Genomic DNA, 67878 nt, shown 5'->3' with positions numbered 1-67878 from the left:
TTTAAATTAAGGTTTATTGTCTGGAACTTCCACATTCTAAATATATATTCAAAGACAGTTTTTAACAGAAACTAGAATTATGTCTTATATTGCGAGACAGTCACTGGGACCCTGACAAGAAGCAGACAAAAGCAAGAGAGTGGGGTAATGACTATATCACGACTAACACACACACACACACACACACAGAGTCTAAAGCTGCTTGTCCAGAGCCTGGCAGCACAAGGCGCAGGGTTTGGGGTGGACCCACCCAGGACAAGAGGCCAGTCCATCGCAAGGCACCCCAAGCAGGACTCGAACCCCAGACCCATCACATAGCAGGACCTGGTCAAGCCTGCTGCGCCACCATGCCACCGCCCCACCATGACAAATAATGTTGCAGAATTTTTTATTGTATAATGTATAAAAAAAAACATAAACTACAATTGTTAACCAAGTTCATTATTCTTTTATAAATGTAAAATAAGTTTTCTGTTCTGATTTGAACCAGATTCTGTCAGTCACAGCAAAATGACCAAAGCTGCTGCCCAGAGTGAGTGTTCAACACTGTCTATCTATCTATCTGATTACTATTTTCATTATTGTTATCAATAATAATATCCCTTCCTGACTCCGCCCCCTCCTCCACAGGACACGCCCTCCTGGTAGAGAGGCACAGGACTGAGATCTGCCACTCGGTGAAGAGTGTGGAGCCCATAACCCACCGGCTGCATGCTCAAAGCCTGCTGAACGATGAGGATGTGTGTGCAGTGCTCAGTGCCAGCACTCCCCAGAGAGGAATGGGTGAAATCTACAGGAGCCTGGAAAGGGGCGGAGCCACAGCCAAGTCTGCCTTCTATAGGCTGCTGCTCCAGTTGGAACCGGTGCTCATGAGGGACTTGGGTATGAGAACCTGCAACCCCAAGGGTCCCTCTTAGGGTTAGGTTCCTCACACAGATTTTTATTAATTTCTCACTGCGAAGCATTTAAAAAGTACTCTAGAGAGCATCACATGTCACACGGGAGAAAATGTAGCTTCTCAACAATGATGAAAGAGTACAATATTACTGCTATTGTGTTAATAATGTATTACTGACAATATTATTAATTAATTTCACATCATGTTGTACCCTCTTCCCATGGGACACATGACAAGGGTAATTTTTATACCCTTCTCAGGGAGAAATTTTGAAAAAGTGAGGAGCTGTTCACAATTTGGTTAGAGCGGTTACCTTGTAATCTGAATCTGAAGGTCCTGAGTTTGAATCTCACCTCCTGTTTCAGTGCCCTTGAGCAAGGTGTTCACCCTGAAGGGGTACAATAAACACTGTCCTGCTGTATACGTGGGAAAATCAGCGTAAAGCTGGTTAGATCAGGCGAGCTTCTCACTACTGTCACTGTTTCTGGCTCACATCCTGGCCCCGCCTCCACAGAGCTTGCCGAATTTGTGGATGAACACAACAAGGAGATCATACAGCGAGTAAAGAAGGTCCAGCAGATAGCAGACAAGCTGCGCTCCCAGGGCATAATCAGCGACGCGGCGCGACGCAGGATCCTGGTCACGGGGACGAGTGAGGAGGGCATGAGTGAGCTGTACAGGAGCCTGAAGAGGGGCGGAGCCAAGGCCAAATCGACTTTCTATTGGCTGCTGCAGCAGTTCAAACCCGCGCTCATCGCTGAGCTCCGTGAGAGGCCTGACATACTGTATACACATGTACACATACATGGAGATATCAACATACAGTATTTTCCCAGTTTGTTTATCTCTGCATTTTTTAGTAACTTTCCCTTTTATTAATTGTGGTAAATGCAGCTTTGGCATTGTGAGCAAGATGAGTTATGAGCAGACTCCTTGTCCCAGCCGTGGAGTCACTGTGTATCTTCGATGTGTCCTGCTCTGTGTGATACGGATTATTATCGATACAAAGAGTACCTGTGGTTTCTCTCCAGAACATGCTCAGTTTGTAGATGAACACCGCCGAGAAATCGCCGAGCAGGTGAGGAACACGCTGCCCCTAGTGGCCGAGCTGCGTGCCCATGGTGTCGCCGGAGACCGGGAGCTCAATGACCTGCGAGGCTCAGTAGACGAGCTCTATGGGATGCTGGAGCAGGCGGGCTCCCCTGGCAAGTCAGCCTTCTACAGGTTGCTGCAGCAGCACGAACCACAGCTGAGCGCCGACCTGGGTACGAGTAAGAGAGTCACAGAGTCACTCGCAGAGTGAGATGCACCGTGGGCTCTGGACTCACTGCTCTTGTTGTCTGCTCACATGCAGAGAGGAAAAGCCTTCTGCAGAAATATGGCCCAGTCGGAGCTGAAGTCTCGGAGCACAATGTAAGACAGGAGGAGCAAACGAAGATAGAGGAAACGCACAGCCATCTGCAGCTGCAGGACAGGGAGGAACCTGGAGGAAAAGGACCACAGGGATCTGGGAGTTCATCAAAGAGGCGGAGCACTGAGATGGACCCGCCCCTCGGTGAGAGCCACGCCCTCGTGGTCAATTTGCATAAGTGCGTATTCACATGGTACATGCATAGTGAGAAGTAATGGAGCTCCACTCTGCTGCTACCCAGGGGTGAGCGTGGTGGACCCCGCACGACTGGCCCGGAGGAGGAACAGCATGGACCCCTTCTGTCCCAACTGTGAGCTGCGCTTCGGCCCACTGTGGTCACACCTCACTGATGCTATACAGTGCCAGGATTTCCTCTTACTGTGACTTTTCGATGCTCAGTGTCTTCAGACAGTGACCCAGAACTCGAAAACGAGTCCACATGAGAATAGCTGAAAGGGATTGAGATGAAATTGCTGGAGGGACCTAATTAGGGTCCACACCAATTCCTCTGCAGAGAGGTATACACACACATTTTCAGAACCGCTTGTCCCATACGGGGTCGCGGGGAACCGGAGCCTACCCGGTAACACAGGGCGTAAGGCCGGAGGGGGAAGGGACACACCCAGGACGGGACGCCAGCCCGTTGCAAGGCACCCCAAGCGGGACTTGAACCCCAGACCCACCGGAAAGCAGGAAGTCCAACCCACTGCACCACCGCACCCACCTGCAGAGAGGTAAAAAATGAATATTGAATTACTGAAAGCATTTTGTTGAGACTTTACAGCTAAAAGTGCCAAATATTATTTTACACAAGGCTTGCTGTTATCATATAACTTCACTCATTTAAAAAAATGAAATAAGGAAAAAATGTGTCATTCATAGGAGGTGCAGTGGGTTTAGCCAGGGCTTGCTCTCTGGGGGGTCTGGGGTTCAAGTCCTGCTTCGGGTGCCTTGCGGCAGGCTGGCGTCAACTTTGGGGTGTGTTCCCTCGGCTTTGTGCCAGGTTAGGGCCCGGTTTGCCCGGATGGACGATTGTAGACATTTGGATTTTGCCTATTCAGGTGTCCTTTGTCTCATTTCGGTTTTGGCTGATGACCTGAAAACACTGGGTGTCAAAAACATGCAACAACAGAAACAGAAAAGCACTTTTTCTCAGCACTGTATATATACTTCACTGTACCTTGATCACACAAGAGGTATATTAAACTCACTGCTTGTCTACTCATGTACATAAATATGTAAAATACAGAAGAGTACATTTACACCTGTCACAAACAGTAAAATATATTGACATTTACCACAGTAGTTGCTGTGGTTGTCATCGATATGAACACAAAAATATGATGGCAAGCCTCACTATTATCATCATCATATTGATCACCACACTCATCAGTGTTTTTCATGTGTGTCTTTCAGTGAGCGGAGCATCCTCCGATGCCCAGCTCCTAGTATCCCCTGGGGCGTCCGAGCTACGGCTCGTGGTGCTGGGGGCGAGCGTAGAGGAGAAGAGCATGGTGGGAAGTGCCCTCCTGGGTCAGAAGGAGTGGGGGTCTGGAGACAGTGTCCCTGCAGGGTGGAGTGAGAATGAAGAGGGTCAGCGCCTCCTAGTGGTGAACACAGCAGACTGGTTTTCAGCAGCTCTCTCTCAAGGGGAAGTGATACGGGACGTGAGCCACTGTGTCCACCTGTGTGCCCCTGGACCTCACGCCTTCCTCCTGGTCACATCGCTGGATGAGCCTCGCCAGGGGCTCAAGGAGGTTCTGGAGAACCTGGAGCTGTTTCTTGGGGACGGCTGTTTGGAATACACCATGATGCTCTTCGTACACCGTGGGGGACCGAGGGATGAGTCTATCCAGAGAGAAAGCCAGGAGCTTTGCTGGGTTCTGGACAGATGTGGCAACCGGCACCATATCCTGAACCTTGAGCAAGTTGATGGAACCCAGCTGACAGAGCTGATGAAGAAGCTCCAGGACATGGTGGCAGCAAATGGAGGCACGTTCTACAGCAGTAAAGTCTACCAGAAGGCTGAGGCTCAACTCATCGAGGTGGGCAGGAAGATGAGGAGGGACAGGGAGGTGGTCAAATTCAGGGAGCAGGCAGAGCTGAGTAGGTACGAGCAGGAGCTGCAGGACTCCCTCAGAACCATGGGGGCTGTCGTCCAGGAGCAAGAAGACAAGATACAGTCCTTGCAGGAGAGAATAACTGAGCTAGAGAGACAGCTAAAGGAGGAGAGAGGCATCGAGAAGAAGGAGGAGCTGCACAGGGAGCTGAGCAGAGAGGTGGCTCATCGGCAGGAGGCAGAGAGGGAGCTGCAGAATCTGAAAGATGCAATGGAAAGAGAAAAGAGGAACATGGAGCAGAAACACCAGCAGCAGATGGAGGACATCAGACAGATGCAAGAGAGGACAGTGAGCGAGGAGGCTGAGAGGCTCTTCATGAAGGTCCTCCTGCCAGAGCTACAGAGTCGGCTGCTCAGTGCAACAATCAAGATGAAGAGCAAGCACAGGAGCCAGCTGGAGGAGAAGGAGCGTGAGGTCCAGAGACTGAGGGAGGAGCTGCAACAGCTTCATCAGGAGAGGACTGTGCTGCAGGAGATCCGGGAGAATTACGAGGAGAGACTGTGGCAGCAGGCGGACAGGAAGCTCTCACCGAGGGCCACGCTGGACAGGAGACTCTGAGCGCAGTTACCTGATATGCAGGCAATGGGAGAAGAAACGAGGACAGCTGGACCGAACATGTCCCTGCTGTCCCCCTGTGTTTTCCTGCTGCCTGTGCTGGACACAGAGCGTCACCCTCCCAACTTGTTCCCTCATATCTGAGGTTCAGCTTTTTTCACCCCTCTAGATTGATATTCATCACTCAGCTGTCCAACCGTCTTCCAGTAGGAAAGTCACTATTAGACCTGCATCATGATTCCAAGGAAATCTGGAAGATCTGTTCGCTCTGTAGTAACTGTGGCCTTTTGGCTAACATCAAAGTGAAGTACCAAAGATTTTAGCAGGGGCAGAGTGGAACCAAACATGGGACTGTGTGGGCCGTGACTGCAGTTTTTTTTCTGGGGGAAGCTCTGCTCCCTGGTAGGATTTTATTTTTTACACCCCAGTGAGTTAAAGGTGCAGGGTTTGGGGTGGTGTGACCGCCGTCTTCGCAAAGATATTTTACTTGTACTTGTTTGTATTACTTAACCCAGTTCTCTTGAGGACATCGACAGCTGTGAGGATCTAGAAGATGACAATGGCTTCCACGGTCAGGACAATGGCTCCTGGGATACAGACCACCATGAAGAACACTCTGCACTTCTGGTGGAGCAACCAGGAGGATGACAACAGCGTTCTTTTGCTCAGGAGGTTGTTGTTGGACTTCTGGGCCTCACTATTGAAGATGTGGTCTGGATACAGCGCAACATACCACTGTCAGTCTTCGACCTCAAGCTGCTGATTTAGGGGGACTGCTGAATGACCCTGAAGACATGTAGGCAGAGGGCCAACCGCACCACCTTGTGCCCATTCTGCGGCGCTACTGTGGAGAAATGACTGGAGGATCGTGACAGTCCACGTCTTCCACCCCTCCGTGCTGGCAGCAGCCATGGGAGCCTTTCTGGCAAAGTTTGTTGATGTCATCAATGAACACTGGAATTTACAGGATGAGCTGGGGTTTTGGAAAGGACAGAGACAGTTCCAGGTACTTCTCCACACATACCCCTTGGTGATTTGGGATTTCTGCCACTCCACTGCACACTTGAACATTCGTGGTAGCACATGCAACCTATTTTACCACAGTCAGCCCCCTCCTGCCTCCTGTGTTAAAGTAGAGTGCACATGGAGAAGAACTGAAATTGAAAAGACATGATGTGTTGGGGATGTCTGGACACGGGCCACCTGGTCAAGGACTGTGCAGGTCCTCGCCCTGTAAGCATGAAGAAGAGGGTCACCTTACCAGGTTGTACACCATCAGTGGGGGGCAGCCTGAAGAATGCTCCATCGTCAACAGGGGCCGAGGATCAGTTGGGAGCAGTGGTGGGGGTTGAGGTAATGGATAGTTCAGCAATGGCCAGCGTTGACGGGTCCCATTTGACCACTACTGTTGTGCCTCTGGCTCTCCTGGTCACGAGAACAAACTTGGGATGTTTCAAGGGTAACCAGGAGGAAGAAGAGGTGAAGGAAGGAGGTCAGGCCAGTCACCAGTACTCCACTGGGGTGCCTGTTGGACCTGAGCACTCAGGTGTTACTGATTTGTCTCAGGTGGGGTCCCCTCCTCGGTTCAAATCCTCAGAGTTTAGTGAGGGGTCCAGACTGGGAGCTGAGGAAGAGTGTGAATTTTGATTGGTAAAGTTAATTGTTCATTTTAATCAGATTTTACTGTGATTTTAATGTGTTTAATGGTATTTAGTACTATTTAGAGTGATTTTTTTAATTGAATTTGAGTACTTTGGCTTGAATATACAGCACATGGGATCATTTTAGGGCTGCATGGCTGGCTGAGACAGAAAAACACGTTAACTCTTTCAGTCTGAGACTTTTGATTCTGATTTTCACAGATTATAGGATTTCATACTGTGGTTTCTGATTTTCAGTCTGTCACACAATGGTTTTCAGTTTAAACTTCAAATTATATTTTATAGAGATTATGGATTTTAGAACTGTACAATCCATTCATGTCTTTTTAACAAGTGCATAAGAATGTGTTTCTAAGTGTTTTGATTATTTCAGATGTTTATCATTTGATTATCTTTAAGTATGTTATTGTTTGTGGTCTTTAATGTTTTTGATGTAACAACTTGAATTATTTGGAGTGTTTTAATAAGTTTACTCAATTTAATGACTTTTTCGGGGAAAACTTTGCTGTTTGAAATCCAATGCTGCATGAGCAGACTGCGAAACCCTAACCTGGTAAACACAGGTCACATCCATCTGTGTTTTCTCAGTATCAGCCTACACTGAGGGATTAACTATTAAGAGAAAAAGAAAAAGTTGTGGATTCATATTCTACAGGTGTTTTATCCAATAAGCACTCAAAAATTTAAATTTCACTTCTATAGGACCTACTGAAGGGCTGTGAATCAGCAACAGGATGGAATCAGACAACACAAGCCGTGTGTCCATAATCCTGCATTTGTGTGTCGAAAGCTTGTTTACTCTGAGTTGTACGTCGCTTGAGAAAAAGATGATATGACACATGAACTCATGTAAATGTACATACATCACCATAAAGACCCTGTCATGCAGGTGCACTTTGAGATGCTCTTTTCCTCATATAAGCTCTTTAATGAACCCATTGCTGTAGTGTAAAGTGGGAGGGACATCCAGTCACACTCCTGTTATGGTGGTGGGGAACCATGGGAGAGCTCCATGTAATGTCCTTCAGTTAAAGAAGACACGTGTTCCAGCAACCACAAAAGAGTTCAGCTGAAGGTGAAGTGACCTTCGGTGACAAAAGAGCCCAGTGCCTGAGGAGGTCCTGGTATAGGAATACTCTTCGGGACCATGAGCCTCTAGTTCACCAGGTGCTGGAGACCACTCATCACCCCTTGCGAGGCCAGGAGATGTCACACTATGCAGGTCTGCCATTCAGCTGCAGCTAATCGGGGAAGAAGCAAAAGGACTTGGGGTGTGAAGCAGGAGGAGAAACCCTCACAAATCCAGGTAGCACCAGACAGTAGGTGACCGGGTTGACACATATGATGGGCTTGAAAAATTCGATGTCTCCCAGGCTTCGCCTGCAGTTGGAATCTTTGATTCTTCCAGGACCCAAATGCACTGAACGAAGAATCAGAAATTCCAGCTGGAGGAGGAGTGGACTTCAGGGTGCACAGAGCAATTTAAAACAGAGTACCAGAAAAGGAATCACTAGCAATCGGAACGTTACAAAGCAAACTAAATACACACACACACACACACACACACACACATTTTCAGAACCGCTTGTCCCTCACGGGGTCACGGGGAACCGGAGCCTACCCGGCAACACAGGGCGTAAGGCCGGAGGGGGAAGGGGACACACCCAGGACGGGACGCCAGTCCACCGCAAGGCACCCCAAGCGGGACTTGAACCCCAGACCCACCAGAGAGCAGGACTGCGGTCCAACCCACTGCGCCACCGCACCCCCTCAGGCAAACTAAATATATACACACAAAAGTAAGCAATAGGTAAGCTAACATGTAACTAGGCAACAGGTAAACAACCTGATAACTAAGCAATGGTTAAAGCACAAAGTCAGAAAACCATGAGTTTTCATGCGACATCAGCGTACGGATGTAGTGCCATTAAACACATCTGACTGCAGGGGGCTCTGTGTGGTCATTGTTTTGTTCTGGGAGGACCTGGGTTTGAATCCCCTGCTTCTCGGTGTGTTACCTTTGATTGAGATATAACCCTGAAGTGCTACAATTAAACAGACCCTGGTATATAAACGGGTAAATCAGTGTAGAAACATCACACTGGAGCTGAGTAGATGACAACTTTGAGGGGTAATGAGTGTTTGGAATGGTCCAGAAGAAGTCTTTTAATGGATAAGGAAAAAGGGCACTTTGTCTCCCTAACCCTAACCCCTAGTTACAGTAAACAAGCACCTGGTTGCCATGATGCTCAGCTGTGTGTGTAAACCCCTCGGTTCTGAAGGTCCAGTCTGTGTCTGACTCCCCCACCCTTTATTTGTCCTTTTCCTCCCACTCCATCCTGGTCCCGTGTTGCTGACAGTGGATGCTGCTGCAGAGTCCGAGTGTCCTCTGGTGAAAAAAATCAGGGTGGTAAAAACACACACACACACACACACACACACACACACACACACACACACACACACACACACACACACACACACAGAGCGCCGCCATGCGTTTCCCAGCACAGTGAAAATGAAACGGGTCCACAACCAGTTTGTCCTGAATTTTGCTCTCTCTCTATAAGTCCAGGGTCCTAGAAGAGGATCTGTCTGTCTACTAAGCCATGTGCGCGTGGGGTTATGTCTCAAAGTCCTGCATACCAGGAGCGACTGCAGGTGTAGCCTCAAACCCACCGTGGTTTTTATCCTGTTTTCTGTACAAACAGTGACACACACTAGAAAGGTTCAGAGACCGAGCTTTAATGCGATGTGTTTTGCGATGCTACTGCCTGGACCTTGAGCGCACTTGCGTTCCACGGTCAGGACTTGATCTTCACCGCGTTATGGCTCCCCGTGGTGCACATTCAGCTGTATTAACCTGAACGTTCTTGTGCTTTGCGTATGTCATCATTCTTAAACTACAGTGAGTGTAACCTCGCCAGGGCCTGGACACACACGCATCCTGTGGAAGCTTCCTGTTTTGTCCACCTTCAGCCAGCCTCTGCTTCCTGCCCCATGTTTCCTTCCTGTGGGAGGCACTCCAGTCCTCGGCTCCCGGACACTCTGACTGCGAGCAGCCCTATGGCCACATCATCGGGGAAAGAGACGCTGAGCCCAGGTAAGGATTCGCTCCCCGTCTCGTTCGACCCACCTGTCAGGTTCGTTCCATGGTCAGACCGTCCGCAATAGCCGCTTCCCTCCACTTTATGAAGAATGTGCCAGGAAGATATGAGTTTGAATGCTGGTTTCCTGTTGGTCTGGGGGTCACAATGACTGACTGAGATCATAAATGGTACCACAGTCACATGTGGATCTCACTGACATACAGAGTGAGCTCACAGAGCCACTCAGAGGATTAGACAGATCCTAACAGCAGGCATATTTGTAGAATCCACAGAAATGCAGTCAAAAATAAATGCACAGATCAAGTCATGTAACCAATTATTAGTCTGAAAACACTACTTTGTGCTACAAACATCTGACTCACACATTTTTAATTCTTCCATTTATTCTTTTTTACATGCAGTTCCACTTGCCACCATTAGTTGGAAGCAGAACGCACTGAGACTCAAAGGGCACTTTGTGTGTGTGTGTGTGTGAGTGTGAGTGTGTGAGTGAGTGAGAGTGAGGGAGGGATGTATGTATGTATGTATGTATGTATGTATGTATGTATGTATGTTTTGGTCACAGCATTCTCTTCCCCCTCCATCCCCAGCTGCCCTAGCAGTAGAGTGGCATTAGTGCCCACTGAAGAGGACCAAACGTGGGCATGCACTGTCAGGGCTCGACCCCACACACAGCAGGTTTTTGGTTCCAGCCCATGCACAGCTGCGCTCTCGAGGGGGTCTGAAAGCACATCACTGGACCTTGCAGCCCTATACAGTGCACAGCGTTCCTGCTTTGCACTCAGGAGCTGAACCCATTAAGACATGAGCACCGCCTGCTGGCCTCCAGCGCCATGCTGTCGTCAAGGGTATCCCAGCAGTCTTCGCCAGTGAGCCCTGCAGGGGTCTCCTGGACGCAGCCCGAGAGTGCCCCCAGCCACACTTGCGCTCCCCCGTCTGCATCAGACCTGAGCGGACCACTGAGCGCCGGCATGGCTGCGGTTGCGGTCCCGGCTGCTCTGATCATCCTGGCCCTGCTCTGCAGGCTGGTGCAGCTGCACTGGCGACTCCGGGCCACCGGGGGCAGCGGTGCCCTGGACTACTGCAGCTCCTATCACTGGGGGCGCTACACACTCAAAGAGCCACTCTGGACTGCTTCTGGGCCATGCCCCCTGGTCATTGCCCCACCCTCCCTTCCTCTCCCACCCCCACCTATTCCCATCGCCATCCCCGTCCTCCACAGCAGCCCTCCCAGCCCGGGGGTGGGGCAGGGGGGCGGGGCCACGGCATCCTCTGACTGGGAGCTGTACTCTCGCATCAGGGCGGTACGGCCTTCGGCGTACCCCAGCGAGCAAGGGAAACACGTCTTCCTATTCGAGCACTCAGCCTTCTGACACGGCACACGTCTGACTGACACATGGCGCTACATGAGACATGTCATGTAATTTACAGTGCCTTATTTGTGATGTATGAAGTACATATGTAACTGGAACCGAGAGTTGGTCCATTACTCAAAATCTTCTTAAGTCAATGCGGAGCGGGCGAGGAGCGCCTGTCCACTCTACATACGACTTTGCTGAACCGTCACACTGCTCCATCCCTGCCTGTGGGTGGAATGCATTTTTATTTACTTTGAGTTTTACATCTTTGTGGGGAAAGGTGTCTCATCAGTACTACATGTACATCTGAATAATATGCGCAACTCCACGGGGGGTGAAAGTGTAGGGCTTTCGGACCACGAACAGAACGCTGGTGTCATACCAGTCTGAGGGCCACAGTGAGTAACAGCGATCATACTTCGTACCTCAACTGTGTGTGGGGTCCGCACCCGAATAGAGACTGAGCTCATAGAGGCACTGGTGTGTGTGTGTGTCTCTGGGGAACATGGGAACATGTGTGGAGGATGGAGGGGACTGTACACACAGTGCGCTCACACACAGCGTCTTTAGCTAAAAGTCACCATCAGGACCAGGAACTTGGGAGTCACTATTTGATGCTGATGCTGTGCGTTGCCATGGAGACGGGGGTTTACAAAGAGGTGCAGGATGACGGAGAGGCGGTGCTTCGTTGATCGCTCAGAACTGGTGGATCTACAACGTGCTCACCTTCAGTTCGCTCCTGCTCCACCTCCTCCACCTCCTCCACTTCCAACAACCCCTCTGCCTTCTCCGTCTCCGTCTCTTCCACCTTCTCCATCTACTCCACCTTCTACACCTTCTCTGCCTCCTCTACCTCCTCCGTCTTCTCCACCTACTACACCTCCTACACCCTCTCCACCACCTCCACCTCCTGCACCTTCTCCACTTCCTCCACCTCCTCCACCTCCTCTATCTTCTCCACCACCTGAAAAACTGAAGAATGGAACTGGACTGACTGAAGTGGCAGCTCCCTTTAGGGAGAATGAACACTCAGCACTTTGCAAATAAGTTTGTCACAGCAAAGCGTTCGTTACTGGAGTTCATAACCTGGGGACACACTAGAATATTCGCACTGTATGATGAATGACATGTGATGACCAATGAGTGCAGCACTTGCATTTTACAATGAATATTTTTTAATGACTGACATATTTACTATGTATCATCAGTGATAACTGATGCATATGCATAATGAATGATACGTGATGACTGATGTATTTACAGTGTATTATATGTTGTGACAGATGTGTGATGCATTTACAGTTTATGAAGTGTATTTGAGGACGTTGTGCCATATTGTCAATGTAAATGGTGTACGAAGCACAGTATTTACAGTAAATGATGAATGACACATGATGACTGGTGTGGATGCATTTGCAGTGTAATGTGCTGACTGACACCAAGCAGGACTCCTGCCAAAGGCCTGACTTCTCCTTGGACACGCAATTCATACGTTTGTTGTTAACTGTAGTACAGTAACACTTGTACAGCGTTTCCAGCAGCTGAGAGGTATGAGAGGACCAAGACACGAGGTACATGTGATGTCCAGTCTCATGTCCACAGTGTATGCTACACGGGCTCAGTGCGTTGGTGCGCACCACGTAGGAGCGATCAGTCACACCGCTGCTCCGCACAGTAACAAGCTTCATCACACCGTTTAAACCGCACTACTGAGCAGGACCAGGAGGTGGCGCAGCGGCTAGAGCACTCACACCTGACTGTCACAGGTCCAAATCACACTGCTGCTGCTGCATTACCCTCTGTCAAGGTACAGTAAAATTTACCATGCGTAATGAAACACTCTGCGGGTCTCATAGGAGAAAATGAAACAGAAATAATAATAATAATAATAAATGTGTGTCTTCCTTCATTCTTGTGTGTGGTGGGGGGTGTCTACAACTGGTTCTTTCCGCTGAGATGTGCGTGGCTTTACAGAAACGCGTCTGTTAAATTAATACATGACCCCTCTCGCTTTCCGTAGCCCTCTGTTTTTACTAACGTCACGTGAGCCTGGGGAGACACGTGACGTACGGTGTGCGTGTTGCGTTGTGTGCGCGCGCCGAGGGACGTCTGTGAGTGAAATGCACGCCGTGTCTACCGTGTGTGTTTTTATTATTCCACGGGAATACCAGGATGTGCCCGATAATGCGGCCATGCGTAGTGTCACTGTGTTTTACTCTGTCTGGTTAAATGACAATGTTAAGTTTTTCTGGTTTCTGGCTCACACAGCTACACAATTTACCGTGTTTTACTCAATTACTGTGTCATCAATACTTGTCAATTACTCAATAGCCACGTGTGTGTGTGTTTTGCCCGGACCTCACCTGTCAGCTGCCCGAACACGTGACATGTGAGTGTGACACCTGCTATTGCTAATCGTGTGCAGCGTGGACACTGTTTCCGGTGTGTCCGTGTGTTGTTGTCGTCCCAGGCGGCGGTTGCCATGGAAACGGTGGAGGAAGACGCTGTACTCCGCTGTCGGAGGTGCAGGATGTGTGTGGTGGACTCATCCGATCTGCTCCGGGTATGTCTTCTTACCTGTGTGTGTGTGTGTCTGCGCGTGCACACGTGTAACGATTCCCCCCACCTCCCTCCCAGATGTGCGCTGACGACGCCGACGCCACAGCCGAGTGCAACATCTGGCACGTGAACGTGGATCCGCTGCCCCGCTGGATCCTGACCGCTGTGCAGCAGGTACTGAGCGCGGCGCTCTGCAGGGGGCGCTGGTGGGCGCCGCGGCCCTCACGGTGCACAGTGAGGAGTCACCGGGGGGACGGGGTCATGGGATCCCAACCGACCGCGCGCAGTGCGTGTGGCGAGGGAGTGGACGCCCTGGTCCTGACGCTGACCGTACCGCACTGCCGAAGGGAGGCGACTCCCGCGCCGTGTGTCACTTTGTCATTCCAGTAAAGCCTAATAATACAGGTGTGTGTCATTTATTTACCCTGAGGTGCTGTAAAGGATCTCAGGTAAAGCTACAGTGAGTATAAGCAGACATTTTTACTTAAGTATTGATGAACTGCGGGGGACACAAGCAGCGCTCCGAGTGTCGGGAACAGCAGGAGCTGTAAACACTGAGGGAGGGAGTGGGATGAATCGGTCAAGGTGCTCCTTACTGCCCCCTGTAAGCTCTGAAAGCAGAAGTGCCTCTTGTTCCATCCACATCCAACGGATGAGAGAAAGTACACACACTGACTGAAGCGGCTCGTCCCGGAGGGGGAGGAGACACACCCAGGACGGGACGCCAGTCCGTCACCCCAGGCAGGGCTCGAACTCCAGACCTGCCAAAGAGCAGGACCCAGCCAAACCCACTGTGCCATCTGCAGAGAGAACATGATTAAACAATAAATGTTGGCATCTTCGAAAAGCAGTTGAAAGGACGCGCATTTTCCCTCCGTGTCGCTGCACCAAAGTAAATGCGGTTAAAGCTCAGCTGGGAGTACCGGGAACCAGCGAATGGAGCAGTGCGCCGGGCCAGGACCCCACCGGGCGACGTATGTCCAAATGTAGCGAGACGTGCGTGAGAGCGCTGTGTGTAGAACCCGCGCCCACGTGCCACTCCAGCCGCTTGCTCTTTCTGCTTCGCTGGCACTCGCCACAATGGGCTACGCCACGCCGCTTCGCGCACCCTCCCCTCACAAAGGGGGCTTTGTGGCGCTCGCTCACTGTGGCCCCTCCCCCTCCGTCCCGCAGGCCGCCTGGACAATGGGCAAGCTGCACTGCGGTCATTGCGGGGCCCGCCTGGGGGGCTTCAGCTTCATCACGCGTCCCTCGTGCCCCTGTGGCCGGACTCTCGCCGTGCACCTCTGCAAGAGTCGCGTGGACCGCGACCGCAGGTGTGTCCTCAGGGTGTCTCCGCCCATGGCGGACGTGGACGAGCCCACCTGGGGCCCGCGCAGGACGACGCGCAGGTTAGAGGACGGGTCAGGACCCACGTCCGGTGCTTCGGACCCCCCCCCCGATGCAGCCCTCCGCCAACCCACCGGATTCCATACGGGAGCTTGCGAGTCCCTGCATTGGACCCCTCCCAATGGCTGCGGCAGGAACGCAGACTGGCCTGCCCTCGGACCTGGAGCAGGACGAGGGTCCAAACCCTGCTTTGAGACAGAGGGTCCTGTGCCAGAGTGGCATGCAGGATGGGGACAGAGAAAGCAAGCGGGACAGGAACCGTCTCAAGAGCCTGAGGAGGAAGCAGCGACGGCGTGAGCGATGGCTACAAAGTCAGCTGCAGGAGCACCGCCAGGTGGGTGTCCACAAGGGGACAGTCTGGGGAGACTGACTGGGGACACTGACAGCAGGGGTACAGACGGGAGACTGATTGGGGCACTGGGAGTGAGAATAGAACTGAGAGCCATGGAATGACAGATAAAGTGACCCTCGAACCCTTCAGTGGTTCCTGTAGAGGGGATGTTCAAATAGCAAATATGGAGATGAGCATAGCAGATGGTGTTGGACTCATTGATGGAGCTGTCAGGAGAGACGTGGCTCTCAAAGAGATGGGTTCGAAACCCCTCTTCATTGTAGGAGGGACTCAGCAGCTCTGAGGGACATACGGAGTTTGGGGTTGGACGGTATTGAGGGATCAGGTCCTGGGTGTATGTCCAGGCCAGGGTGGACAGAGGTACTTGAAACAGGCAGCTGCAGGAAGCCAGCGGGGGGTTTCAAAAAACACTCCATAGACCCATAATTTACATTAATATTAAACAATGAACGATGCCTTTGCTTCTATGTTCTTTCTAACCCTTCCAATGAAAAGTTCAAATATATAATAACCACAGTATCATAGTCTTAGTCTGCAGGGAAGATGCCTAACATCCTCGGCTCTCTGCCGCTCCCTGCAGGCTGCTGCAGGCAATCTGTCAAGCAGCGAGGACGAGGCCCTGCCCACCGGGGACGACAGGGAGGGGCTCACGTGCGCCGTGTGCCTCGACCTCTACTTCAGTCCGTACACGTGCCGCCCGTGCGGTCACGTGTTCTGCGAGCCGTGCCTGCGCACGCTGGCCAAGAACTGCCCCGCCAACACGCCGTGCCCGCTGTGCCGCACCACCATCACGCACGTCTTCTTCCACAAAGGTACGTCTCGCCGGAGCCGTGCGGCATGTCGCCCCTTGCTGGCTGCGGGGCTAAGCGAGCTGCTTGCCGTTACAGAGCTCAACCACACGGCGAAGACGTGCTTCCCGAAGGAGTACGCGACCCGCAAGCAGAACTTCCAGAAGGCGAGCTGTGCCAAGTGGCCCCTGCCCAGCTGTCCCAAGATCTTCCGCATCTTTGGAGGTTTGTGTCTTTTCCCGTCGTCGTTGTCATCATGGGTCCTAGGGAGCGCCAACACAAATGTGTCTTAATACATTGTGGCTCCTCAACTTACAAACACAGCTCGTTTGTAACACCGCTTGTTCGTAACTCCAAAGTCACTTTGAGCAGAGTCAGTCGATAAAAGGTAATGCTCTGTGTAGAGCTGCAGTAAAAACACTTACTGATCGCGAGCTACAGTAATATTAAAACTAAAATGAAGGTAAAAACACATCTGCTCCATAAACCCTGAGGAACAGCAGACATACGGTAACGTTACACTGTGAACGCTGTGGCAAGGAATTGAATCGAGGCGCTCGGCACACTCCCGCTCTGTCGGTGCTCTTTATCACCTCCTGCTGTCTCAACAGAGAAGTGACACAGGTCACTGTTGCTCCGCCGCAGACATTTGGCAGAGGAGCGGAGCGCAGTTAAATACACTGTGAAAAGTGTGTATGTTGGAAAATGTGGAACTGGAGTGTGAGAGGAGGAGCCAGAGCGTGGCCCACTTTGACCGCAGAGGTGTACAGAACGCAGCGCAAACCGTGGCCGTGCTCACGATTCCTGTGTCCCCCGCAGGGCTGCGGAGGCGCGGCAGCCCCACAGGGAGGCGCCAGTTTCCACACGGCGGCTACCGACTGGACGCGCTCGCCTTCCAGGAGGACTCGCGTGGGTGGCGCTTCGACATGGACATGGTCATCGTCTACATCTACTCTGTCAATTGGGTCATTGGCTTCTTCGTCTTCTGCTTCCTCTGCTACTTCTTCATCTCCTCACTCTGAAGCTGACCCTTCTCCCGCTGAAGGCTACCATTCGCCCGAGGGAGGACCCCACCTAGTGGTGGCCCTGCGATTGACTGCGGGAGGAGGCTGCGGGTGCCGGTGCTCTGGAGCAGCACCGAGTCACCTGAAGGAGACACCAAATAAAACGTGGACAGATTTTAGTCCCTGAAGTCCAACAGAAATGTGAGGTCTTCAGGGGGGTCCACTAGTGCTCCCGCCTGCTGTTGTGGTGACTCGGGGGTCAGTGAACGCGCTCTGGCATGCGGAACCTGGCACACAGCCTCATCTCTTCAGCCAGTAAATCTGTGCTTTGTTTTTATTGGTTTATTTCAGATACTGTAAAACCAGAGAGAGAATAAAAACAGTGGATATCCTGGACATCTTGTGGACATGAGTGCTTCAAGCCGTTTGCTCAGTGTGTGTGCCAGGTGGTTCTGGCTCCGTATTTGTGTCTGTGTGTGGGGGGGTACCAGTTTGTGGCGTTCCTCCTGTTGCAGTATGACAGCCCCACACAAAGCCCCCACAGGGTTACCGTTGCATTGCCCTGCGACTGACAGTTCATTGGACCGTATTACGCAATCACTGCAAATGCACTGTGGCAATGAACATCGAGATCACCCCTGAATGTAGGGACCGTGGCTGTGGGGGGGCCACTGACACACAAAACTGCGGCACGCTGGTCGTAAACTCTGCTGTATACCGCGCTGTACATGTCCTGTACCCGCACATGCTGTGGATGGGTTCTGGAGAGTTCCAACAGGTGGCGTCCTTCACCTGGGCATGCAGATCGCTGGAAGGGCATTAATCTCGTTCAGTCTGTGTCTGAGCAACCCAGAGGTTTCAGAAAACAGATCAGCGAGGAAGAAACTCACTTGGAACCAATACACTTAAAATTGCCCCGCTGTATAAATGGGTTAATCGTGTTAAAGGTGATTATCTAACTGGGGAAAAACTACAGTGACAAATGTCAAATACATAGAGGTAGATAATAAACAGTTTTTAAAAAAGTATAAAAAACAGTTAATGATGTATAACGTGACTAATACCTTATTTGTCAATACTTAGACTCTTAAAGCACAGTACACACTACGGCTGTAAACTGGTGCCACCAAGAGGGGTCAGAGGTCGCAGTGCTCTAACTTCCCAACATGCCACTGTCGCTTGTTTTACTCTGACCCCGTGTCCTTGTGGGGGGGGGGGGGGTGGCGAGCTGGGGTTCTGAGGTCGCTTGAACGAACCCCTCAGAGACACCCCAGCTGTTTACAGGAAGGCCACTGTTCCCGTAAGAGCATCGGCGAACTGCCAGGGAGGGGCCTGGCCCCGGGGCCGAGGGGGTGGGGTGGGATGCTCCAGGACCGGGGAGCATCCGCTCTCATGCAAGGCATTGAGGGTAAGAACAAAGGGTCGTGGCTTTTGTAGGGAGGTCCTAGGGGTCATGGGTCACCCTGTTTTGCCTGGGAAGGGGTGGGCTCTCTCCCACACACACACACACACACACACACACACACGGGCAGCAGTGCTGGAGAGCCGTGTGCCATTCCTCAGCACAACCTCCGGTGAGTAGACGTGTTGTCCTTGTTATGCTCTTCTATGCAGTTCCGTTCTTTTGGTGTTTATTATATGTTTATTTTATGCTGATCATATGGAAACAATTCTTGGATTATGTATGTGTGTGTTTCAAAGTCGTCTTCTTCATCTCTGATCCGCATTATTTCTGTGAATGTCCCATATTTATGCGTTTGTGTTTATTATGAAATCTGTGCTGGGAACCTATGATCAGCCGTGTGTTTGGATCCTGGGGGGATGGGGGGAACAAAGCGGGACAAAGCCGCACTCACCATGTGCCCTGGTGACGGGTTCCTGCCCAGAACCCTGGCGATGGACCGTGCGACCGCTGTGCTCACCCTGTTGACCATGCTCTGGGGCGCCACCCCCACTCTGGCGTGTTTCTGTGATCACTACCCGTGGACGGCGTGGTCCACGTGTTCTCGAACCTGCAACTACGGCACGCAGCAGCGACACAGGTGTGCCCCCCGCCGGCTCTTCTCCCAAACACAGGTGCCAAACGCACTTGGCTACTGACAGCGTGTACAGGCCAGCAGGGGATGATGCACTAGTTACAGCTGTTGCTTTGTAATCCGAAGGATCCAGGTTCGAATCCCCCAGAGTAGAGCACTTAAACACAAAACTTACCCTGAACTGATACAGCAAAAACTACCCTGCTGTAAAAATAGGTAAATCAGCATAAGAAAACAGAGACAGTAAGTCGCACTTGAGAAACGTGTGACATAAATGAGTAAATGTCGGTGCTGAGTGAGCGTGTCCCAGTGATGATCCATGTCCCTCCGTATCCAGGACAATTCGCCACGATGAGTACTACTGGAAGAATGCGTGTGAGCAGCTGTGTGTGAAGCAGGAGAGCCGTGCCTGTAACGTGGAGGCGTGTCCATTGCACTGTCATCTGAGTGAGTATGGCCCCTGGTCAGCCTGCTCGTCGTGTGCCAAGAAACAGGTGAGTGCCTATACGGACACACACACACACACTTGGTTTTGTTCTCAGATATGACCCCACACCTCCTTCTGTCTTCATGTAATGTAATAAATACTATTTATACCGACTCTGTAACTCTGAGTTCCACAATTACTAATATAATAGTGACTCTGTGACTGTAACAGTTTATAAGAGTGTGATGACTCTAAATGACTATGAAAGTACTCTGTGACAAGGGAGGTGCGCTGGCGCAGCAGGTTTGGCCTGTGCGTGCTCTCTGGTGGGTCTGAGGTTCAAGTCCCGCTTGGAGTGCCTTGTGACGGACTGGTATCCCATCCTGGGTGTGTCCCCTCCCTCCCCAGCCTTGTGCCTTGCGTTGTGAGGTTGGACTCCGACTCACCGCGACCCCTCTTGGGACAAGTGGCTTCAGCCAATGTGTGTGTGAGTATTCTGTGACTGACAATTGATTCTATTGATGATTGTAATGGACTGTATGACTGTAATCACACACACAATGTCTACAACTGCTTGTCCTGAGCAGGGTCACGGCAAGTCAGAGCCTAACCCAGCAACACAGGGTGCAAGGCCAAAGGGGGAGGAGCCACAGAGGACAGGATGCCAGTCCATCACAAGGCACCCCAAGCAGGGCTCGAACCGCAGACCCACCAGAGAGCAGGCACAGGCCAAACCCGCTGCCCCACCATGTCCCCCTATGACTATAATTATTATTCATTTTGACTGACAGTTGACTGTAATGATAATTATAATGAATTATATGACTGTTAGAGTGACTCTGACTTTTACAGTTAACTAATGGTATAATGGAGTAGAGTCATGACTATAATAGCGGCCGTAATTATTACTCCGGTACTGACAGTTGACTGTAATGACAACTATAATGGACTATATGACTATAATTACAACGGTAATAGTGACTGTCACTGTGACAGTTGGCTAATGATTATTATAATGGATCATATGACTATTACTATGACTGTGACAGTTGACTACATTAATAATTATAATGCATAATATAACTATAATAGTGAGTTTAATTGTGACTCTGGGACTCCCAGTTCAGGACGCGCGAGCTGGTGACCCCTGCCCAGTTCGGGGGCAGCGACTGCACCGAGCCGCTGGTGGAGGAACGGCCCTGTCACCCCAGCACCGAGTGCCACATTGAGAAAGTAGACTGCAAAGACAGGTTCACGTGTGACAATGGTGCGAATGCTTGCTCTCTCTCTTTGTATTGCACAATTGCACACACACACACACACACACACACACACACACACACACACACACACACACACACACACAGTCACGGTCACAGACCCTGCTGTCCTGCACAGGGCGCTGCATCAGCACCAAACTGAGGTGCAACTCCCAGAACGACTGCGGTGACAACTCAGATGAGAGGCATTGCGCCCGCATGGTCCGGGTGTGCAACCGTGTGTTCGAGAGCATCCCTGGAGCCGAGCTCATGGCCAGCGGGTGAGTCACACACTGACCGTCCCTTCAGAGCTCCGCTGGGAACCAATAACTTTCCTTTACCCCGTCTTCACGCACAGGTTCGACGCCGCAGCCGAGAAGATCAGGGCGGCAGTTCTCGACAATTCCTTCTTCGGGGGCGAGTGCACCACCAACAGGAGTCGAGAAGACAGGAAGTGGTACCGCATCCCGGCCAACGTTGAGGAAGTGCAGCTCAAAGTACGTAGAGAAGGTGCCACTCGGCATGAAACCTATTTGTAGTGAACTTTGATTGGTCTACAGGTGGAAAACATTATGAGTCGCACATAAGGTGGAATCGCAGGATTAACTGACATATAAGACTAATGATAAGACAGTCTGACCTACTGAAGACAATGGGAGGAGTGATGCTCGTCTTTCGGCACGATGAATCCGCCCCCCGCAGGTGGAGTATGTGGAGGATTACAAGGCGGAGGCGGAGGAGGCGCAGAGCGAAGTCGTGAACTTGGCCTCAGATTCATCCTCCAGCTCAAGCCATGAGGACGGCGGTGGCCTTTTTATTCCCATCCTCTTCTCGTGGAGAAACTCATACATGTCCCGCAAGACATCCTCCTTCAGGAGCGCTGTGAAGGCCTCACAGCAGAAGGTCTGCTTTCCAATGTCCAGCACTGTGGCGGTTGTCATGACAACCATGCTGTTTGCCAAGCAATATATGTGCGCCTCTCCTCCAGGACTCCAAGTTCATCCGCGTCCACCAGGCGGTGCGCGTGTCCACCTTCAGGACCAAGTCCTCCGACTTGTACCTGTCTGAGCCCTTTCTCCGGACGCTCAGCAGCCTGCCGCTGGACTACAACTATGCCCTCTACAGGCAGGTCTTCCAGCTGTTTGGCACCCACTACTTCAAAGCAGGCACCCTGGGGGGCCACTACGACCTATTGTACCAGTACAACCGCGAGGAGGTGAAGAACTCCGGTGAGAGAAGGGTGGCTGTGGTTATGGAACGCATGGGGACTTGGGTGCTCCTGCTTCCAGTGGTCCAACTGAGTGTTCGCTGTGTGTCCTACAGGCCTCACAGATAGTGAAGTGAGCAGTTGCGTTCGCAGAGAAACTTCCTTCAGGTTCCTGATCTTCTTCTCGTCCTCAAGGATCAACAGACAGTGCTACACGAACAAGATGTCGGAGAAGTACGAAGGTATCTATGAACCGGGCCTGCTCCTGGCTGTACACTGGCTCTTTGTTATGTATGCTCATGTTGTGAATGTTTGCAGTTTACTTACAGTATTTTAGTTGAATTTTTCTCACGAGTGGAGTTTACCCTCTAAGCCTATAGATGGCAGTAAAGAGCACCGGCAAAGAATAGGTGTTTAGAACTGCCTTAATTCAGCTCACTTGCACAGTGTTCATAGCTCCTCTCTGGTGCTCCTGAGCATCAGTGATCAACAACTAGATGGGAACTCCTACACTAGTTATTGAGATCAATGATCCAACAACCGGTACTGAATGAGGGTTTGAAGAGAGAAGCCTTTTTCAGTCATTTTGAAATAGTAATGTGGTCCAAAACTCCGCCTAGGGATTCCTTAGGGGTCCCCTGCCAGTCCCAAGCCCGGATAAAGGTGGAGGGTTGGGCATGGGGCTAGCTACCCCATCCCGTAAAAAACCCACACCGCTACAGAAACGCCAACAAGTACTCAAGACATCTCATACAGAGATGCCTGGAGAGCCCTTGTTGACGGCCTATGCCCCAAGAGGGGTAGTAGGCACAAGTAAGTAAGTAAGTAATGTGGTCCAAAGTTGAGAGGTACTGAAAGGTCCTCTTTCTTATCTACTGTAGCTACAGGTTCTTTCAGAATCTACATTGTAGTTAAACTGAAGGATGGCTTTTTATTGATTGACTGAGTGCTAAAAGTGTCTCTGGAGTTAAATGGAACGAGTTTGAAACAGACTCCACGTCCTAGTTGCATATTTAAGGGCAGGAGTCACTGTACTGGTGAGAGAGGTTCTTCTCCTTCGTGGCCAGGCTCCTTCCTGAAGGCGTCAGAGCGCTCCATCTCCATGGTGCGGGGCGGCCGGGCCGAGTACGCCGCTGCTCTTGCCATAGAGAGGCAGGGGGTTCTTCCGGACAGCACCACCTACAAGGACTGGATGGAGTCCACCAAAGACAACCCCACTGTAGTGGAGTACGAGGTGACAGAGCTGCTCTTCACTCTGTAGGAGGAGCAGGTGTCTTATGTCATGTCAGCGTTAACATGCTAACGCAGTTTAATAAATAACACGGTGGGAATGCTGCATCCGTGTTGTGCGTGCGCCCTATCCAGCTGCGGCCCATTCTGGAGCTCGTGCGAGGCTTCCCCTGCGCTGTGACCAAGCGCCAGCACCTGGAGAGGGCACTCATCGAGTACCTGGAAAGCTTTGACTCCTGCAAGTGTGCCCCCTGTCCCAACAACGCGCGGCCTGTGCTCTCGGGAACGGAGTGCCTCTGTGTGTGCCAGAGCGGCACCTATGGACCCAACTGTGAGAGGCGGGCTCAAGACTACACCTCCAGTATGGCTCCGCCCCAGCACCGTGGGACCGTCTTCTTTCCATTTGCTTCGATAATGTTTGCCGTTCCCAAGTTTCAGTGGTCATCTCTGTGACACGGTGACATTTTACAGAGTTACAGTTTATCCTTTAAGGCAGCAAGGTGCCAGATCACAGTGCTCTCCTTCCATCCTGCCCAGATGCGGTGGACGGTCGCTGGAGCTGCTGGGGACCATGGAGCACATGCGACTCGTCCATGAGAAGACAGCGAGTCCGGGAATGCAACAACCCTGCCCCGCAGCAAGGGGGAAAAGCATGCCCGGGGGAGCGCCGCCGGGAGGAGGAGTGTTTCATCTCTATCTTCCAAAAGTAAGGCATATCGACCAGGGAGGTGGAGGTCCAAAGTCCTCCAGAGCCACGTGGGTCTGCTGATGTCCGGCCGCTCCCCCTGTCCCTTACTATCCAGGCAGGACGTGTGTATCAGTGACGATGAGACGGTAACAGAGGACCAGAACGCAGAGCTGCCACCCGGTACACCTGGCTGCTCCAGACCAAAAGCACCTCCCAACAGCTACCTGAGGGTGAGAACCTGGCAGAAACATTGTGCTTCTGCCCCTTTCATACTGTAGCCCGGTCTCTTTCCCTCTGTAGCTCCATCCCTTCCACCTTCTTCCTATTGCAGCCCCACCTCCTGCTCCTCCTTCCATTTATAGTATGATCCTTTCCCATTGGCAGCAGTAGCTCTGTCCCCTACCCCAGAGAGAAGCAAAACCCATAACTTCTCCATCTCCGTTCCACAGATCAACAAAAGACGTTTCAGCTTTGGAGACACGGAGGAAATCCTCTGTCTCACCGGCTTCGAAATGGAGGGCTACCAGTACATCCGCTGCATGCCAGACAGCACGTGGAGCAAGCCCATGGGACAGTGCATCAGTATGTCAGTGGGAGGAACTGTGTCACGTACCCTACACGTCTCACAAATACGTAGGAGTCATGGAGCAGTCAACAGAAATCACAGCAGCTGGATGATCCTCAGAGGCCTTTAACAGGGTCAGGGATCTCCAAGCATATAATAATAATAAGGTGGACACGGTGATCCAAGAGCTTCAGTAGCCAGTCAACTGTGACCTTTCCACGGTGAAGGACACATTCTGAGGACACGCATCATGATCAATCAAACCCTCACCGAACCTTGTAACATCCTTACGGTTCACAGAGCGAGTGTGTCCATCCCTGGCTCTGCCCGAAGGCCTGACTGCACAGCCTGAGAAAGCCGAGTACCGTGTCGGGGACACAGTAATACTAAGCTGCGAGAGCACCGACATGGTGCTCTCCGGCCGCCGCTACTACACCTGTGGGATTGACCAATCTTGGGAGCCGGCCCTCACCAGCGACCTGCACTGTAAAACTGGTAACACACTGATCCTTTATTGCACTGCAGATCAATTAGTGCTGATCGATAGTTATACTGGGTTCTGACTAATTAACCAGCAGGTTTCTTTTAATCACTAACCAAACCAGTCAGTTTTGTTTATCCCTAATCAATACGCTTTGATTCTCTTGGTTACTAATCAAACCGGTCGGTTCTGTTTATTACTAATGAATGTACTTAAGTGCTCTTGATCACTATTTAATTTAGTTGGCTACTGATGATCCATGACTGATGCAGTTGAATTTTCTGATTAATCAATGTAACTGATTGCCTATCAATGCAGCTGATCACCGGTGTGTGTGCGCGCGTTTCCACAGAGAATCCCTTTGTCCCGGACAGCAGCTGTGGGAGAGGCCAGAGGAGGGATGGAGCCCAGTGTGTCTGCATGGCGAGGGAGGAGTGTCAGTGAGTGGTTGTTGCTGCAATGACTGAGTGACACTTCACCACAACACATATAGATCAGCAGAGAACATCTTCAGGTGTCATCTGCACCTTTACCCTCATGTTCGCCATGTCAGTTGTCTCTCGCTCAGAATGACATGTCCCTCATATGTGCCCTATGTGGAAGGCCGTACCGGGAGGACCTCTGTGTCCTGGACGCAGAGAAGGACCGCTTCACTATGATGTCGGCGTGTGCCTTCCATGCCGGCCGTTGCCATGGTGACCGGCTCTACTTCCTGAATCGGGGTGCGTGCGAGAAGGACGAGTCTGGCATGGAGTGGACCAGGTTCAGAGCCAGGCTGTCTGACCGGAGCAGTGTCCAGGAACCCTGCGGAGATGACACCTGCTATGAGTGGGAGATCTGCTCAGGTGCGGTGCTCACCGTCTCCTGATCGTATAGAGTATGTAGGCTGTGATGTGTGGTTGATGGTTGCTGTGTCCTCAGGGCTAAAGAAGTGTGAGTGTAAGTTGCCCAGGGACTGCCCCAAGGACGCATCGCCCTCCTTCTGCCTGGAGATGCTGAAGACGCGCACCAAGCGGGCGATGAGCGCGTGTTCCGTGGCTGCTATGAAGTGCGCAGGGATGCAGTTCAGACTCCTGCAGGACAACTCCTGTTAGTCACCCTGGTGATGAGCGAGATGAGCGCCTGGGAAGGGGGTGTCATCCAATGGAAGAAGGTGTTTTACACACATTGTCCCCTGAAATGAGGGAATGGTGCTTCGCATGTAGCCTGGAACACGTTGCCTCTGCTATGGACTTCTGCTCTGTTTCCAAAATTGATACACACATCAAAACTAGAGGTGTTTGGAGCTTCCCTTTGCACTGTTACTGCCCTCTGCCTGAGAACAAACCCGGAGAGCCACACTGGGGCCAGAATGGTCACATTTACTGATATTTTACTCAATTGCATTATGAATATCATTTGCTGGAGGGTGTCCTCAGCTGCAAGAAAAGCAGTTTTTTAATAGCAAGTTTCCATATTTTGTTTAGAACTTTTTGCAGCTTTTTTTCATTAAAGCATCGACTGGTTTACTCTTGTTCAAGACGTCTTGGTAAATAAATGCGTTGAGGTATGAGGCAGTATAGCACAGCATTCTTTAATTTCTCAGCTGTTCTGAGGACCACACTGTTGGAGACACACAAAGATAATCTATATTCTATAACCTGTACACAGTAAAACACATTTTTAATCTGTCCGCTCCATTGTTGAGTTTAAAAAACCAAAAAACCATTCATGCATACCTAAAAAATCAATCCAAACATGACAAAGGACTATTAAACATCATAATAAAAAAAATTTTAAATGAATAACACACACACAATGTCTACAACTGCCTCTCCCGAGTGGGGTTGTGGCGAGCCAGAGCCTAACCTGACAACACAGGGCGCAAGGCTGGAGGGGGAGGGAACACACCCCAGATGGGACACCAGTCGGCTGCAAGGCACCCCAAGCAGGACTCGAACCCCAGACCCATCAGAGAGTGGGCCCCGACCAAACCTGCTGCGCCACCGTGCCCCCAATTTTAAATTAATTTAATATCAAATCAAAATCAGCAAGCCACTGTGCCTTCTCCACAGCTCCCAGGCCTGTCTGCCCCCAGCACAGCACCAGTGATTGACCCAGCCTCTCCTTTGCCTCTTCTTCCTCCTTGTCACTCACAAAAGTCCTGTCCAATGTCCATGTGACCAGGAGAGCTAGAGACAGTAGATCATGTAAACAGTATGTCAAGTAAAACACGCTAAGTCTGTAGACTGTGTAGATGACGAGAACTTCCAAAAAGGCTTGTGGATGGAGAGGTTGCGTGACTGTCACACACACCAACTCCTGGTAGGTGTTGTACTGAGCAGCTTTGCAGACAAGGTGGCATGATGGAGACTGAGGAACTGAGGAGAAGGACACAAAGATGTGTGTGTGTGTGTGTATGTGTGTGTGTCTGTGTTACCTGCTGTCCTCCATAACTTATCATTAATCTCAGTCACAGAGGGGTGTGTAAAGGGAAGTTGAGCACTGGGAGGAAACATGGTGATGCCAATGCACACACACATACACGTGCAGATTTCAATGTAGAAGAAACAGTATTCACTGTTAGCAGTGTGTGAACATATAGCATCACAACAACCCTCTTTGAGAAGCTCCTCCTCCTGTCCTGCTTGCATGTAAGAAAAATAATGTATAACCACAGACCACAAGTGTCAATGAAAAATATCAAAAGACCAATCTCAGAGCCATGGATCGAAATTTTTCTTTATTTCCCATCTTTATTTCCACCACCTTCTAAACGAAACACTCATGTTACATGTATAAAATGCATGCGTTGTGTGATTGAAATCTAAAATCAAATGAGGATTTTATTCCAATGCGACAAAGGAGAAACATTTCCCCAGGTGTCCCCCTCAAGGCTCGCAAGGCCTGATGCTGACGACGGAAACCTTCTCTCCATGGCACCGCCGCAGCCCCACCTCACACTCCGTTAGTGTGACGCCGGCAGAGCTGCCTGCCAGCTTGGCACACACTCGGGCTCCTTGGTCCTGACCTGCACACTCTCCGGGGTCCTGGCACACACACGTCTTCCTGGGTGCTGGAAACATAGCCGAGAAGAGTTACATCTATTGCAGCCAAAATTAATTTTAAAAGATTAATAATATTAAAAGAGTAAGGAGGAGGGGGGTACAGTAACCATGGAAACACAGAGAACAGCTGAAAACCGCTCACCATCACACTTCTCCTCCAGGCGACAAGCGGAGCAAGGCATGGCCTTAGGTTCTGGCCAGTCACAAGCGCTCTCCTCAGCCAGCACGTAGCTCCGCCCCAAACACTGGAGGGTGGCAACTTTGCACACGCTCAGTACATTTGTTCGCCCATTCTCCATGTTCGTGGCACACACTTCGAGAGATGTTCTGTGGGCAAAGGACAGTTGGCAGACAGTGCAGTGATAGTGACAGTGCGCCAGTGAAGAGGGGTCGCAGTGCACTTACACCGCAAGTGTGACACTTACCCACACTCATAGGGCATGCGGCACACACACTGGTCCGCTGCCAGCTTCTCCCAGGCCTTGCATTGCAGAGTGACCTTCTCGGGCAACAGTTTGACCTCTGTGGGAAAAAGCATTAAGAGTCCACTGTGGAGTGTGTTTGGAAGGACCACTGGGTCTCTGTGATTCGTCAGAAGGACCGTAGACTGTGGCGCAGCTCTTACTGGTGACACATGCGCTGCTGTCCTTGAGCGATGGAGACCAGTTGAGACTCGAGTCACATGACACCTCGGATGGTCCTGTTCGCTCCTTCCCGGGGGGGCACGACAGTGAAAGTGTCTCTCCGATGTCATAGGTCATTTTCCATGGGACAGCAGTGACATCAGAGGGAAGAGCAGGAGCCGTGCACACAGTACCTGAAGTGAGACCACACCCGGTCGCTTTTGTGTGTGTACATGTGTCTGTCTCTACATGTCACACCTGTATCTGTCTGTACACAGGTCTGTCTGTACACGTAGCAGTCTAGCATGGCTCTTTACTTAATCCATCTATAATGTGTGGTTTTCCCAGTGCATCCAGTGTGCTAATGGTCATGTGTCAGTCATCCACCCAATTCAACTCCAAACTGTCCCAACATAATTCCACACTGTCTCCAACTTGAATCCAAACTACCCCCAACTTGATTCCACGTTGTCCCCAGTTTAACTCAAAACTGGCCCCAACTCAACTCCAAATTGTCTCCAATTTGACACCAAACTTTTTTAACCTCTACTGCACATTCAACTTGAAACGCACTCCGAGCAGACTCCACATTATACTCAACCCAACTCTGCAATTCCACCAAACTGTCTTAACATCTCAACTCGCCCCTCGTTTCATTATACTTCGCCATCAAAGTCAGCTCGGCACAGCTCTCAACCCAGATCTTCCCTGCCCTCATTGCGTCCCTCAACGAGGACGCAACCAAGGGGTAACTTACTCCTACACTCCATGAGGTAAGTCCTCCAGCTCTGCTGCTCCGTGCACTCTGCCACTCCATCTCCCAACAGGTGGTAGCCCTCTATGCAGGAATATGTAACTTTACTGCCTACTGGGTAGAGATCCTTGGGCTCCTTTTGGGAAAGCAGGGAAACAGAGGGTGAGAGAAGCATAGTGTATTTGTGTGCCACACACCCCTCACAGCAGGCCACCTCTGAAGTCAGCAAGGGGCCCTTACCGTAATAAATCCGTTCCTTAGGGGGGGTGGGGTGTTACAAGTCTTCAGCGGCATTACGGCTGGATCAAAGCAGTGCGGCTCCATCATTCTGACAGCCAGTGAAAGTGATTTATTCTGTAGTCCACATGGTCTCATGAAGACACTCAATGAAACGCCCAGTAAGACCAACTCAGTATAACCACCCCAGCATGATCACCTCAATGAGGCACCCCAGTGAGACCACCCCGGTTTACTGTCAACCTGATCACCAGAGTGAACCCCTCGCCTGGGTTCTGCATTTCATGACAGGGTTGGTGGAATTGCTCACTGCAGATGCTGAAGATCTGGGTCCTCACAGGGACGACTCTCGCTGGATTCTCCTACACAGTGTCGGCCTCCCAGTCTTGGTGCAGGATTGTTGCAGGAGCGAGTCCTTAACCGCTGACCTCCAGAGCAAGAGCTCCAAGGGGACCAGCAGCTCCACAGCCCATGAAGCACTCCTGAAAGACGTTGAATGTCGGGATGAGGACTAGGGGTCATGCTCAGTCAAAGATGGGACAGGGTGGAGTTCTGGAGAAAGGTGCTCTCCAGGACATTCTCCATCTCAAGGCATGGTTTGGGTACCTGGCTGTTCCTCGAGGACGGTGCCCTGCTCACAGGCATGGCCTGCTGTGTCCGGTCTGCAGACGCAGCTGCATCCAGTACCTTCCAGCAGAGGCTGCCCATTGTTGAGGCAGGGGCGGCAGTGGCATGGGTGGTCTGCATCCAGGTACTCCTCCATTGCTCGTTTCAGGTGGAGCTTCTTCAGGGTAGCGCAGGGCACCTCCTTTACAAGCTCATAGAGTGGCCGCAGCTGCAGGAGATCAGTGGTTAGAGCTGCTACCTTGCAGGCTGAAGGTTCTGGTTTCAAATCTTCAAATCCCATCTTTCTGTAGTACCCTTAGTCAAGGTATTCACTCTAAACTGATACCATAAAAATTCTCTGCTGCATGAACAGGTAAATGACAGTAAGTGGGCAAAGATGTCAGATAAATAATGATTAATCATGGCACTGATCTGCCACAACTTTGACCTGACAAAATCGGGGAAGTTCAGTACAGAGCTCCTCCCGCTGCCTCCCCATCATTGGTCTGATTAGATAGCCGATGTTCTTCAGATGTCCTGCCCACCTTTGGTTTGATTACTCGGGGGAAGATCTTCACAGAGCCTGCCCACTGGGAGTACATTTTCATGTTCGCAGCAGGGTCTTCCAGGTCCAACATCCCCAGCCCAGCTACAAAAGCCGGGTCACCGCCGATGATGTTCGTCTTCACAGGAAGCCTATTATTGCTGAAGCCTGAGCAGAGGCAGGTGTGAGGAATGTGTGAAATCAGAACCATAACGGTGAGAGCTGTCCTTCATCTGATCACATCGTGAACACTGAAAGTAACCCATGCGATGTTAACCGGAGCTACATAGGGAACTTCTATGGAGTGAAGAAGACAATCAAAGTTGTGAGACTCCTCCCATCATTCTGCCCGTTGCATGGGTAACAAATGAATATACCTTTGGTTTCCTTCAAGTTCTCAACAAGTTTGTCACATCTGGTGGTGGTCTTCTTCCTGAATAACCGACGCTTCACATGAGTCACACACCTGTGGTAGTCAGTCTGAGAGGTACCTTTATGGCAAAAGAAAACAACAAGGGGGCATCATGTAGGGTTGCCAAAGGAACACGTGCGGAACGCACACCGTAGCACATCCTCCTGCTGGTCGCAGAAGCTCAACCTGAGGGTCTTTGAGCCACAAATATATCAACAGAAGATATGGTTGAGAGTGCAGTGAAAAGACAAAAAGAGGGCACAGCACTCACTGGTCTCGCTCATCGTCTCTGTGTCAAGCTCCAGCAGCAACTGGTACTGGCCACCCAACGAGCCCTCGGACAGGAAGTGGGTGCCATAGGTATCTAGGAGTGTTCGGTAGGCCTCATATTCATACACGGCAGGCAAGGCAGACAGAGCCTTCCAGAAGCCCTCAGACAGTGGGAGGTACTGTGGAGGACTGTTCTGGAACTGGGCCACCTCCACCTGGTTCTTTATTATCATCAACCTGTGGGCCTGAAGGATCGCCCAGTCAATGTATAGGTTGAGAACTTATAGTATGGCTTGGTGCAGACATGCCTGTGTGAGGGTGTCACCAGGGTGACATGTGTGTGTCAAGGATTTACCTTGGTGTTGCTCAGCTCTTTGTGAAAGATCCGATAGTTGTGTCCCCCTTTGAACCACTCTCTGTTGTCATTATGCTTCATGTAGGACCAGGAGCTGTTGTAGAATTCATCAGAGAAGTCATTGTCCACACTCACCTGGGGACAGGGGACACCGGTGTCAACACGTGCTGCTGTGGAATTAAAAAACCATAGTGCAGCTATACAGCTATACAGAATTATTATTCAGCACTGATAGCTATGATCTAAAATATCTGCAATGAGAGGTTACTCACCTGAAAGGTATATCCCAGCAAGCTTTGAGGTAACCTGTAGAAGTTCCTGTGGTCACCGCTGAAAACTTTTCTGCACTGACCACCAAAGCTCTTAGTGTTGATAACGCTGCTCTTCAGCTTCCCTGTCAGCACATCGAACCTGCACAAAGTACCAGTATCTCTTTGTTGGGTTACTGTATCTTATATTTACATTTGCACATTTGTCAGACTCATTTCTCCAGTGCAAAGTACAGCTGCGGACCCCTTGGGTGTGGGACTACCCAGCAGCAAGAGGTGGAGGAGCACAGCATTCTTGATGGAATGTAGCAAGTCATTGGGTCATGTAGATATTGGGAAGCAGGTGCGCTGATGGTCTTGTAGGCCATCACCACATTGTTGAGCTTGACACGGCAGCTACAGGAAGCAAGTTGAGAGATGAGGAAAGGAGAATCATGGGCACACTTCAGCTGGTCAAACATAACTCGTGTAGCAGGATTCTTTTGTCAACTGGAAAGAGTTGCAGTAGTCCAGGTGGGATATCACCATGGCCTGGAGCAGAAGCTCTGTAAACAGGTCCTGCAAATGTTGTAGTTCTGGTTGTGGCTGAAAGGTACTAGGAAACTTGAATTTGCTAGCAAGTTGTCTATTGAAATAAAGAGATCTCAACAAATGGAAGGACCAGCAGAGAGGAAGAGGATTTCAGTCTTGGAAGGATTGAGCTGCAGATTGTGATCGGTAATCCATGCAGATGTGTCATGGAAATATGTTGCTATGTGTGAGAAATTATGGGTGTCAACTGCAGTAAAACAAAGGAAGAACTGTGCATCATGACCACAGCAGCGACTGAAGAAGCTATGAGAGGTACTGAGAAGGGAAGCAGTACCGATAGAGAAGAGTTCAGGGCCAAGTACTGAGCCCTGTGGAACACCTGTGGAGATACTCCTGGAAGCAGAGAAGGAGTCATGCCAGATCACTTGCTAAAGTCTACCTGATAGGTAAGACTCAAACCATTTCAGCAATAGTCCTTTGGTACCTAGTCGATCTGTCAAGCTAAGGAGGATGTGGTGGTTGGCCATGTCAGATGTAGCAGACAGTCCTGCAAGAATTCAAACCGAGTAACATGAAGCAACTCAAGCAGACTGGAGATCTTCAAATGCTCTGCTGAAGACTGTGTTTCTGTGGAATGGCCCATCTTGAATCCAATATTTTACCCTTAACCGTTGTGGGTTAACATTTCTTATCCTTTTCTGTGCTAGGTCACGATGTCTTACACATTACCGTGTTGAGTTAATACATCTTACCCTTTACCGGTGAGCTCTGCGTTGGGCGGTATCTTGTGTTCGTCGCACACAGCTGTGGCTGTTGACTCATCACAAAACTGTTCATCCAGACCATCTTCTTCACAGTCCTGGTCACCGTTGCAGACGAGATTCACACTGATACACTGGCCTGATGGGAACGTGCATTACACACACACACACACACACACACACACACACACACACACACACACACACACACAGAATTAAAACACAGTAAGAAAAGAGACGTAAGATAGTTACCTGTAGACACATACACGTACAGACCCACAGGTGTACCTGACTGGCAGCGGAACCTGCCGGAGCAGTCTTCCTGCAGAGGACAGCCTCTAGTGGTGCTGCAGCTCCTTCTCTGGCTGCGCTCACCTGAGCATGGCGTCCCTCCGAACTGAGCAAATGTGCGGACCCCGCGTGGTCTTGTCTATGCACATCACAGACACCAAGAAGTGTGTATAAGGAGCAGCACCTCGCCTGCGATGTAAGTGCGCAGAGCGTGTAGGCAAAGTGTGTGTACCTGAGACTTAGAGCAGCCGTCACACTCTGACCAGTCTGACCAGGGACCCCACTGACAGGTCACTGGCTGCTGGCTCCTGTAAGAGGCACAAACAGTAGGGGTTGAGTTCGCATTCCCACAAATTGTCACCCCAACCTGGGCACTGGTCACTGAGGTGACTGAGGTCACCGCAGTCAGGCAGCTGTCTGGATGTACTCACTGGGACTGTGGTAAATGGGAAAGAAACAAGGCCAGTGCTGCAAGTGGTACCACGAGCCAAACCTGAGGAAGAAGACAGAGCCAGTGTGAGGCGCTTTATAACTACATCATAGAGCATATAAACCTAAACTGATTTAAAAAAAAACACACACACACACACACACTATAGACTATATGAAGCTAAACTGGTTTAAAAAAACTACAGTATAGACCACATAAACCTAAACTGATGTTAAAAGCTACATTATAGACCATGTAAACCTGCTTAATAGACCATATAAATCTACACTGATTAGAAAAACTACATTACAGACTATATAAACCTAAACTAATTTAAAAAAAAACTAAATTAGAGACCATATAAATCTAAACTGATTAAAAAAACTAACACAAAGACCTCATGGCAATATTATTATTTGTTGATTATGTTGTCGATGTTGACTATTGGATGTCTGTAAATATCATTTGTTAATTGAAAACTGGTTTGTAGAAATATGCTCCGACTTTGACGTGACAGTATTTTTCTGTTGGTCAGTGTTAAAAAAGTTGAATTAAATCCATTGAGGTTCAATGTCCTAAATGTGAAAAAGGCCAAAGGCGGTGAATATTTCTTATTGTAAACACACTCACACCTGCACCACTGACCAGGTCAGTACATTTTACATGTTAAACTGCATTACAGATGTCAATAGTCCCATACTTGAGAGCTGGAGACCCATACACTCCTGTGTTAGAGACCTCAGGTGGCCCCTGTAGGACCCCCTCCTCTGTTACTCCTCCTCATTAGTCTCTGACTGCAAACGGGCCGTGACACCGTCTCTCCCCCTTTATCTGCTCCTTTCACTATGGATTTTTTCACTCCCGCACACACAGTGGATTGCGATCTGAGGGTCTTTTCTTCGTGGTCCTTATCAACCTTTGACTTCGAGCGGATCGTGACCCAGGCCAGTGGTTGCCTCATGTAACTTTGTGCGTGTTCATGACAGGACTGCGCTTTGGGGAGAGAGGGGTTCCTAGACATGGCGGTATTGTGAGGAAAATGTCCCGATGCTACCAAGGACCAGGAACGCGTACACAGCGGTCACCCTGACACTGCATCACGTCAGCAACTGGTCGCCTCCCTCACTGCACACGTCCTCCCGTTTCACACATGTTTTCACTGAAACACAACTGCATCACCACTGACCACATGATGACCATAATGACTATGGTGATAATGATGACCATGATGAAGATGATAACAGAGATTAAGGTTCCTACGACATGTGTCTTACCTCCATAGTGCGTGCCGCCCAGGTGACAGCGAGTGTCGAGAGGAGCGCAGGGACTCTGTGTGCGTATCGAACAAGTCGATTGGTCAGACCTGACTTATATATCGAAGGAGGCAGTCAGTCAACAGTGATTTGGATTGATTCCCGCAAAGGAGTCTGCGATTTCCCACCTTGGAGGGACCTGCTTTCCCAGAAGGATGTGGAAACAGCAGTTGTCCTGAGCCAAGCTCTTCCTGTCCCTACGGTCCGTGTCTGACCCCCAGCGGCTCAGTTCCAGGTTCCATACTGAGTCGACCTGGGTGGACTGTGGACTGTGGAACTGTCTGTTCCCAAAGCGTCCCAGGAGCTGGAAAGAAAACCTGCTCCGGGGTTTCACTGCAGACCGGACTGTTAACACAGAATTAGCTAACACACATACACTCACACACACTATCCAGGGCACATGAGGGAGGCACTGGAGGAGAAACCCGTAGCCATAAACCCAAAGGACTCTCGTCTCTCTGTCCACAGTACCACTGAGGTGGTAACTTGGAGTGACCATCAGTCGTTTTTCACTGGCATTTTTCGAGCTCAGTTATCTTCCCTGATGGTGTTGGAGATCAGTTGATCTGCCTTGATGGTTTGGGAGCTCATTTGATCTTCGCTGATAGTTTTGGAGATCAGTTGATCTCCATTGATGGTTTTGGAGTTCAGCTGATCTTTACTGATGGTTTTGAAGGGCACTAATTAAGAAATTGTTAGTGTTCACCTGTTTCCTCAGCCAGATCTTCATTTACATTTACATTTATTTATGTAACAGTCTTTGGCAATGCAACGTACTCTGATTTACCCATTTATACAGCTGGGTGGTTCTTACTGTATCACATCAGGGCAAACACCTTGATCAAGGGCACTACAGCAGGAGATGGGACTCAAACCCGGGCCCTTTGAGTGGAAAGTAGTAGCTATAACCACTCTATCCCTACTGGCCCTTTCACACACCTTCTTTATCCTCACAGCTCTTAAGTCCACATGTCAAGGTCACTTACTCCTCAAGTGTACAGAACACAATCACTGCTGTTTCCTTGTCCTGTGAAGGGTGCCCCTGTCTATCCCTATGTGAGAGGGGAGACATGGGTGCCATGGTGGCACAGCAAGTAGCGCTGCTTTCTCCCATCGCCTGGATTATGTGAGAGAACATGGGTTCAATCCCTGCTCAGTCTGTGTGGAGTTTGCACATTCTCCCTGTGTCTGTGTGGGTTTCCTCCCACAGTCCAAAGACATGCTGTTCATGTTTCCCAATAGCGTGTGAGTGCCACAGAGAGTGTGTGATCCACTGATGTATGGATGAGTAACCCATTGTAAGTAGTGTATGTAACAGTGTAAGTCACCTTGGTGAATAAGGTGTGTGGGCTGATAACGCTACATAGAGTTCATTGGAAGTTGCTTTGGAGAAAACCATCTGCTAAATAAATAAATGTAAATGTGAGACAATGTCCCAATCTGTGTTTCCCTGTTCTACTTGCTGCTTGCTGCTCTTGGACAGAACCCAAGTGCCCTCAACCAGTGACCTGCCCGTGAGGACATCTCTCTTGAACCCAGGCTCCCCTCCCGGTGAACAGGCTTTTCGCAACTCTGGACATTTGGCCAGTGCTGTCCTCTCGATAGATTGCTCCGGAAATATCCGAGTGTTTGTGTGTGCACGGACATGTTTAAAGAATTGACTAAATCTGACCAAATCAGATGGAATCATGGTCCAGGAGTTACACTGTTCATGTGTCTTCACACCGACACTATATTTTACACACGTAAACAACAAGTGTGTGTTTTTGGCACATGCCCTGCTGACTTTGCTCCTTCTTTGTTGCTCTTCCTCTTCCTGCGGTCAGCAGGAAATTCTGGCGATGACTGCTGTGCCATGATGACTGCTGAACATCCAGCCTCAGACAGATCTCTCTTGCCCTCTACAGGACTCCCACGGTTCTGCAATGCCTTAGAAGGAAACACTCAGACCAGGTGTCGTTACACAGCTTTTTATTTATCATATTTATCAGCTCTGAAAAATAAGCTGCCCCTTCCCCCAAGTCTACCCCCCAGTACTGTGCAGCACACTGTGAACCAAGGACATGGGGGGTGATGGTCTCCCATCTGCAGGGCTGCACAGGGACATGTCTCCATGTGCCCAGTGTGCGTCGGTGTGTCTGGGTGACGGAAGCCAGGTAACAGGACAGAGCTTCTGTACAGTAACGGTGTGGTTTTAATAACCCTATGTCACCTTGCAATCATTGTGCACAGCGTTACACCCGGCGGGCTTCTAGAAATTTCAGATTTGCTTCATCGGCTCCAGGTTTGGAGACACCTGTGAGACGGAAATAGGAAACACACATTGACAGCAATTAAAAGTTACACATCACGCATGACAATTTATTCTGTGAGTACACAAGAACAACCTGCCTTAGTGAACTCCGTGGTTTACGTACCCGTGAAGTCACTTTCGAGAATTTGAGAAAAGCCTGAGTATGATTTTAGATTTTAAATAGTTGTTTTGGTTTTGGTTCAAGAGGATCACAGCCGCATAAGTGTCCAGCCTTCAGTGTCTGGTAAACGTGGGACTCCGGCCCTTTAAAAGGTGTGTCTTCGGGGTCCAGCCACACCCCCACAACTTGTCGTACTTACATCAAACTCTGCACCAGTGCACTTCCTGATATCGTCCACCGTTATCCCCTCCCAAAGCTCGATGAGGGTGAGGCCCTTCTTCTTGTCCACATCGAAGACAGCCTGTGAGCAACAGACACATCGGCACTGAAGCTTGAGCCGGTTTAGGAGAGTAGGTGTAAGCACTCAGTCGCCGGAGAGCAGTGTTGAGATGAGGTTTACAGTCTCTATCAAGTGACTAAAGCCACAGATACTTTACAGATGTGTCTTATTTACATGTTTTCAATAATGGATACTTTTCTGAAATATTCTGGTGTCTAACTTGCGCTTACCCTCCACACCAACAGATGGCAGTAAAGAGCACACAGATCGAAGCGGTGTTGGCGTTGTAAGGACCACTGTAATGCAACTCCCGTCACAGTGTTCACAGCACGTTTAGAGCGCAAACTGTTTGACAGTTGGCGCTATGTTCCATTTCGCTCATTTTACTTTTAATCGTGTTTACTCAGAATTAATAAAAAGTGAAAATGCGTCAGTGCCATCATACAGACCACACTATAGAATGTGTCCGAGTTATGAGTCGGAGTTATGAACGGACCGAGTTACAGACATGCGTATGTGTGAGGTGAGGAGCGGCTGCGCTACGCACACCGCTGCGTAACACAACAGTCCAGCATTCCCCCGCTGGGGGCAGCCGGTTCTCTGGGATCTTCCTGTGCCTGTGTGGCCAGGTGTGTCCAGGTGACATCCCGCAAAGGGAAGAGACGCTCACCTTCTCCGTGATGATCCTGTCCACGCACTGCTTCCCCGTGAGCGGCAAGATGCATTTCTCCAGGATTTTGTGCTTGCCGCCCTGAAAGTGAACAGCGGGTGTTCAGCACTAAGCTCATAACGCGGTTCTTCTGGTCATGGTCAATGGTGCAATGGACCATCCCACCTGTGTGCCTCACCGTGCCTCGGTGGTACTCAGGGTGGCGTTCAAGAATGCGGTACCTTGGCGGAGTGCTCCATGGTGACGACCACTTTGGTTCCAGCACTGGCCACGAGGTCCATGGCCCCACCCATTCCCTTCACCATCTTTCCCTGTTCATTACAGACACATGTTGCTGTAAGGTGTGTGAACTGCCTGCATGGTTTCGGCGTCACTCTGCCTCTGTGCTCCAGATGGAGTGTGAGTGTGAGTGTGAGAGTGCTGCCTCACCGGGATCATCCAGTTGGCCAGGTCACCGTAGCGAGACACCTGCATGGCCCCCAGCATGGTCAGGTTGACGTGTCCTCTGCAGCAGACACAGACACAGAGACACACAGAGAGAGGAGAGGGGAGGGGACCTTGAGCAGCTGTGGACTTTGACTACAGTTCTGTTGTCTCTCCACTGGATGCTCTTTCCCACTGACACCTGTGGCTCTGACACCACTGGGCTCTTTATGTGTGCAGGATCTATCTATCTATCTATCTATCTATCTATCTATCTATCTATCTATCATGAAGTCACAGTGAAAAACTCCAGGAAATTCCATGACACATGACACCTGAGACAGGTAGTTAGTTACCCCCTGATCATGGCAAAGGACTCATCGCTGGAGAAGTAGGCAGATCCGGGGAGCACTGTGACTGTCTCTTTACCTGGTAGCCAAAAAGGGTGAGGGGTTAAAGGTCACGAGCACAACAACAGCAACAGACCCAAAACGATAAGAAGGACAAGGTGCCTACCAGCATTGATGAGATCTGCATCCACCTGGTTTTCTGTGGGGTAAGGACCCTACAAAATACAGTGACACTGTACACTAACACAGGACCTGTGGGGTAAGAACCCTAAAACACACTGAGGCGGGGAGTCCTTACCAATCCCATAATGCCATTCTCACTCTGCAGGTGCACTGTGATCTCAGGGCTGATAAAGTTACTGGCCAACATCGGGATCCCGATTCCCAGGTTGGCTGAGGACACAGTTAAGACTTTTCCACAACATTTTTCCATTTTCTGCACTTTACTGCAAAACATTACTCTTATTTACTATAAAGCAGGGCCACTTCTGCTGTACCAGTTCAGGGTTAGTATCTTGATCAAGGGCACTAGAGCAGTAGGTAGGATCTGAACCCAGATGCCTCCAAGTTCAAGGGCAGATCGACCCCGTATTCGAAAAATGCACATGCAAAGGATACCATACATTCCATCTTCAAACTCGAGCGCCGCCCGCCGGATGATTCGCTCCCGGAGTAGGTCCGACTCCTTCTTGGGCTTGGGCTTCTCCTCCTTCTTCTGCACCGTGCGCTTCTGTGGGGTCACAGGGGAAACAGTGCCCCCTGCTGAGTGAACTGAGTAAAAGTGCCCCCCTACTGAGTGGATTGAGCTCTTGTGGCCCCTGTTCTCACACCCACCTCGATCCTCTTCTCATAGCTGGTCCCCTTCACAATGCGGTCCACATAGATGCTGGGTACGTGGATGTCTTCTGGGGCGAACGTCCCAACATCCACCACCTCTTCCACCTTAGGACCCGAGACAAAAGCTGCCATTAGGTCTGGGATGCCAGATCTCGCCGTTGAGCCTTCTGGAGGTGTCATGGGCTCAATTCAATGAAACATCAACGAAGGAAGGTGCCCACTTGACAACCCCAGCGAAGTGCTCATGATGGTTTCTGGTGAAGAGGGTAGTACCTGTCCATGATGTGGGCTGATTTGTAGGTGGCGGGAGATATTCTGAGGAGGGGTGGGTCGTATATAGGGTTTTAGGAGGGATGGAGTACTGGTGGCATGGTTGGTTTGTGTCCAGCCCCCTTAATTTTAGTACAAGGGTTTGAACATCTTTCCCTGTGTATTATTGTATGATAGAACCTTTCAGCTCCCTCTGGACTGAGAGCAGAAAGTCTGAAAAGATGTCAGGAAATTTCCAGAAAACAACAGCCTTTCGGAAGCTGGTGGAACCCCGCTGGCACATATATAAATGGGAATAATATTTCTAAGTTTCTCCTAATGATCTCAGGAGCTCAATTCCAGTGATCAACAGTATAAAAGGTGCATGAACAGGTGTGATGCAGAATGGTACCAGCTAAAAACAAGGTAAAAGATACATACCTCAACAATGGTCACCTTGGCTGCTTTGCACATGGGCTGGTTGAAGTTCCTCGCCGTCTTCCTGAACAGGACCAATCAAGGTGTGACGGACCTGTGTGCTGGCAGTGTGTTTGTTGCCTGCAGACCAACTACGTGCTCACTGTGTGTGGACTGCATTCCAACTGCATATTGACTGCATACCAACTACATGTTGACTGTATGCCGACTTCATGTTGACTGCATTTTAAATGCAGGCCGAATGTGTGTTCACTACATGCTGAATACATTGACTGTGTGTTGACTATATGTTGACTGCATCCCAACAGCGGACGCAAGTTCAAAGCCCAGCAGCTCCTACCTAAAGACAATGTTTCCAGCTCTGTCTGCCTTCCAGGCTTTGATGAGGGAGAAGTCACCGGTGATGGCCCTCTCCATGACGTAGTGCTGCCCGTTGAACTCGCGGACCTGCGTGGCAACACCCCGCCAATGAGCTCAGGTGTAGATGTGGTGCGGCACCGACCACCGGCGGTCACATGAACTCACCTCTCTCTTCTCGCTGGCAATGGCCACGCTGCCGTCCTTGTTGTACTTGATGGGCGAGCCTCCCTCCTGGATGAGCGTGCCGTAGCCCGTGGCTGTGAAAAAGGCTGGGATGCCCGCTCCTCCTGCCCGGATCCTCTCTGCTAGGGTGCCCTATGAGAGCATGACAGCCACTGCTGGTCAGAAACGATGGAGCATGGTCGCGGGGTGTATCGACACGGGCGGCGGTGGGGTTCAGCCTCACCTGGGGCGTGAGCTCCACCTCGAGCTCCCCAGCCAGGTACTGCCTTTCGAACTCAACATTCTCCCCTACGTAGGAGGACACCATGCGCTTGATCTGCTTGGTCTTCAACAGTAGTCCCAGTCCAAAGTTGTCCACCCTGCATGAGGCAACCTGGTCTGGTCAGGATGGGTAAGGCAATAACAGGGTACAAGAGTGTACTGCCACACACACACGCACCCAGCATTGTTGCTCACGGCTGTGAGCTGCTTCACCCCAGTCTTCAGCAAGCTGCCGATCAGGTTCTCTGGGATGCCACAGAGACCAAACCCTATGGCAGAGCACATCATCGTGGGAAGGGAGGCCAGAGAGTGCAGGTACCTGCACCCCCCACCCACTCAAATCATGCAGGCACAGCCTGGGCCCTACCTCCCACCAGCAGTGTGGATCCATCCCGGATGTCCTTAACCGCCTCTGTAGGATCACTGTAGAACTTTGCTGCTCTGGCAGCTGAGCTGGAAAGGAGACGGGTGGCGATCTGTGGTACGAGACACCTGACGCCAGTAGACTGGACGCTGACCTTCCCCTGGGAGGACACGGAGGGTGGGGGACAAATTACAGCCATGGGCACCCTTGCAGGGTGGGGAATGGTAACAAGATGCACCTCATGGAGTAAGAAGTCACGGTGGACCCTGTAGTGCAGTCACACGGATCTCGGCCACCTCTGTGCAGTAACAGGGCGCGAGAGCTGAAATGACCACATAGGCGTCACTCCATTTACCCTGGTACTTCACCTTAATTTAACCTGATGTAAATATATCAGTAGAAACTGTGAACTCCTGAATTAGTCACTTTGTGTGTATTGAGCTGTTCTGTTCTTTGGTAGAAAAGAGAGGTATTATATGCACTATACCTTTTACACATACGTTTACATATTGTACATTTTACTCTGTATGATACAGACTGGGAAAGAAGGTGTCCCTCCTTTGGCGTTCATTAGTAAACCATGGCTGGTACAGTACAGTACAGTAAAATGAATCACAAGTCCCAGTCCAAAGACAAGAGGAGAGCCTTCCTCCTGCAGCAGAGACTGTGCTGAGAGAGGCTTTACCATGGTCTTTACTCATCTAAGAAGTCCTTTAAGGTGTCTTTTGAATTAAGTGGATAATTGCATTAATATAATTATTATTATATACTTAATCACAATAAAGCACCTAATGATGGATGAAGGATGAGCTAGTAAACTGTCAGTAAAGGAGGACCAAACTGCATGTATTACTGAGCAGGATCATCCAGAGGTGCCTCCATGAGGTACAAATACAGCGAATGACATGTACACTGTGTGACTTTAACGCTATATCTGTTCGGTGTACAGTTTGCACATATGCATATCCTTTATGGTACCATATATCTACACTCGTGTACATATACATTGTTGGAGAGACGTCTCAGAGGCCGAGCGTGAACGGCAGACCCACCTTCTGCACAGAGTGCGCGGCGGCCAGGCTCACTCTGCAGCCTGGGCGCAGATGTGTGCACACCCTCTCTAGTCGACACAGGAGCTTCGAGGTGGCCATCCTCCACAGCTGCAGCACGACTGGGATGTGGCGATCTTCAGCCTGGTTCTGGAGCCTGGTTCAGGTCAGTGTGACGCACCTGAAAAAGGTAACAACGGAAAGACCAGTATCGTAAGAGGCTGTGCACAGAGATATAGGCAGGCAGGGCCAAGGACTCGGGGGGTGTGTGTGTGTGTGTGTGTGTGTGTGTGTGTGTGTGTGCGTGTGTGTGTGTGTGGACAGTTCCACCGTGGCACCATGTCCACATATTGACTCACAGTGGAGAGGAGTGCATGAACAGCCCAACTTTGCACAGTGTCTATCAAATCAAAGTAGGACACGGGACACCGGGGGTCTGATTTACTGTAGTTTACCGCACACGAGAGAGATGATTCATTGAAGGACTCTGATCACGGGAGATGTGAAGCTGCCACTGACAGTGTGTAGACCCGGTGGACCAAAGGTCCTGCGTCCTCCTGTGTCGGGTTTGTTGCACAATGATCGTTCTCAGGGCAGGATGGATCGATAGGCAGCATAAATAAATAAGGATGTGTGTGTAACCAGGCCAACTGAATATGAGAGACTTTATGAATGTATTAGTCAGTGTGTGGGTGTATGCAGCATGTGTGTAGCACTTTGCAAAGGTAGCAGTGTGACCAGTGAAGATCCGGTCCACGGTGGGACTACCCACGGTCTCCGACCCAGTGAACTGACATGGAGCCCGTCGCCGACCTTTGTGTATTTGCACATGCCGTAAAAAGTGTGTGTGTTGCGAAAAGCATCTTTCCAAACAGGCCCTGGGCAGATCGATGGAAATGAGGGGAAAGGTTGGACCTCAGAGCTCCCTCCTCGGGGCTATTTGGAACATCACTTTACTAACGTGTGTGTGTGTGTGTGTGTGTGTGTGTGTGTGTGTGTACTTCTGCTTAAAGTGCTGTCTGTGGCCATAAGGCAAGACGGGCCAAGGGTGAAGTCTTTGTGACCCTGTATGTCATTTAAAGGCAATAAATGATTGAATTCATGTATTACTATTACTATTATTAGCCACTTTCCAATCTTTTAATGCATTTATCGTGCGTTCTGGATTTGAGCGTCAAAAGACCAGATGTCGCGACAGCCACACAACTCATAAAGGCAGCACAGTCGTGACGAGGCGATGCTGAGGTGTGTGTTTGCACCCAAAGCGTTAAATGCGTGTGCGCAGGTGTGCTGAGAGCTTCAGGGCTTTGGGGCCATCGAGTACACACACGTCTACAGGTTAGCTCGTGAACGGTGTGTATGTGGGTAGCATACTGCAGAGAGCAGCCAAACACTGACAAACTACACAAACTGTCTCTTCAGCCTTGTTCTGGGCTCTGCAGTAGACTATTATTATTATTCATCTCACTCCTTTTCCAAGGTGTTTTTTTGTCAGATGATTAATTTTACACTGATTTACCCATTTATACACAGAATGGTCATTTGTATTGTACAAATTCAGGGTAGATACTTTAGTCAAGGCAGGTGGTGGGATGCGAACTAACAGCCGTGACGTTACACGGAGATGTGCTAACAGCTGCGCCATCTGCTGCCTCGCTGAGTCCCTGCACTTGTGCCTGTGCAGCCCCGTGTGTGCACCATGGCTCTTTTCGCAGGGCACAGTGTGTGTGTGTGTGTGTGTGTGTGTGTGTGTGTGTGTGTGTGTGTGCGCCATTCCTGTGATGGAATGGTGTCCCGTCCAGGGTGTACCCTTCTCCGTCTTGGGCCCAGTGATTCTAGGATAATCTCTGGATCTTCACAACCTCAACCAAGTCAAGAGGTTAATGCCAGTGTTAGAAAGGAAGGAAAGAAGGATGGATAGATGGATGGATGGATGGATGGATGCTTTTGCATATTGCCACCTAGTTAAACTGAACTAGCAGATGTTACTGAAGCACAAGAACACAAAGTTCAAAATAAAAGACAAGTACAACAAAAATACAAGTAAAGGGAATGGCAGTGGAACAGAGACAGCTGGTAGTGTATTGTATATTTACATTTATTCACTTAGCAGACACTTTTCTCCAAAGCGACTTACAATGAATATTATGTAGTGTTACTATCAGCCCACACACCTTATTCACTGCGGTGACTTATACTGCTAGATACACTACTTACAATGGGTCACTCATCCATACATCAGTGAAACACACACACTCTATCTATCACTCACACACTATGGGTGAACCTGAACAGCATGTCTTTGGACTGTGGGAGGAAACCAGAGCACCTGGAGGAAACTCATGCAGACATGGGGAGAATATGCAGACTCCACACAGACTGAGCGGGGATCAGCCCCACATCCCGTCCCTTGCTACTTGCTGGGCTATGGTAGTGTACTGTAGTGTACTGAGCCACTGCCTTTGGACCCACAGGTTTGATTCCAACCTTGGACTGTACCCTTTGGCACGATACTCCCTAAATTGCTCTGTTGTGTAAATACTTGTAAGTAGTTGAACACTGTAAGTAGCTTTGGAGAAAAGTGTCAAATAAATGTGAGTGTTTGTTAAACCTCCTCTTGTCCCCACCTGTGTGTGCTGCTCATGGCAAACGGTGCATGACTTTAAGTTTAATGATTCAAAGTAGGTGTAGGTGTGTGGATGTGGGGTGTGGGTGTGTGTGTGTGTAAACTATACTTCCCCCTCGGATTAATAAAGTTGCTTTAATCAATCAATCAGTCCATCCATCCATCCATGTCCGCCAGCACGTGGCGCTCTTGTCCCTCTCACACCGATAGGCTCAGGACGCTTCTCCGTCAGGCGCTTCGCAGTGCCTGGGCAGTTTGGGTGTAGGTTCAAGTCCCGCAAACGGTGCGCGGAGTTTGCGAGAGTTTCGTTCGACAGATCTGTCCCAGCGGGACTGACACTCTTTGATGTGTGTGTGTGTGACCTACAGATTAACTCTTCTATATCTAAAGACTGTGACGCTGGTTAAAGGTGTCTGCTAAGAACTAGTAGTTACGAATCGCAGTTAATATTTCACCTGGACCGGCTCGAGTTTCAAAGGTCCCGGTCCGGTGTCCTTCAGCTCAAGGTAGGAGTCGCACCAGTTTGTGGGTAACGGAGCGCGTCCGAAGACGGGGACACTAGGGGGCGCGCTACTGTAACCAGCCGCGCGCGCTGTTGAGGGGGGCGGTGGCGATGCGTGTGGTGTGTGTGAGGGGTGGACCCCGGGCTCCTCGGACTCTCGGACGCTGTCATGTGCTCCGTTTGTGTTGTGCTCATTCGCAGCTGTTGATCTTCTTCTTCCGTTATTGTTCCTTTGCTGCTTGTTTGTTTGTTGTTGCGAAGCCGGGCTGCGCTGCGCCGCGCCACTATCGGGTGAGTGAGATCCGAACCCACGTGGCTCGTGTGTTACTGCTCCGTCTAACCTGTCATCTGCAGCTAGTGTAGTGTAACCAACTGGTTTCATCGGTACACTAGACTGATTAGTACTCTTAGTACTAGTGGAGTTATAGGTGATGTGTTTACTAACCAATTAGTGGATAAACTAGTACAATCACAGGTAACTTGTTTACTCATCCATTATATTGGATGAACTAGTAGAACCACAGGTTGGTTGTTTACCAACCCATTAGTGCTGATTAGACTAGCAAAACCACAGCACAGGTTTGCAGATGTGTCCTTCTCACTGTGCAAGTCTGTTTTTTTTCTTTTTAAACCCCTTTTTCTTGCTGTGCCACCTCACTGGGGTGCAGTGTGACACTGCTTAAGGAGCGCAATCGGTAGAAACCTGTTGTTAATCTCATTCACCCTGGTTTACCATGGGTTACTCTGGTACTGAGGTCCTCGTACGCAACACACCTGTCGCACTTTGGGTTTATTATGACTGTATTAGTGTGCGGGTCACTGTGTTGCTTGTCGGTGGTTTATTGTGGCTGTGGTTCATTAGCCCCCCATGGTCTTATCACAGTCTTATCAGAGAGCTGCGTTCAAGGTGACAGCAGGGGCTCCGCTGCCTTTGGTCCAGTCGGAGTCCAGGGAGGTTTGCCCCACCTCCTCATCGAGCAAGAGACACCCCTGTAAGAGGAGCACCGCTCCCCCGCGCACACACACACGCACACCTGTCAGAAAGCTCCACCTCCCATATACATAGCGGTTACACACGTATACACACACTGACGTGCCGCCGTTCCCTGCAGGTTTGTCACTATGGAGGGCGGTCATCGTTTTGCCCATCTGTGCTGTGCACCTTTCCTGCTGCCGATCCTACAGGTGGTTTCTACCGCAGGTACGCTCAGTGCCAAAGTCAGGGTGTGTGTGTGTGTGTGTGTGTGTGTGTGTGTGTGTGTGTGTGAAAGCTGCTGACTGACTCACTCACTGACACAGACAGCGATGTGGGTGGTAACGAAGTGAATCAGTAGCACTAACAGTTCAGCCCTCTCCTTCAGGTGGGGGTCGGTTCCAATCCCACAGGACTCATTATAGAGCCTAAGAGCCACTTCAGCTGTGAAGCATTTTACACTTTTTTTTGTTAATTTTTGATGCTGTTTGCATCTTATATATTTTCTTTAAAAAATCCCTGAATGTAGTTGGGCAAACGTGAAAAAACGTAAAAAAATTATTTCACGTATTATTATTACACACACACACACACACACACACACACACACACACACACATATTCAGAACCGCTTGTCCCATACGGGGTCACGGGGAACCGGAGCCAACCCGGTAACACAGGGCGCAAGGCCGGAGGGGGAGGGGACACACCCAGGACGGGACGCCAGTCCGTCGCAGGGCACCCCAAGTGGGACTCGAACCCCAGACCCACCGGAGAGCAGGACTGTGGTCCAACCCACCGCACCCCCCATTATTATTATTACAGTTATGTGTATTATTCGCCTTTTATTGATTGTGACCTTGGAGTTACAAATGACTCGAGTTATGAACAGATGTCAGCTCTCGATAGTGGTCGTCTACAGAATAAAGTCAGAGCCATGTTTACGTTTGAACACATCACTGTGGTCACCGCTCTGTTATTAGGGGTTTGTTAGGAAGTGAGTAGTGAGTAAACATAGAGCTATAAGCTCTTACCGTGGTAAAATGGTATGAGTGGGCCTGAAGCGACTGTTTTTTAAGCTTCATTAATTTAAAAAGGGGGATACACCCTGGACAGTATACCAGTCCATGACAGTGTAGCCACTCACACACATTGACTCATCCATTCACACGCTGAGGGCAATTTAGCATCACCTATCCACCTGAACTTCATGTGTTTGGGCTGTGGGAGGAAACCCACCCAGATATGGGGAGAGCATGCAAACCCCACACAGACTGAGTGGGGATCAAACCCGTACTTTTTCACACCACCCAGGTGCTGTGAGGTGGTATCGTTACCTGCTGCGCCACTGTGCTGCCCTCATCGTAAAATGTATTCAGAAAATGAAAACAAAATGCAAGCACTTATGCTCCACATTTCAGTTCTCTTAAGGTTTTACACCAGTATGTCCAGCCTAGACTCCTTACTGTGCTGTCACTGCTCCCCCCTGCCTGTCTGTTGCCCACTGGAACCAGTGTGAGACACAGAACTGGTGTTCACAGTCACTGACCGCAGTGTCTCTGCCTGGAGTCTGCCCCTTCCCTGTGTGTGTGTGTGTGTGTGTGTGTGTGTGTGCTGCACTGCACGTTCCAACCCCAGGAAGAGCCAAACCCTTTGCTCAATGACAGCTTTTCTAGAATGTTCCCTCAGTACAAAGTGTACCGGTGTCTGTAAGAGGGAGTGCGCTGCTCCAGTTCCTGGAAGGATAAACATAACCATCTGTAAACATGTCCTCTGCCCTTGGACCGCATGGGAATGTGATCCTCATCTGCTGGACGGTGTCCCACCCTGAGTGACCGCTGTATCTATAAGTACCACACTATAGCTCACCCCACCACAGCCCAGCAGGGACACTTCCAGTGAAAGGAAAGCGCAAAAGGAATTCTCTGAGGTCCTTCCTCTGAGAAGGGGATGCGCGGTTGGTCAGTGTGGCGAAACTGCAGTCACGCACACCGTGGCTTCATCCCAGCAATTGTAGTCCTACCAAGACAGCATGGTAATAGCATGGTAATTACATGGTAATGTTGTGTGCAGGCTGTCCCGTCCTGGGTGTGTCCCCTCCCCCTTCAGCCCTACGTCCTGTGTTGTAGAGTTAGGGACAAGCGATTTCAGCAAATGTGTCTGTGTGTGTGTGTGTGTGTGTGTGTGTTGTGCGCAGGCATGGTTTGGTTATCATCTTTCAGCCTCACGACCATATCAGCTGTTAAAAGCATGAGGATTCTCACATTTCACGGCGACTTGTGGGATTTCCAGTGGAGTTACATAAGGAACCTGGACTTTGGGGCTCTTTGGCCATAGCACAGCAGTGCCTTTTCCGGAAGGTTCTGTGAACTTGCAGCGACTCCCAACCATACCGGAGATTTTCCTCAGTACACACAGCGCTGCTGTCTCTCTCCCTCCCCAGGTACTCCCACCATCCCCCACTTCACTGGCTGTCTGTCCCGGGACCATGAGACCTTCCGTTGCTGGTGGGACACCGGAAGTTTCTGGAACCTCTCGGCACCAGGGGCCCTTCGGGTGTTCTACCTCAAAGAGAAGTATGCAGGGTCCTTCGTGCACAGTTACAGCAAGGGTCCGACTGCCACATTTCACACCTTCCTACTAGCAGAGACCACCGGCTCCAGAAGTCTGTTTGTAACTTATGAGTCACTTAACCTCACAGTCAGTAAAGGGTTAAAAACGCAGAAGTCCTTCCATTTACTCACTGGGTGCATTCTGTAAAAACCTCAGATAGTCATAGCAAATAAAAAACATACTTTGTAAGACTTTTCAATATAATCAATAGTTCATACATTTGAAATTTATATAGTATTTCTAGTAATATTTTAAAAAAGATTAAGGTGACTAAAAGTTTGCACGTCTCCACAAATTCAGTTGTTCACTTGTGTAACTCCACTGGAAATTCAGACCTGATTGTTGACCTTTTTCAGCTCACAAACATCCAGCATTTCTCATTTTATTGATTATCGGCGCTCACAGACAGGGGATGTAAACACAGTGGAAGTGAGTTGAATTCAGGTGTTCCCACTCTTCTACCATTTGGGTGCTCTTTACTGCCGCCTATTGGCTCCGAGGGTGAAACACAAAGATTAGAAATCAGGTCAGTGAAGAAAATGCAGGTGAATGTAAATAATTTGGGAAATGATTTGGTGAAGGTTAACAAGTGGATAACGGTTACCGGACAGTGGTTTGTGGATAATGTAATGACCAACTTGGTGCTCCCTGTGTTTGGGTCTAACGGGAGCCCTGTGTGCTGTGTGCCTGCGACAGCTCTCCCGGGACCTGGCACGAGTGTCCCGAGTATAGTGTGTTGGTGCCCAACGAGTGCTACTTCAGCACGCGGCACACGTCCGTGTGGACATCCTACTGCGTGCAGCTGCACGACGCCGCCCTGGACGCCACCTACGATGAGCTCTGCTTCAGTGTCGACTCCATCGGTCAGCCCCCCAACCCTCCCGCTATGGACACGGAGCACGCGTGTAAGCGTGGTTCCACCTTAATGACGTGAGCGTGCCGCCCGGCAGTGTTCCCCGAGCCACCCGTGGGCCTCAACTGGACACTGCTGAATGCGAGCCGCTCCGGGCTCCACTACGACGTTCTGGTGCACTGGGACCCCCCGCCATCAGCGGACATCAGGACTGGCTGGATCAGCCTGGAGTACGAGGTCCGGTACCGCGAGAAGGACTCAGCCCGCTGGCGCACGGTGGGTCCCGTCCCTTCCCGTCCCGTCCCGACAGACACCCTCTCTGCCCCTTGTGCCCTTGCTCTGTACAGATACGACTGGGACTGGACATGTGTTCATAACTCATTTTGTTTGTAACTCCACACTCACACAAGTATTGATTTTGTTATCTGTATTGACTTAGTGTTTGCGGAGTTATTAATACAGATAATAAACACATTCCTCCGTTTTTCCACTGGTTCTTTCTACAGAAAGTTGTAATAACTCTAATGAAATGCAGCTATAAATAAAAATACTTTAAAAGACTTTTTAAATACTTTATTAACAAACAGGAAACATTAAAATGAATTTTAAAATAAGTGACAAAGGCGCTCTGTTCTTGTTCCTCTGATTGGGTGCCCTTTACCGCCAGCCATTGACTTGGAGGGTAAACACAGGTCAACTGCGCTCTGCTGTAGACAGAAATTTTCCCTCTCTCACTCTCGCTCCCCCCCCCTCCCTGAAGATTGAGCCCATCTCCAATTAGTGCTGATTGGCTAATCCTTAATTGACCCAATTACCCAGTAAACAACAGAAAAAACCTAACAATACGAGAACTACTCGAAGACACACAAAAAAACATCAACAGCCTGCAAAACCATAACCCTCTCCATAGTAATACAAAAACGATTATATATCAATAATAATTAAACCAAGCAAATACACAGCAATACAACACGTGAACGGTAATTCTTACTGTATGACTTCAGTGTAAGTGCCTTGCTCAAGGGTACGACAACAGGAGGTGGGATTCCAACCTGCAACCTCTGATCCCAAAGGCAGCAGCTCGAACCACTGCGCCCTCTGCTGTCCAGCTGCACTAAAGCAGTGTTCATAGGGGATGTTTTATACATTCTGCCACTTAGTGCCATGTGCCTGCAGTCCCCTGACACACCTTTCCTCCTGTGCTTCAGCTGGACATGATCTCCAGCACCGAGCGCTCCATCTACGGCCTGTGTGTGGGCATCGAGTATGAGGTCCAGGTGCGGTGCAGAATGGTAGCCCACAACAACTTTGGTGAGTTCAGCCGAACTCTCCGCATCTTCCTGGCACAGAGTCCCTCGAGAGGTGAGCTACAGTTTTGGTTACAGTTACCGTTAGTTTACTCACCCGCTTTACTGACAGACTCACTCATTACCACTTCAACGCACATGTGTCCTTGAGTACGAAATTTCCATTCTTGTACTCATTGTACTACTCAGATCTCCTTAGTTTAGTGAGAAGGTCATACTTAATTTAACATTTCTATTCATTTGTAATATTTAATATAATATTAAATATGTTCCTGTTATAAAAAAAAATCATCTTTATGTTTTTATACCGGGTAGGCTCCGGTTCCCCCGTGACCCCGTATGGGACGAGCGGTTCTGAAAATGTGTGTGTGTGTGTGTGTGTGTGTGTGTGTGTGTGTGTGTGTGTGTGTTTTTAACTTTTACAGTACAGCTGTTTATTGATTAAGGCTGGTGTGTGCAGTTCACCCAATCAGTATCCCAGTCAGTCGTGATCAATGATGAGCTCACATGGCCTGCACTGGAGACTCATTCCTGCACTCCACAGAGCCTTGTAGCACATTACTCACAATACAATGGGAGCTGACAGGCAAACTCTTGTTATTTTTCAGAGTCGAGCTTCTCTATGGCCACGACGCTGATCTTCACAGCCATTGGGGCTGGGATCCTTATCCTGCTGCTGGTCATCTCCCAGCACCACAGGTCACTCAGCTCATATGTGTGATCATATTTATTTTCCTGTAAACTTAGCCATAAATGCATCTAACTATTGATCAGACCCCCGTACATGTGAAGGACCTACATGTGATTTTGTCTCTGCTTCAGGTTAACGGTGATTTTCCTGCCACCGGTTCCTGGCCCCAAAATCAAAGGCATTGATCCGGACCTGCTGAAGGTACCTGGCCTCCTGCAGTGCTGTACTTATAATATTTGATGAATATTCAATTTGACTCATTAACATTGGGTTATCTCTACAGTTTCAGTGAATTTTGTCATAATACCAGCATAAGAATCCGAACAGGAACATTATTATACGGTCAGACGTACTGAAGAAACTTCTAACACGTTGCTTTCTTCCTTGCTTTCCCATGGCACATCAACCCACTCAAACACACATGTACACATGCACATGCATGGTCAGAAGGGCAAGCTGGATGAAATTAGCTCCATCCTGGGCAGACAGGACCATTACAAGGTGGACAATACCAGTGGGGACCTCTTAGTGGACTTCATCGAACTGGACCTGGAGGAACCAGGCCAGAACGTCGAGGACTCGGAGTCGAAAGGTTATTCTGACCCAAACCAGTCAGACCTCTGCTGCTTTATCCAGGATTGTCACTCTGGGAGAGAGAGCTCTTGTAAGTCAGAGTTGTCTGACCATGACCTCTCGACACTTGAGTCACCAGCTCGCCCCATCAACCTCAGCCCACCAGCCGCACCTTCAAACCGTTTGCCACTCTGTCATAAGCACAGTCAGCCAGCCACAACTCCTTACAGCCACGTGGGCAAGGTGACTTCTGTGGGCGAACTAGTGTTGTCAGCTGGCCAGATGGATCCCAGAAGCATTGCGTACACCTCAGAGATCTGCACTATGCAAACCAGTGCTGACCTCAGCCAGAGGTGGTGCTATGAGCCATCAAAAGGAGGTGTATCCCTTGGAGGCCCCTCCCTGTGCCAGTTAAGCCCCTCCCTATCTCCTCCTGCAGACTCAGGATACACAGTGCTGTAAGGGCTAGCAGAGCTTTTTAATAACCTGGCAACTTTTAGTATAAAGTAGTTATAATAATATCTGTATTTTAAACTGCTGCACATTTACAGAAGCTACTGCGACTGGAATCTAGAACCTTCTTTTAGAGTTCCCTATCTATGAGAGTAGAACGCCCTTATGTGATGCAAGATGAGTTCATGTAAACATGTAACTGATGGGTGCTTCATGCACAGCACATCTCATTACTTCTTGTACATGCTTTTTTATGTAACTTGCATTAAAACATTAACTGCTTGTGATTGTGCCAGTCTGATTATGCGTATGGTCCTACAGGGTTTCAATGACAATGGTCATCAGCAATGTCATTTTTGTTGTTGCTGTGGAATGCATGCCAACTCTTGACCACTCGTGGCACAGTCCCCTTCTTCGCTGGGCACTTCTGAGAGGTCCCGGTAAGAGGAGAGGGACACACCTGGTCACTCGGGTATTTTACGGGACTTTGTGGGAGTGACCAGGAAAAAGAAAAGGCGCAGAAGGAAGGCTGGGTTGATCACCGGTACTACAGTGGGGGTGCCGGTCTTGACTGCGACCCCTCAAAGGACCGAGAAGATGTTCCCTCCTCCATAGTGGTACCCGATCATTCGGTCTTATTAGTTATTGATTTATCTCGGGTGGGGTCATCCCCTAGGTTAAGTTTGTCAGGGCCGGGGGAATAGTCCCACCCGACAGCTATGGAGAATGGAGATTTTTGTTTAGAAAAACTGTTCGAATAATTGATTTTAATTTGTAGATTTTATAGTATTTTAGTATTTACAGTGTTTTATTTTTATGTGTTTAGTATGAATGTTTAATTTTTATGGTTTTAATGATGGAGCTAAATCAGAATGTGGCGGTTCTAGCATAGGTGCCAAGGTACTTTTCTTGTGGGTATGGTACACGTGTTTCAAACCTTGTATTTAAACCACTTTTTGGTGAAAGGTTTTAAAGTCACAGGTTCTTTTTGTTATAATGGAAATTTATATTTGCTTTTAAATTCTGATGTTTATTACTCTTTGTACTAGTGATCCAAGATGTTTGGAGAAGTGAATAAGCTGTCATGTTTATGTTGAGAGATGGTTTTATAATGAAATGTGAGGATGTTATTTTATGTTTGTAATGTGGAATATTGGAAGTTTTATTTTGTTCTTATAAGTTATGGTATGAATAAAGTACTTAAAAAAAAAAAAAGACTGGGATTCTGGGGAGTTCCTGGGGTAACCCCTTAACCATGGGGCACAGCAGGAGGGCTGGGGGTGCCCCATGGGGATTCTCCAGTGTTTTGTATGACTTGTACTGTCTGAAGTGTACTTGTTAAGACTGCTAGCGAAAAGACATGTATGCACCTAATAAAGAGCATGTTCCTTTTACCCTGGCTCCCGAGCCAGTTTCTAGTAGCTCTATGGGGGTTAGCTACACTGGTGTCAGAAGCGGCATAGAGCAGGGTTTGAGTGAACAGACCCAGAGAACACACCGCAGAAGAGGTGCATGCGGCAAAGGAGAAACCCTTGGAGCGCTGGCTGTGGATATCTAGCTCCTGGCGCAGCGGGCGTACCCGCAATACCCCGCAGCCATCCAAGAAGACGCTCGCCCCGGAATGCCTGCAGCAACACATCAGGCTTGCCACCCCAGCTAATTTAGATGCGGTGCAGCGCGAGGCGGGACACACAGAACCCGTCCTAAGAGAGGCGAAGGAGCCCGCGCATTCTTGCCGCTCCCTGACTGGAGGACATCACTGATGACGAGGCGGAGGGAGAAGCTGCGCGCCAACGGCCGCCTATCATCTGCTGGTGTTATCGGAAGCGAGGTCACCAGGCGCGTCACTGCAGAGATCCCGCCCCCGCCTGGTCTCAGGGAAACGGCAGAAGGGCGGCGCTGTGACGGGGGTTTCGCCCTGTGACTCCGCCCCCTCTCGGGGGCGTACTCTCGTTCCCTGTGGGACGCCTGGGAAAAATCCGCTGCCTCCGGCTGCCCTGCCTAATAGAGGGCGTGCCCTGCGAAGCCCTCGGGGGTGCTGTCTGAAATGGCGCGCCGTCCCCCCCATGGCTGGACAGAGGTGTCAGCGAGCCTGCGTACGGTCACAGGAGAGACCGTGGCGATGTGGGGGAAAAGACGTTTGCGCGTGGCCATGGGCAGCCAGCTGTTGGAGCATGAGTTCTGGCTCGCGAAGATCCAGGATCCATGCATTGTAGGAATGGACCTCCTAGGGGTGGTTCTGGACCTGGACAGACGCTCGCTCCAGCTGGCAAATGAGACTATTGCCCTCACTCATACACAGCGGCGGTGGAAGATCCTCAAAGCCGAGTCTGCACTCAGGGAAGACGTGTTGCAGTGACTCGGACCCGCTGGTGTGGCGAAGACGCTGCACCGGCTGCGCCAGCGGTTTCACTGGGCAGGATGCCGTCAAGGCGTGGATTGCACGGCGCGTAAGGCCCCTAGCGACTGGTCGCACGCCACCCTGCAGCGGCTTCAGTCGGGCGCCCCGATGGAGCGTGGACGTGCTGGGACCCTTACCCCGCACTGATCAGGGGAACCGTTACGTGCTCCTGGCTATGGACAATTTTACCAAGTGGCCTGAGGCGTATGCAGTACCGGATCAGAGTGCGTTGACTACGGCAGAGCAGTTGGTGGAGGAGATGTTCTGCCATTTCGGGGTGTTGGAGGAGCTGCACAGTGACTAGAGCAGGAACTTTGATTCGCAGACAGCTGGGTGGGTCCCTGCGTCATCCTGGACCGGCTGTCCGACGTGGTATACAGGGTGCAGATGGGACCCAAACATCGCTTGGTGGTGCTACACTGTGACAGGCTCGCCCCTTACCATCCCAAGGAGTCCGCAGAGGAGCCCCCGTCGCAAGGTCGCCACGTCCCGCGGATTCACCACTGGGGACCAGACCCAAGACGGAGCGCAGGTTGCCTCCGCATCTGCGGGACTTTGTGTTGGCAGGTTTTACAGTCGCTGGGACGGGCAACTTCTGAAGGGGGGGCAATGTAACGGCGTTGAGTTGTACCAGCGTTGTGTAAATAGTTGATCTTAGTGTTCATGTGTGTACATAGTTGTGTGTGTCTTGTGTTGATCGGTTGTCATTTTATTTATGTTCAGTGTGCACGAGTGGGATTCTGGGAAGTTCCTGGGGTAACCCCTAACCATGGGGCGCAGCAGGAGGGCTGGGGGTGACCCAGGGGGATTCTCCAGTGTTTTATATGACTTGTACTGTATGAAGCAACTTTGTTAAGATAGCGAAGAGACATGTATGCACCTATTAAAAAGAGTATATTCCTTTTTACTCTGGCTCCCGAGTGACTCCCCAGCCTGTTTTTAACAGTTTAATAATGAGGGAACGCTACCTTATTGTTATTACATTAAAGATGTTTTAAGGTATCCAGAATTGTTTCTGGAATATTTTTTATGCATAGAAAGGTACAGCAAAACAAACATTTGATTGACGTTAGACGCAAACCTTACTTAACTGCTCCTACTTCAAATCTCCTTTGAAGTCAGATTTAGGAAAGGAACTCGTTGGTAATCCAGGGACTGCTGTGGACTACAGAGCAATGTCGAGATCGCGTTAGCACTGTAGGTCTGTGTAACCGCACCACAGACAAGGCTAAGTGGTCAAACTGCACCCGTTATTTCGGTGCTCAGGAAAACAGGTTGGTGTTTGCGCTTCAGAAAGAATAGCTTCACAGGTAGCTGTGTTGGTAGTTCGTAGTTTGTCTTTTGCCTCATGGCCGTCGTTGCACCGAATGATTAGTACAGCTCGGTCCTTCCTGCTCAATTCCCTGCAGCACTTGCGCACCTGAGCAGCCTGCCAAAACCAACCGGGCAAAGTACGTTGAAATAAAATAAAAAAAAAAATAGCAGCGAAGGCGAAAAGTTTTAGGCAAATTATAGCAGCCACTCCCCTATGCTTTATCTAGTAAATCATCATGTGTTATTAGCAAGATCAAGTGTATTAGCCAATAGCCGAGCAGCAATTGAAGCGTTTAGTAATGTTTAGACTAGATGGAATATTTTATATGTACATTTCTGTCAGAAATAGTGTGGGTGTGTGAGACACAGAAAAGAGCAGTTTGAGGAAGCCATGAAGAAGCTGCGAGCGGTGGAGCTCGACGGGCTCCTCAGCGGTTTCACACACGTCGAGAAGGTTCGTGTAGAAAAAAACAAATACACGCACTAACAATCAGCAAAACTTAATAATTAAACACATTTGTTATCAATGCGAGGATTTAAGTAAATGGGTGTAAAATAACGTTGCATTTAAGTAATGTATGCTGGTATGTGGTACTGTACTCACCTCGTCTACACTCAGATGGCCATTATTATAAAGTAATGAAGCAATTATGTTAAATATGACCAAATGTAGATGATTATTGGGAGTGTTTTCAGGCTGTGAGTGAATTGATGGGCAAGAACACCGTTCTGGAAGTGAAGCTGGATGAAACTAGAAGGCTGATGAAACTGAGCCAGAGCAGGGAGAAATACCTGAAGGAAGGTGAACAGGACACATACACGCAGACAGACAGACAGACAGACAGACAGACACACACACACACACACACACACACACACACACACACACACACACATATGCATGCATGCAAAAAGTATGTGCAGCGCCGATGACAACGTGCCGGTGATACACTTGTCCTCCTCCAGAGAGAGACCAGCTCAAGGACATGGTTGCTGAGCTCCAGAGTGCTGTGGAGCAGCAGTGTGACCTGAGGGGTAGCTATGACAAGTCCTCTCTCTGCTCCAGCAGCAGCTTTCACTATCTCATCCTGCTTGTCCTCTGTCCTCTCCCCTCACTGCCCATGTTCTAGAGGAGAATGAGACTTTGAGCAGTGCTCTGGAAGACATTAAGAGAGAGTATGAAGCCAAGCTGCAGGTCAGGGGAATGATGTGTCATTATTAATATATTTCCCAGAAACACTTGCTGCTGTGTTTGTGTTGACATGCCAAGAGGCATTTTTTTTCCAGCTGAAGTATTTGTAAAATTGCATTGTTTACACACAAACTCAGCACATATGTGATAAACAGGAGTTGTGAAGCAGTGTGCCTTAACTGCGGTGCTCAGGAAAGCAAAGTCCGTGAGGACAGGCTCAAGAGGGACCTGTGTGAGCTGAAGGAACGCCACCATGAGGAGCTGGAGGACCTGCACCAGGAGATGCAGCGTGCCGGTGAGCGCCTCCTTCACTTCTTTTGTGCTCCGTCCGCACGGCTCTGCGGGAAATGGGCAAGAAGCTGGAGCCGTTTCACGCACACACTTGCTTGCATACACGCTGTTCTACTGCTCCGCTCCATTTGGACAGCGGAAGCCAAGAAAATGGAGATGAGGGCTGCTGTGGAGATGAAAGAAACAGAGCTGGAGGAGCTGCGCAGCAAGATAATGGAGCAGGAGAAGGAGAGGCACAGCGAGCTTCTGAAGCTGCAGATGGAGGTATGGCTCAGACAACCGTTTTTACAGCGTGGACTGAAACTGGTCTAACATTGCACATCTGGGTCTGTCTCGGTGTCCATGGCTGGTCAGTGCCAGGTCAAGTCCTTGACCTCTAGTTCCTGGCTTTTTTCCCAGTTCAGCGCCAAGCTGGCCCGAGCACAGGCCTCCCAGCAGGCCCAGAAGCAGCACCACAGGGCTCTCCCTGCCCTAAGGAATGTCTTCCACCGGGTCTGTCTCTTAGCGTCCCCCGCTTGTCCTCCTGGGCTTGCTTCCACAACATGAATTTACACATACAGTAATGTGTTCTTCCTTGTCATCTGGAGTATGGAGAACACTTTTGTGTGTGTATTTGTGCATTGTGTGTCCTACTCCACAGAAGCTGCAGTTCCTGCAGGAGGAGAAGAGCAGGGAGGTTGCGGCTCTTCGCCAGCAGGTGGCAACACTGCAGCAGCAGCTCTCCAGTCTCAACCCCTCATACAAGTCCAAGAGGAAGAAGACCTCGCCATATGAGGGCGATCTGTGTAGATCATCTGCTGGGCTTTGACCCTGTCCACACTCATGTGTTTAGCTTTGCTGGTCAGCAAAAAGCTCTTTGTTCATACAACATTGAACTCCACCGTGAACACAGTTTGAAGTATCTACAGTGTTTTACTGTAACACCATCACTGTGTACACACACTGTTCAACAACCAAAGTGTTTTAGCACAGTACACATGTGATACTCGCACACTCTGACATGCTCACAGTGTTCAGACTGCTGTTCAGTAACCATTGCAACCCTGTGCCAAAGACCAAAAAATAATTCCACTTCTCACAGTTTGTCTGTATGGTTTTAGTTCATTACACCAAGACACGGTAGCCTTCATGGTTCCCTTACACCAGTGAAGATGATTTATGAATGTATAAATATTCCGCTTGTGCTGTCAGTCACGTTGAATTTTGAATTTTTGTTGAAAGTTCTGGTGTAGTGTTACCTTGTCACGTGGTACTGAAGCACATCGAGATCACCTCAGTGGTCCTCTGGCTGTTTGTTGGGTCATCACAAAAGCAAACAGTTCCAAATGTGCTGAACTTTTTGTCAAACGTAATTTTATTAAAAATGTCAAAAGGAAGTGTGACTGTGGCTCATGCTTTTGCCCTTTTGGTCAGTACTTTGAACGCTTGAAATTACTCTGAAAGGCTGTATTTGGGTTCCCCCCCTCCCCCACAATGTAACAGGGCCCACCTTGTCCAGAATGTTCAACTGTTTTTTTCATCAGTCCACAAGACATTGTTCAAGTCTTGAGAGACATCCTTTAGTGAACTATAGGTCAGCTTTCACAGTCTTTTCAGGGAGCAGTGGTTTGCAGCCTGCTGCTTTCCCATCTATTCTGCTTTTGCACAGTGTGTTTATTTTATTTTACTTTTATTTTTAACAGAGCCATGAGCACCGACTTGAGCTGAGCCAAGAGAGGACTGCAGTTCCCTGGATGTTTTGGGGTTCTTTTTGAACACAAAAATGATTTAGTACCTTGTTTATAGGAAGATTTTGGCAGGGTTGCCACTCCTTGGTAGAGTCACCACCATTCCAGACTTTTTCCATTTGAGTATAAGTGTAACTGTGGCTGGACTGAGGTTCTGAGCTCTAGAAGAGGCCCTGTAACCCTTTATGAGCTCGCAGGCTTCAGCAGTTTCTCTCCTAAGGTGTTCAGAAATTTACTTTGAGAGCCATGTGATTGTTTTAGCAACTTTTGCTGTTAAGGTTTTAAGTGGTTTACAGGAGTGGACAGGACTGGTCCAAATCCGGGCATGTTTGTATTCAGACATCTGACCCCATTGGGGGGACAAAAAGAAGGCTGATTGAAGGTCCTTGTGCGAGTCTGAGTGAGTGCGGAGGGTGGAAATTGTTTTGCAGAACAGTCTGGAACTGCTGAAGGTTTGGCCCTGTGCCTGCAGGAGCTAATCTCTCCAAGGCCACCCTGGGCTGGTGAGAAGCAGTAGTACATGTAGTGCGCTGTGGCCACGTACAGGGTCACAGTGGAAGGGTAACATCTGGAGAAGAACAATAACTCTCTTGAACCCAAGTCTTCACTTCTGCTTGTTGCTTGGCAGTTTTCCGTTCTTCCTCAGTTTTTGATTGATTGGCTCTGGGCTAGTGCTGCCCTGTCTGATTGGCCAGCGCAGGATTAGCAGCAACCAGAGCATCCCTCCCGCAAAGACATCCCTGGCCCTGGAGGCACCTGTTATGTAAAAGCATTAAGCTGTGTCCTCCTGGCCCCGCCTTATCGTGTCCTTAAGATGATTTACCATGATCTGATACAGTAATAAAGCGCTGCTGGGTTTACAGTGATCTGGATCTCGTTGCAGGTTCACTTTTATCCTCCCTATTGACAGCACTAACATTTCTGCCATAAGTGAGATATCAACGGGCCGAGCAAATTTATCGGTGTCCCCCATTCACTGTCAAACATTCATGTTTCATGTACCGCTGGCATCCTGTGCCTATAACAGAGTTAAAGAAGTCCAGCACTTCCTCCTTGTCATTTCCCAAAGTTCCGCTGTTCTTCTGTTATAGTGTTCATCATTTAGTACGGTCAGGTGTTAATTGAACGGTGCATCGCGATAGAGCGTTGTGTTCCTGTGAGCACCGCCCCTCTTACCTGTGTTCTCAGGGACCATTTAAGTGGATTGTCCCTGGCAGGATCAGTGCTGCTGGGCTGGGGCCACCTTGGCACAGCAGCCTTCCTTTCCTGGAGCCACGCATATAGCTGGGTGAAGGGGTGGGGCCTGGATGTGGGGGTGGGGGGGTCTAGACAGGGCACGGGGCTTGGACAGGCACTGCAGAGAATCTGGTTACCAGCATTAATGCCATGATATGACCTCACATACTCTGATCATCATGGGATGAATTATAGTGAGAAGTACAACAGTCAGAGTTAATTAAATGTGTGCTTCTGACAAATTAGGCTCATTTTAATATTTTCTGTTAAAAATGTGAGATTGTTCGTGTCTTCACAGGTTTAATGTACACAAGATATAAATCTCCACACATTTATCTGCCCTGTTAGAACATCCCTGTTCTGTTTGCTGCAGTTGAGCTGGAACAGTTTAATGATGATTATTTGTGTAACTAAGGGGTTACACACATATTTACCATGAGGATGAAGGGTGGTCCCGCTGAAAGGATGGATGTGTCCTTAGTCAGTGTGAAGGCAAATGTGTGCAACTGCAGTGGCAGCTCCTGGTCACCACGGAGTAAGTAGAGCTGGTCGTCCCACCCCTGCCGCGGCTCAGTCCTCAATTGTCCAGCAGGTCCCGTCAGTGCCCCCTGCACAGCAACTCTGATCCTCCACTAATCGCTTTGTCTCCTTCTCACACAGATGAAACGTGGTGAGCGCTAAATAAAGCCGCATTAGAGCACGTAACTTCTCCCTAAGCCCGAGCACATGCACCAGGGGAGAGGAGGCAGCGCCGAGGCTACACCGCCCTCTCAGGACCTGGCTGTGGGTTCGTGCAGCACCAATGGTTACAGTCAGAGGTGGAGACACAAAGACAAGAGAGTGAGGGGAGGATGCTGAAGGGCCCCTGACACTGCTGGGCTGACTTTAAAAAAAGCACCGTCCATCGAGGGTTAAAGGAAGAAAGGAGTGCGACCCACTTTGGGCAGGAAGGAGAGCAGCGGTAGTCAGCCAGAGACGGGTCTGCAGCACCTCGTTTACTGGGTTTCACCTCAGCTCAGTCGGAAAACATCCTATATATTGTCAGCATCTACTGCAAAAGCCAAGAGTCCTACAAGTCGGCGACAGGCAGGACTGTGATGGGATAGCAGAGCGGACCTTCACGAAACGCGTACACACACAACGGGGTCTGTGCCGGTAAGTGCTGTGTGCTCTGCACTAACCCCAGTAGCGCATTTGACCTCACTGCTGTGTTGCGTTGCATCATTATTAACTGGGTGCTTGTTGCTGAGCTCAATGACCGTTCGTAAACTCATGTGTAAACAGTAGTGAGGAAGGCTAGTTACCCCCCTTCACTTAACTGTGCTGCGCACCACACATCAAACCTGTACCCTGTGGTGACGTTTCTCTTGATGAACGTGTGATCCATCAGATCGAGAGGCCCACAAAACCATGGTTTTGACCCAAGTTGCAGCACGTAGCGCTGAACTGATAGGAAGTGGTCAATACCAGTCCAGTGATCGCTGTGTCTCCCTTCACTCCCACCGCTGTCAGGCTCTTCTTGTGAGGGGCAGCTGACGTGAAGGTTGTCCTGCAGGCGACATGACGGCAGTGTGTGTGACCAGGGCTCTCAGCCTTGACCCCCACTACAGCTCGCGCTGGAGCCCGCAAGACAGCTCAGACAGCTGCGGTGAGGAAGAGGAGGCCCCGCCCACCCCCCAGAGGCTCACGCCCCTAGAGCAGCTGCACCTGGACATGCGGCAGGATGAAAAGACGGTGCGGGAACTGACCGTGGGCCGTAGGGTTGGCTTCTACAAGGTGCGCGGCGAGATCGGCTGCGGCAACTTCTCGCGCGTCAAGCTGGGCATCCATGTCCTCACCAAAGGTAGGGCTCCTTGGTCCGACTTCAGGGTCAAACCATGGTCAAAAAGGGCAGCAGCGTTGTTTTCGTCCACCAGTGTTTTCTTACGGCAGACTGGCTGGCCATTCCCAGCTGGGTGCGCCGGGTTCAACCTCCTGTGGATCATGCTCTACGTGCCTTCCCCAGACAAAGTGGCCATAAAGATCCTGGACAAGACAAGGCTGGAGCCCAAGACGCAGCGCTTCCTGTCACGGGAGATCTCCAGCATGGAGCGCCTGCACCACCCCAACATCATCCAGCTGTACGAGGTGGTGGAGACACTGTCGCGGCTGTACCTGGTCATGGAGTATGCAGCGGGCGGAGAGCTGCACACACGGATCAGCACCGAGGGGCGCCTTTCCGACACAGACAGCAAGATTGTCTTCTCTCAGATCCTGGCGGCTGTCAAGCACATGGTCAGTGTACACCAGCATGACCACGCTTTACCCTTTTTAGTACATAGTATGTGTGTATAACACCTGGCGAGAAGACAGCAAATGGTGGGACCACCTTCATTCTGCTCCCTTCCATAGTGTTGACAGCTTGTGTCTGCTGTTGGTGATCAATGAGTCCACTGTCAGTGTCGGGTTGGAGTTTCTGGAGACTGTGTATCTGCATTTTAGTCATCTTATAGTATCACTCAATTTCAGCATCTTAAAAGTTAATAGATTTATCACTTTTATTAAATTAGCTTTTTTAAAGTTTACAAAAATATTAGAATGAAAACACAGAGGGGGCGCAGTGGCGCAGTGGGTTGGACCGGGTGGGTCTGCGGTCTCTTCAGTGGGTCTGCGGTTTGCGTCCCGTCCTCTGGGTGTGTCCCCTCCCCCTCTGGCCTTACGCCCTGTGTTACCGGGTAGGCTCCAGTTCCCCGTGACCCCGTATGGGACAAGCGGTTCTGACAATGTGTGTGTGTGTGTGTGTGTGTGTGTGTGTGTGTGTGTGTGTGTGTGTGTGTGTGAAAACACAGATGTATTGTAACTATTATAATAAATGAAACTGTGTCCGTATCATTTATCGAAGTCATCCCAAAGCAGTGCAACATTACAAGTGGGATGAGTTCATCGTGGTACTGATCACAGTACTGAGCGCAGTTATCGACAGTCGCTGCATTCCGTTACCATTCAGTTCCTTAACCGTTTTCTGACATCCGCAGCACGAGAACGGCGTTGTTCACCGGGACCTGAAGGCCGAGAACGTGTTCTGCTGCCACGGCGGCCTGGTCAAGGTGGGCGACTTCGGCTTCAGCACATTCAGCCGCCGCGACGAGATGCTGGACACGTTCTGCGGTTCTCCACCGTACGCAGCGCCTGAGCTCTTTCGCGATGAGCGCTACGTGGGCATCTACGTGGATGTGTGGGCACTCGGCGTGATTCTTTTCTTCATGGTGACAGGCACCATGCCCTTCCGGGCTGAGACCGTGCCCAAGCTGCGGCGACTCATTCTGGAGGGTGCCTACGCCATGCCGCCCTGGGTGCCGAGGGCGTGTCGCCGCCTCATCCAGGGGCTGCTGCACCCACAGCCATCCGAGCGCTGGGCCCTCGACCAGAGCATGGGCTGCGAGTGGCTGCTACCCGTGGAGATGCCGCGACCGCCAGCACCCCTGCGCCTCGACCCGCAGCACCTGGCCTCGGCGCGGCCTGATGAGCTGGATGACGAGGAGGCGGAGGTGCGTGAGGCCCTGGAGGCACTGGGGGTCACGGCCGAGCACATTCGCAACAACCAGGGCCACAGCAGCCGCAGTGCTATCACGGGCCTCTACCGCATCCTCCTGCACGGCGCCCACCGGAGGCGCATCGCGGAGCTGCCTCCCGCCATCATGCAGCTCACATCGGACCCTAGGATGGAACGCCTGCGTGCCTACAGGCACACGTCCAAGCTGTGCACCGTGAGCTGAGCAGGCCTTTGTGCCAGTCAGGACTGCTCTGGCCTCGGGTTCGAGACGATAGAGTTGACCAGACGTCTCAGATCAGAATGTTTAAAAGGTGCAGTAATGGGGGTGGGGCAGGCATGTAATGCATTGCTGCAGTAAAGTACCCGGGTTTGTAAGGGTGACACGCTGCACAGAAGGATGTGCTCAACACTTGCATTGCTGTTGTTACCCTGTTATTGGTAACACTCTGGAGGGAGGCGGGGCAAAGGAGCAAATTTCTTTTTTATGTTTTCTTATTACTTCACCATGAACAGCATTTTGTTTTTCACACATTGTCATCTGGCATCACGTCCACGCTGCAGTGCCTTAGGTAACCCGTCTCGTGTTCAGTCTCTGTGAATGAAGTGAATAGGCCACGCCCCCAGGCTGCTATTGGCTGCACTACACTTTTCCACCAGTTCCTAGCCAATCGGTGCTCAGCACACTTTCAAATGGACTCAGCGGTGCTGCGAGTTGAATTGTGACTCTGTCGGACTGAAACCCAGAAGGATTTGGTTTTACTTCTTGCCATCTGTCCTGTCATATTTCTATAAGACGTCGAGCAGGTCAGCCGAGGGCAGGCCAGGCAATTCTCCTCGAACCAGGGGCCCAAAGGCTATTCAGCACTGTGAGCAGGAAACGCTGAAATACCTTTGTGGATGACGAGATACAGGACACCGTGTGCCCGTCTACGTGTTCATCTCCGCTCGGCTACTTCCGCATGTCCACCGCTGTGGGGTGAGATGTGTGCTGCCTGTCACTGAGTGCTCCTCACTGCCCCCTAGTGGCGGCACTCCGGTTCCTCCAGTTCATGGACAGAGCCGGTGGTGTGAAGTGACCTCTCTAACCGCACAACGTTGACGGACCCCTGCGGACACACTGTGACTTCAACCTGTGCGCTCTCCTCTTAAACACAGCAAGTTACAGCCCTTGATGTCATTATCAATAATAACTCCACACAATTATGACATTTCTACATGCTGGCTACAGTACTGGATTCAGTACAAGGCAGCACACAAAGTAATTTACCATAATGAAAAAATATAGTGTAGCCCATCCTTAAATGAATATCAGATAATCCCACAAACCCTTAATTTTCTAGGAAATTATACATTTCTCTTTCCACCTTTGTTGAGATTTTAAGGTCATGTCTTTGTAATATTTTTCTTTTATAAGCTGTTTTTCTTTTTTGCACATTTTTTCTGTTTACTGGAGTGCTATCCCCACACCGCTGTACTCTTACCACACTCCTTACCATGACTTTCTACTGAACTGAAATCGATGTAATGTTTTCGGATGTAAAGTTATGATAGAAAGACGAGTTTTTAGTCCTGCAATATACTGTAAAAATTGCAAATATTGAAAAGATCTAAACATAGTATTGAATTTAAAATAAGGCTTAATAGCACATTACAATAAATTTTTTATCAAGCTCATCTGTGTATACATACTAATACTGTTAGATAATTGACTTTACAATGATTTACCCATTTGTGCAGCAGGGTAACTTTTACTGCACCATCAAGGACAAGTACCTTCCTCAAGGGTCCCACAGTTGGTGCCAGGGGACGTGTCTAACCAGTGCGCCAGCAGCTACGGCTGACTGATGAGAAACGAATGTGGGACTCTTTTGGAAGTGCGGTTTCACACAGCTGCACATGCAGTGTGTTCAGTACTTATGATCCAAATATGATTTAAAAAAATGTACTAATAAACGGTACTAGTGCGCCAATGAAACTACGGGGGGGGTTGCTGGAGTGTCACTTCACCTTTGGCATATTTCCTCTCACTGTAACAGCCACAATGCAGTGTCACACTGACCATTGCCAACTCGACTGGAGGGAGCTTCAGCTTACACATTCCCGAAACAAGGTAAAACAGGTTAAAACAAGGCTCTCTGCAAAATTTCCTCCTGTTGCCTAAAATTTTGCACTACT

At 49.9% G+C, this 67878-nt stretch overlaps 7 protein-coding genes across 11 annotated transcripts; 5 read left to right on the top strand and 2 right to left on the bottom strand.

Annotated features, from left to right (window-relative positions):
* The first annotated feature begins 13116 nt into the window (after positions 1–13116).
* Positions 13117–17598, top strand: LOC108932028 (E3 ubiquitin-protein ligase RNF180-like). Its single transcript, XM_018748175.2, is given in 8 exon segments — positions 13117–13251; positions 13584–13676; positions 13751–13846; positions 14846–15204; positions 15206–15395; positions 15994–16225; positions 16301–16426; positions 17021–17598. Coding segments are annotated over 8 exon segments (1317 nt in total). The 5' UTR covers positions 13117–13233; the 3' UTR covers positions 17224–17598.
* Positions 17599–18619: 1021 nt separating this feature from the next.
* Positions 18620–26617, top strand: c6.2 (complement component 6, duplicate 2). The gene is made up of 18 exons (XM_018748161.2): positions 18620–18779; positions 19092–19247; positions 19579–19735; positions 20791–20935; positions 21067–21208; positions 21286–21424; positions 21630–21830; positions 21916–22156; positions 22251–22376; positions 23202–23368; positions 23500–23725; positions 23902–24070; positions 24168–24282; positions 24502–24634; positions 24918–25112; positions 25451–25538; positions 25702–25943; positions 26020–26617. The coding sequence occupies exons 2-18, from the start codon at positions 19102–19104 to the stop codon at positions 26190–26192; spliced, it is 2805 nt and encodes a 934-aa protein (XP_018603677.2). The 5' UTR covers positions 18620–18779; positions 19092–19101; the 3' UTR covers positions 26193–26617.
* Positions 26618–27803: 1186 nt separating this feature from the next.
* On the bottom strand, positions 27804–35798 carry LOC108932023 (complement component C7-like). The gene is made up of 19 exons (XM_018748163.1): positions 35670–35798; positions 35503–35557; positions 34230–34291; positions 34031–34106; positions 33796–33937; positions 33499–33646; positions 32219–32357; positions 31947–32081; positions 31593–31836; positions 31287–31400; positions 30911–31077; positions 30366–30594; positions 30070–30241; positions 29763–29850; positions 29526–29658; positions 28771–28962; positions 28571–28667; positions 28288–28472; positions 27804–28153 (listed from the first exon to the last, which is right to left on the bottom strand). The coding sequence occupies exons 2-19, from the start codon at positions 35506–35508 to the stop codon at positions 27969–27971; spliced, it is 2514 nt and encodes an 837-aa protein (XP_018603679.1). The 5' UTR covers positions 35509–35557; positions 35670–35798; the 3' UTR covers positions 27804–27968.
* Positions 35799–37495: 1697 nt separating this feature from the next.
* LOC108932027 (succinyl-CoA:3-ketoacid coenzyme A transferase 1, mitochondrial-like) lies at positions 37496–43853 on the bottom strand. Of its 2 annotated transcripts, XM_018748174.2 has the most exons (18): positions 43779–43853; positions 43423–43600; positions 42374–42530; positions 42185–42275; positions 41969–42104; positions 41728–41877; positions 41543–41649; positions 41206–41266; positions 40513–40620; positions 40297–40408; positions 39977–40071; positions 39845–39893; positions 39685–39757; positions 39335–39410; positions 39127–39216; positions 38906–38986; positions 38155–38256; positions 37496–37837 (listed from the first exon to the last, which is right to left on the bottom strand). In XM_018748174.2, the coding sequence occupies exons 2-18, from the start codon at positions 43519–43521 to the stop codon at positions 37802–37804; spliced, it is 1623 nt and encodes a 540-aa protein (XP_018603690.2). In that variant the 5' UTR covers positions 43522–43600; positions 43779–43853; the 3' UTR covers positions 37496–37801. The 2 variants fall into 2 exon arrangements, with proteins under 2 accessions (XP_018603690.2, XP_018603689.2); XM_018748173.2 differs by lacking the exon at positions 43779–43853 and having other exon boundaries at positions 43423–43717.
* Positions 43854–46686: 2833 nt separating this feature from the next.
* Positions 46687–54808, top strand: LOC108932026 (growth hormone receptor-like). 4 transcript variants are annotated; one of them, XM_018748172.2, is made up of 10 exons: positions 46687–46838; positions 47431–47539; positions 47660–47748; positions 49964–50096; positions 50830–50996; positions 51084–51262; positions 52195–52348; positions 52902–52992; positions 53116–53185; positions 53432–54808. In XM_018748172.2, exons 3-10 carry the CDS (start codon positions 47670–47672, stop codon positions 54017–54019), a joined length of 1461 nt encoding a protein of 486 aa, XP_018603688.1. In that variant the 5' UTR covers positions 46687–46838; positions 47431–47539; positions 47660–47669; the 3' UTR covers positions 54020–54808. The 4 variants fall into 4 exon arrangements, with proteins under 4 accessions (XP_018603688.1, XP_018603686.1, XP_018603685.1 ...); XM_018748170.2 differs by lacking the exon at positions 47431–47539 and having other exon boundaries at positions 46767–46838; XM_018748169.2 differs by lacking the exon at positions 46687–46838 and having other exon boundaries at positions 46883–47539; positions 53435–54808.
* Positions 54809–57547: 2739 nt separating this feature from the next.
* On the top strand, positions 57548–60451 carry ccdc152 (coiled-coil domain containing 152). The gene is made up of 9 exons (XM_018748179.1): positions 57548–57685; positions 58069–58179; positions 58422–58527; positions 58692–58760; positions 58856–58920; positions 59110–59212; positions 59345–59472; positions 59608–59700; positions 59849–60451. The coding sequence occupies exons 2-9, from the start codon at positions 58117–58119 to the stop codon at positions 60014–60016; spliced, it is 795 nt and encodes a 264-aa protein (XP_018603695.1). The 5' UTR covers positions 57548–57685; positions 58069–58116; the 3' UTR covers positions 60017–60451.
* Positions 60452–63731: 3280 nt separating this feature from the next.
* On the top strand, positions 63732–65926 carry LOC108932017 (serine/threonine-protein kinase NIM1-like). The gene is made up of 3 exons (XM_018748157.2): positions 63732–64014; positions 64177–64445; positions 65186–65926. Exons 1-3 carry the CDS (start codon positions 63732–63734, stop codon positions 65924–65926), a joined length of 1293 nt encoding a protein of 430 aa, XP_018603673.2.
* The last annotated feature ends 1952 nt before the right edge of the window (positions 65927–67878 follow it).

This window comes from Scleropages formosus, chromosome 6 (genome assembly GCF_900964775.1).
Source record: "Scleropages formosus chromosome 6, fSclFor1.1, whole genome shotgun sequence".
NCBI classification, from domain to species: domain Eukaryota; kingdom Metazoa; phylum Chordata; class Actinopteri; order Osteoglossiformes; family Osteoglossidae; genus Scleropages; species Scleropages formosus.
The sequence above is the reverse complement of the archived record's forward strand: the minus strand, read 5'-3'. Positions and strand labels throughout refer to the sequence as shown.

What these genes read in the sequence shown, in the direction of transcription:
- ccdc152 (XM_018748179.1), top strand. Translation starts at nt 58,117, where the DNA reads ATGAAGAAGCTGCGAGCGGTGGAGCTCGACGGGCTCCTCAGCGGTTTC. An exon ending in GTTTCACACACGTCGAGAAG is followed by an intron (nt 58,180 to 58,421) that starts GTTCGTGTAGAA and finishes GAGTGTTTTCAG; the next exon opens with GCTGTGAGTGAATTGATGGG. An exon ending in TAAGGAATGTCTTCCACCGG is followed by an intron (nt 59,701 to 59,848) that starts GTCTGTCTCTTA and finishes CCTACTCCACAG; the next exon opens with AAGCTGCAGTTCCTGCAGGA.
- LOC108932026 (XM_018748168.2), top strand. Translation starts at nt 47,343, where the DNA reads ATGACTGTATTAGTGTGCGGGTCACTGTGTTGCTTGTCGGTGGTTTAT. An exon ending in ACAGGTGGTTTCTACCGCAG is followed by an intron (nt 47,749 to 49,963) that starts GTACGCTCAGTG and finishes CTCCCTCCCCAG; the next exon opens with GTACTCCCACCATCCCCCAC. An exon ending in CTTCAGTGTCGACTCCATCG is followed by an intron (nt 50,997 to 51,083) that starts GTCAGCCCCCCA and finishes GCCGCCCGGCAG; the next exon opens with TGTTCCCCGAGCCACCCGTG.
- LOC108932027 (XM_018748174.2), bottom strand. Translation starts at nt 43,521, where the DNA reads ATGGCCACCTCGAAGCTCCTGTGTCGACTAGAGAGGGTGTGCACACAT. An exon ending in ATCCACACTGCTGGTGGGAG is followed by an intron (nt 42,276 to 42,373) that starts GTAGGGCCCAGG and finishes GCTCTGCCATAG; the next exon opens with GGTTTGGTCTCTGTGGCATC. An exon ending in TGCAGATCTCATCAATGCTG is followed by an intron (nt 39,758 to 39,844) that starts GTAGGCACCTTG and finishes TTTGGCTACCAG; the next exon opens with GTAAAGAGACAGTCACAGTG.
- LOC108932023 (XM_018748163.1), bottom strand. An exon ending in CCAGATCTTCAGCATCTGCA is followed by an intron (nt 29,851 to 30,069) that starts GTGAGCAATTCC and finishes ACTGGCTGTCAG; the next exon opens with AATGATGGAGCCGCACTGCT. An exon ending in TTACCTCATGGAGTGTAGGA is followed by an intron (nt 28,963 to 29,525) that starts GTAAGTTACCCC and finishes GTCTCACTTCAG; the next exon opens with GTACTGTGTGCACGGCTCCT.
- LOC108932017 (XM_018748157.2), top strand. Translation starts at nt 63,732, where the DNA reads ATGACGGCAGTGTGTGTGACCAGGGCTCTCAGCCTTGACCCCCACTAC. An exon ending in CATCCATGTCCTCACCAAAG is followed by an intron (nt 64,015 to 64,176) that starts GTAGGGCTCCTT and finishes TGCCTTCCCCAG; the next exon opens with ACAAAGTGGCCATAAAGATC. An exon ending in TGGCGGCTGTCAAGCACATG is followed by an intron (nt 64,446 to 65,185) that starts GTCAGTGTACAC and finishes TGACATCCGCAG; the next exon opens with CACGAGAACGGCGTTGTTCA.
- c6.2 (XM_018748161.2), top strand. Translation starts at nt 19,102, where the DNA reads ATGGACCGTGCGACCGCTGTGCTCACCCTGTTGACCATGCTCTGGGGC. An exon ending in GGCACGCAGCAGCGACACAG is followed by an intron (nt 19,248 to 19,578) that starts GTGTGCCCCCCG and finishes CTCCGTATCCAG; the next exon opens with GACAATTCGCCACGATGAGT. An exon ending in CGAGGAGGTGAAGAACTCCG is followed by an intron (nt 22,157 to 22,250) that starts GTGAGAGAAGGG and finishes TGTGTCCTACAG; the next exon opens with GCCTCACAGATAGTGAAGTG.